Source organism: Quercus robur, chromosome 12 (genome assembly GCF_932294415.1).
Source record: "Quercus robur chromosome 12, dhQueRobu3.1, whole genome shotgun sequence".
Taxonomy (NCBI): domain Eukaryota; kingdom Viridiplantae; phylum Streptophyta; class Magnoliopsida; order Fagales; family Fagaceae; genus Quercus; species Quercus robur.
Window position 1 is genome coordinate 35918454 of NC_065545.1, and position 72089 is coordinate 35990542.

Consider the following 72089-nt stretch of genomic DNA (forward strand, 5'->3'; position numbering starts at 1 on the left):
CCGGTGGAGTAGCGAAAAATATAGAGATCGGAAAGAACACCAACAACGAAAGCACTCTACTGGGCCGACACTGACACTGACACTGAGAGATGAAAGCTAGGGAATCAAGAGCTAACCATTGAGACTTTGGGTTATCCGAACACATACTTCATGAAATGGTTTGTGCATGTTTTTTGCCTGCAGCAACAAGATCAAGTTGGTAAGCATTAAAATATTGTTTCATTTTTTATATTCATTTCTATGATCATAGAGGAGCCCTTTTACCATTCCATTTTGTATAAATAATTACCTTATTTATTTTTTAATGTGTCATAATATGGTAATTTAAAGAGGAGAACACTTAAAGATTTTTTTTATAAATAAAAAGGCACTTCTTTGTCTGTCTACCTATTTCCAAAACTCTCATCCTATCAAAAGACTACTTTATAATTGTGAATCTTGATTTAGAATTACAATGGCTAGTTTAATATAAACATATGCCTATTTTTTAAATTTAAATATTTGTGTTATGATTTCTCAAACTTATATATATACCTTTTTCTTTTTTCTTTTCTACATTTTTTATTTGACCCTATAATTTGACAGATGACCCACTAGTTGAACCAGTGACCCAATAACTCGGGTCATAGACTGGGTCAGTATCTAGGTTGAGTTTAATAAGTATGCAAAAAAGTACTTCCTCCAACCCATTTAGTTTGGCATGTTTAGAAAATACAATTTTTTAAGGGAACAACATTTAGTGCATTTTTTAACATAAAAAGGTACAATTTTCCGAAGCTAGCCTCATTACTTTAAACTTTATTGAAAGAAGGATATTGAATTTTGAAATGGGTCATGCTAATCCTAATAAATTTCCCAAATATAAAACAATACTAAATAGGTTCCTAATATTTGCATTGTTTTTTTTTTTTTTCATTTAATGCATTGATGTGATTTCCTAATAAACAAGTTTGAGACCTAATTTTCCACTCTTACTTTTAATTGCATTAATGTGATCATATTAATGAGAAATTTTGCCCACAAATAAATTTCATCACATACCTCTTACTTTATTTCAAAAGGGAAATGCTAACGAATGCCCTTAGAGTATTGGTTATTTATATTAGGTGTCATGACTTTTACAACTACGCATCCTTAGTGCGATGGTCACTCTAAAAGTATAAGTGTTTGTGGGGTGTGGGGTGTGGGATTAAGGGTTAGAATTCAAGTCTTTAGAAGAAAGTTTCATACACATATATACTTAAATTAAGTTAGAGTGGAATTTTTATCATGTATAAATAAAAGGTGTCACGACTTTATCCAGTTTAATCTTTAATGAGATAAAGGGAGTTTGTTTTGGCAAAATTTCTCATTAATACGATCACATTAATGCCATCAAAAGTAAGAGAGGAAAAGTAGGTGTCAAACTTATTTAATAGGAAACCACATCAATGCATTAAAAGCAAAAACCAAGGCAAATATTAGGTACCTATTTAGTAGAGTGCTACTAGTGCCACATAAAGTGGCACAAGACTTATTCTATTTAGTATGAGCATTTAGTATTATTTTATATTTAGGAAATTTATTAGGACATTTATTATTTATATTAGGTGTCATGACTTTTATGTAGTTTAATCTTTAATGAGATAAAGGGAGTTTGTTTTGGAAAAATTTCTCATTAATACGTTCACATTAATGCCATCAAAAGTAAGAGTGGAGAAGTAGGTGTCAAACTTATTTAATAGGAAACCACATCAATGCATTAAAAGCAAAAAACAATGCAAATATTAGGAACCTTTTAAGTAGGAAAATTATTAGGTATTCTCGGAGTATCATAAATGCATAGTCTTCTCTCTCACATGTATATGTACAAAAAATTATAGAATATTAGGGAAGTAAATGCATACTCCCTCATCTCGTATGAATTGTGGGTTTCATTATTATTGAAGAAGGGAGAGTACGCATTTATGATACACCATCAAGGCACCAACTATTTTTATTTTTATTTTTTTAAGCGAGGGGCAACAACTCATTGACGTGGATTTTAAAATAATATTCAATACTATTTTGGAGTATATAAGTAGATAACATATAACTAGATAATATATATATATATATATATATATATATAAAGTAGATTCCTTTTTAAAATTTAATATTATTTTTTAGGAGAATATTTAAAACTATTTGTTATATAGGTTGTGTAAAAAATATTAACATTATTAAAAATATAACACTTAATAACATTATCAAAGATATATACATAATTAATAGGAAATTTTTTCACACTTTTAAAATTTTAAAATTTTTAGTTAAATTATTTTTGACGTCATTGGTTTGAACTTGATCAGACTAGAGAATTGGTAACCACTCTCTTTTTCGGTTCTCTTACTAGTCCTATTTTTTAAAAGCACAAACACCATGACTATAATTTTTAGCCTTTCACAAATATATGCTAATAATTAATAAATATATAACTTTTTATGAACAAAATATATAAATTGAGTTAATTAGATAGAACTATTTTCGTTTATGAACTTATAAAAATTAGGTTAACCAACCTTACATTATTAAAAATTATAGATAACTTTACTAGAATTGGACTACATAATTATTAATAAACTACAAATAATAATTTGAGATTTTATAAGTTATAACAATCCAATACACACACACAAACACACACTTAAATCGAACCTTATGCTCACGAGTCACGAGCTTATTTACGAACATGTAATTATATTTGAATTAGGCTTATTTAATAGTCAAGCCTAAACTTGGGCTTGAACTTAGCTTGTTTGCTAAATAAGCGATTATAAATAAGTTTTCTCTTGAGCCGAGCCCAAACCATTCATAAACAACTCAATTTATTTATAGCTCTTACAAAAGATTATGACAACAACTCCATTCATGATCCTAATAAAATTGCGATGGGGTAGAGTACACTTTTGAACTCATGTTCAAGTAGTGTAATTTTAAACAATGTTATACCACTCAATATTTTTTTTATTGAATACAAATTTTGACAATACACTATTGGATCTTTTTATACCCTCTATGCTTGCAAAATTTTAGAATGATGAGAAATCATTAACTATATTATCTATAAAATATTTAATTTTCAAGTTTTTGTATTTTAAAATTGTGCATAAAAATGAGTTTATAGATCGATTTGTAAATTAACCTGATTGGCACAAAATGCCTATTGGACTGAAGAACATAGATAACATGTAATTTAACAATGTGATTTTCAAAATATAAATTCAATAAAAGTTATTTGATAGTATAATATTGTTTAAAGTTAAACTATGTGTAACTTGATCTTGACCTTATATATATGGTGAATTTTCTTCAAAAGAGTGGAAATATCATTTAAGATAGAGCTTATTGTTATTTATTATTTTTAATTTTGAGAAGGATAGAGCTCTTGTTATTGTGTACTAGATATTCCATATAATTAGAACTTATTGGAGGCTAGCTATAAGAATTGTTTTGATAATGTGTAAAACTTGAGGAGAGTCTATTTTATGGTTAAGTTTTATTTTTTATATTTACCATTGTACATAGTGCCCCTTCATTTTACGTGATACTAAGAGACCGTTTAGGAAATTATGAAAATTGAAGCTTATTTGATTTTGTAGCTTCTTTTTGGTGGTATTCGTGAGTTTCATTGTATTTTTTGGTACTTTTTATGGGTTCCATTACACTTTTTGGTACTATTTATAGATCCCATTGTATTATTCAATTAGCTTTTAACTTTTTTTAAAAAAATACACTTTTAGCAAAATATTTTCAATTTAAGCTAAATAAGTTGTTCTTAAACAAACTCTAAATATACCTTTAGATTTATAATATCAAAGTGTATCCATTTTTATGGATTCAGCTCACCTTTAAAGCCATGTAAGACCTATAACTCATCATTCTACTTTGCCAGATTTTGACAAAAAGCAGTGAAGTTTAAACCAGTTCAAAGTTTGGGTGCAACCACAAATGCCATCTTTTCTTTTATACAAGGCAGCCAATTGTCTGAGCTTCCCTATAGTAGGCCTGATTGATTGAACAATGCAATGCCTCTACCCAGCATGAAAATGCCGGATTTATGAGTTTTGTGATGGAAGATGAAACTCTATCGTAACTGAAAAAAGGGAAGCCATTGAGGTCCAAAAGGTGATACCTTGTTGGAAAAATGCAGTTGTCATGTTACTAGAAACAATGTCTGAAGCTCAATTCCCAAATCATTGAAACCCAGAACAGTTAATTGAAACATGAAGGAAGGAGGTCGGTGGTGATGATGACCATGGTAACTTTGGTTTGAAATGCCATTTAGAAAGGCTCATGTCAAAGAAGACAATAATGACATCTCCAATCCTCTGTTTTTACATGAAATTTTGTTTCTAAATATAACCAAACCTCTTGGAAGTCTTTCAAAATTAGCTGAACTATTTCAGAATAAATATCCTATTAACTAATATTATGAACTTTCATGTCACTTCTTCCATCAAAAAGCCCAAATTAAACAAGTTCAAAGTTTAGTTGTATAAATATTTTAGCCTAGCAACCCTAGAAGTAGTTCATTGTCACTAACAATTAAAGCCATCATTCAAGAGCTAAACTAACCTATAGTTCTGCAAATTCAACCACCAGAAAGTAAAGAGTAAAAAGCTTAAAGGAAACGCACAGCACAAAAAACATACGCAATGATTCTTTGTGAATCAACTCACATAATTCATTTATCTTTGAACCTCGAATATACTATATGAAGAAAAGAAAGTCAAAAGGTTAAAATCAACTTACAAAACTAAAACCCGCAGCATGTGAAAGTTCCATCCTACGGAAAAAAGTTTCCTAGTCATTCACCAGGGTAGGTACATAAAAGGAACATTCCTAAATTTGCAAATTCCAAGTAGAACTGTAACTTCACTTCCATCTAAGAATCAACTGAAACCACCTTCACTTTCTTCTTTTTCCTATCAAACATTGCATTCAGAAAGGCTTCCACAGCAAGTTTATGTGACTCGAGTATCACCTCGTTGCGCTTCAACTCCATCTCCATCCTCATTTTCTCAATCTCCATAGCCATTTCCATCTTCATCGTCTCCACCTTCACATACTCCTCCCCCAACATCTTAATCGCCGAAACCACTGCCGTAAACGAACCCACCACCTCCCTCTTCTTCCGAACCACATTCCTATCCTTGAATTCAAAATTCGAATTCTTCGGACTAATTCTCGAATTCACAGAATTCCCACCTCTTTTATCAATGGCATAGTCCATCCTATGCTTGTGTTTAAACTCCGGACTAAACTTCTCACCTAATTTAACAGGATTATTCTTCTGCTCAAACCCCGGGGGCACCAAATTCCTTTCACCCAAGGTTCTCACAGGAAACCCACCAACATTTTCATCAAAATCAGGCTTAGAACTACAACTATCCGTAACGGTGCTATAGCTTCTCGACCGAATCTCCTGAGGCGCCACCAAATTTTGACCAACTAAGCTTTCTACGCCAGACCCACCTCTCGATTTGCGGTAAAATTCACGATCAGCATTGAAACTCCCACCAACTTTGGAAAAACTTTTGGCCGTCAAAGCCTGAGAAATCGAATTCCTATCAGAAAGGGTTTTAATAGAAATCCCATTTCCAAAACCAGGAGCAGAGTCAGAATTATCATTAGTCTGAGCAATTTTCTTCTTCTTGGGTGGCACCGGAGACGGAAAAGAAGAAAAAGAAGAGGAAGAGCGAGCTTCTATATCGTCCAAGAGAGGGAAGAGGACCCAGGAAGAGACGAAAGAGTGATGATTGTGCTTTTGCTTTTCGGAACGGTAGCGTTTGCGGAGCTTCTCCATCTTGTGGCGGCACTGGGTGGAGGATTTGGAAGTGACATCAGTAGCCACGGCTTCCCATTCGGAGGCGCTGAGGCTGCCGCGGCTGCCACTGCGGCTGAGCCACTTGTCGTTGAAGGATGAGATTAGAGCTATGGTTTCGTCGTCGGTCCAGCATGGTGGTGGGACCCTGCGTGGGGCGGACATGATGGTGGTGGTTGTGGTAGGGCAGGGTCTTGTGGAGTAGTTTTAAAGGAAGAAAGTCGTCGGTGGTGGTGGTGGTGGTGGGTGAGTCTTGGAGTGATGCTAGAGTGCGCGCAAAATAGAGAAGAGAGTAGTAGAGTTGGCAGCTGAATTCATCACTCACCACCCGCTGACTAATGGGGTTGGGAGCCCCACGAGTTGCATACATTGTACGGATGCCATGTGTGTTGTTGAATGTTGTTGATCCTTCGTTCTTGATGTTGTTGCCTTATTGGTCGGCTATCGTGGTGGTGATGGTGTCATGTGTGTTGAGAAAAAAGTAAGATTGGTGGTTGTATTTGATGGGCTGTAGTGCAGGCCATACCTGAATTGAGAGTGGGCCATCTAGACCCTTGATAAACTTTTCAGTCTTTTCCTTATTTGGAAAATACTTAATTCACACGCAATTTTATAAATTTTTGTACCAATTAATGATACAGTGAATAATAATTAGTAAGTAAAAAAGTAATGTTATTTGGTGGGTCTATGTGATAATTATTAAGAATTTAACCCATTAATAATTTGTAAAAATGTTATTAAAGTAATTTATGGCAGTAACATTATTCTTCTGATTTTTCATGTTGAGGCCCAAAATAAATTCAACTATTCAAAATGGACAATTTTGAAGGCAACTATGGAAAAGAGCTATATTCGAATCACGTCCCTTCCATCAATTTGAAAAAAAAAAAAAAAAAGTATTTTATGATACTCGTCTTTTACAAAATGTATGTGTTCCACATTTGCAAGCCCTACGATTGTGAGTCTCATGAGACTGTTTTATGAAATACCCTCTCCATTTCAAAGGTTGGCATGTTATCAAACTCTTTGCCTTACTACATGGATAAAACCCGCCAACCTTCATTAGGGGAACCCTACAAACAGTGGCGGCTTTAGGAATTATTTTTAGGGTGGTCACTAAGAAACTTAAATTATACAAAATTTAATAAGAAGACAATTTGAATATATTAACGTCACAAAAAAAAAAAAAAAACATTCAAATACATGAAATATTACAATTTTTTGTATTAACAAAGAGAATAAGAAAAAAAAAAAGACTAATAAAAGATAAAGTACAAATTGAAAATGCTAATATGAGAATAATAAAGTGACCACAACAATTTCATAACAAATCTTATGCAACAAGTTGTTAGCTTGTTATTGATGGATAAAACATGTCAATATTGAACCCAAATTAGAATTAGTAATAGCTTACTACATAAAATTTATTGTGAAAATGTTGTGGATGTAGTATTATTCTTATATTTATTGAACTCAAATTCTTATGAGTTTCAAGTAAAAGTGTTCAACATTTTTATTAGGGTGATCAAAATAGGTTAATTTAGTAAATAATATATTTTTTTGAAGTATATATATACAATATTTTCAAGTCAAGGTGGTTCCAGAACATATAAATTTAAAATAATTATTTATATATATATATATATATTTTTTTTTTTTGTATATATAAATTTTATTTTTGACAAGTGAGGGTGGTCCTAGGACCACACTCACATACAAGTAGAGCCGCCAGTGCCTACAAATACCCCTCAAAATAGAGAAAGTATATACCCTTTACAATAGGTGTTGTATGTGGGAATCATAAATCAAACGTTTTATAAAAAAATCTCCTTCTAGGGGTAGCCCTGCATACATAATTTAGGAGTCCTAAAAACAAGAATGCTATAGGACCCTCGCTCCATGTCAAAGACATCGTGGAGGTGATCGCCAACAATGGTATACACCCAAGCTCTACTAGCTTAGTGGCTTTCAGCATAACAAAGATACATATTATTAGATTTTCCCACCCTAGTGGAAGTAGTAGTGGTTAAGCTATAACGTTGACTATCAAGAGATGCGATCAAGAGCCCACCCATTGTAGGATGTACAAGTCAAACGATTAGTTCTGCCAAATCTATAGTTTAGATTCTAAGTAGCAATGCAACCAGATGAGAAGGCCAAACCGCATGGCCCTTGCCCCAGTCCCAAGAAAAATAGGAGAAGGGATTACTCAGGGAGCCAAAGGCAAGGATCGTCGCGGTTCTAAAAATCTAGGGAAAATCTTACTTTAGACATCCTAGTATAGAAAACATTAGAATCCATATTTTTCAATCTTTTTAGAACTAAGGGAAAATGATAATTAACATGGATAAATCCATAATTGAGCTTGAACTTAAAATTCACATTACATGTGTTCAAGATGTAATCAAGGATAAATTGGTCTTTTTATTTTATTATTATTTTTTTTAATGTATAAAACAATGCTTTGACCATGGTTTGATGAAAGCTTAATTTTTTTTTGATACAAAATAGAAATTTTACTATAATCTAATCTAAATGTATATGTCTATGAAATTTTCCTTTTGAGACTTAAGATCTCGACCCTTGCCCCCCACCCCACAAGAACTTAGTACTTGTGGAGTGACCATCATGCCAAGAGTGTGTGGTGATGAAGAAAGCTTAATTTTGATTGGTTAAGATATAGTCTTATTATAAATATACATGATTAACATGATCTTAGATTAATTTTTACCAAAGTACACTTTTGGCACTTAAAGTTTTGTGTTTTTATTTATATTTACTTTTAGTGCTTTACACTTCAAAAATTTCTCATTTAGGTTTGATCTCGTTTACATATAGGTCATGTTGTCTATTTTTGTTAATAATTACATAATACCTGACATTAAATGGGTGAGGTGGTTTAATAGATATCACTTATCTGTCACTTAAAGGTCAGATTACTAATAGAAATAGATGTGAGGGTAAAATTTTGAAATGTAAAGGACTAAAATGAAAACAAACTTAAACTTTAAGGACCAAAGTCTACTTTAGTCATTACCTTTGATTGGTCTTTAAAAAATTAACTAAAAATTAATTGAAAGATTAATTCCTATTAGATTGAATTTTAGAATGTAGACTAGGCACTGGACAATTCCAAGAGGATAGTGCCAATTTCTTTAATTATTTAAGATAATTATTTCATCTTGTTGGATAATGCAAATATATTAATTAAATAAAGAAGGTACTAAACAAATATATAATCAAGAAAATGTTCAGAAAGGCTGGAAGCCCCGGATTATCTTTTAGAATAATAAAAAATGGGACTAAAATCGGAAAATTATAAAAAGAGTGGGCACAGGGCAAATTAGCATTTTTAAAGGACAAGAGTGGCTTGGTTTGCAATTTTTTATAATTATTTTTTTTTGGTTAAAATTTTTTTATAATTATGTTATGACGGATAATCATCATTTATAATCATAAAAAAGACAAAGCTTTGTTACAAATTTGGTTGTAAGTAATAATTAACCACAACTCACACTAAAAAAAATAACATTATTATATATTTTGAAAATTTAATTGTTTGATTGCAGGTTTTTTATGTTCTTAATTAATATATATGTTAAATAAAGAACAATAACTAATAACCAAAGGAATAGTAAATAGTAAATAAGCTTTTATTTACTATTCGATCTATAAATTTAATTTTATACATAATTTTAAACTACAAAAACATAAAATATAAATATACTACACATACCACTATATTAATCAACTTCCTTGTGGTTCCTTTATTCCTTTGGTTCATGTCCTCATTGCAAAGTCTTCTAATCTTCTTGAATAGGAGAACAAAACAAATGCAATGAATTTATCATTTTATCTATATTTTAAAAAATTAATATATCATATTTAAATTTATTTGGAGAACAAAACAAATGCAATGAATTTATTATTTATCTATTTAAAAAAAAAAATATATCATATTTAAATTTATTTGGATGGGGCAAACATGTCTTGAACTCCTATATTAAAGGACGCAGCCTTTTTTTTTTTTTTTTTTTTTTTTTTTAAAGGTGTGTGTGGGGGGTGGGGGTTGTTCGACAAAAGCCATAAAAAAATGTTAATATAACAATATATATATTTTTTGTGGAGAATAGTAAGAGAAAGAAGAATAAAAATGTTAATATAACTGTAAGGACTCAAAAAATAAAGGCACAAGTCCACTTAGATTAATGATACATTGTTCTTCAAATCAGGCCCAAGTAATAGAATTTTTAAAAAAGAGAGTGAGAAACTAACTCAAGTGCAATTCTAAGTTAAGTCCAAGTCTAAGGCCAAAGAGCAGTAACAGATAAGCACGATTTAAACAGTAATTGAGGATAATGTCCTCCTCGGGTAAGTCCAAGGATCAATCTCGTGTATATAAGTTTAGTTAAAGTTTTACACAAGGCCATTAACTATTCTCTTTCCTATTCTCCTGGTCCTTAGAAAAATGCCCATTCTCTTTTGTGAGGGGTTTTTGTTGAGGGGAAAATTGATGCCTCTGAATAAAATGTCGGGAAACCAAACCGAAACTCGACTATGGGCTCTTGAGATGGCACCCAAAGGCTTTTGGTGTGATGACAAGCCTATCCAAGCAAGAAAACAAAGGCTACACTTAACAAAACAACAACAAAAGCCCAATGAAAAATACTTTACAATACTTAGTTAGTACATTAGTGGTCCTGTTCTGATAGTTCAAGAGAAATAATTTCTCCAACGGTAAGGGTGATGTTACACTTAAGTCCAAAGAGATAAATTGTCCAACAGCAGAGGTGAAATTACACAGTCCAGCAATCAATAATTAGATAAACTTAGGAAAATGTTAATTCTTGGGGATCCTTGTATGTCTCGTTTGAGAGGAATTCATTGTACTTTCAGCCATTATTACATCAATGTGAGGGAAAAGTTCGATTGTTATGAATACATCATATCCTTCAACAGTAAAATAAAAAGTAAACATTAAAGGTTCCATAGGAAAAAGAAAAGAAGGATTAATTGGCATGGTGTGAAGGGAGAGATAGATCTCTAACTTAATGCAGCAAGTATTAAGCTAAGATTTTAGTGAGTGTATATTTATAAGGCATGAATGAGATGAACGTGGGCTATTTTTGAGTGAGTGAGATGGGATTGATACTAAGATTAAAGCTTTTTTGTGTATGGTCTGTTTATGACTAGGTGGAAGACATTTATGGGTTGTGATTGTGTGAAAGGGGGGAGAGAACATTTGAGATTAGATGAGTGTGGGCTACGGATGATAAGTGGTGAGCTTGAGGGAGGCTAAACCACGAGCAAAGTAGTGAACAAAAACAGAGTTTCAGAGAGGGTAGTTGGTTGTTCTCCAGTGGGCTGAAGTGTGTATGTTTTTATAATGGAGCTTTAGAGAAGCATTAATTAGCAAGAATCCAAAAACGTATGACTAGTCAAAGCTAGTGAATCAAGGTTTAACTTTCCTGGGATTCTTGATCAGAAGTAGGAAAATCTACTTTAGGGGTTGCCTTGCTTCTTTGGGTAATGATGGGATTTTAGAGTGTTTTGCATTAAATGCCAGGATTTTGTGGCTGAGCTTAATTATTGTGATTGAGGCGTGTATCAAGAGAGAATCCTAATGCTACAACTGAGATTTGGACCCCTAAGAAGTAAGATTTAACACCCTAAGCCAGGTGTCAAGTTCTAGTCCACTTCAGGAGGTTCCGCTGGAGATCCCTTTATGCCCTCCAAACCACATGTTCCCAATTTTTCCCCTTTAGGATTCATGAACTTGGCACATGAATCACGTCTTGAACGTTTTCAACATTTTCAACATTTATAGCATTAATTTTTTGAAGTTTGAATAATTTGTTTTCAGCTCCACTTCCGCTGGAGGTGCAGTCTTGAGGAAGATGATGAAGTTCCATTATTCTTTAGACTTCAGTTGATATGACAGCCCTTGGGCATTGTTCACATCAGGCAGAGGGTGGCAGAAAACTGATGGGACAACCCCTAGTTCATCCTCAAAGGCTTGGTTCTCTTGTAGAGGTCTCTAGTTGCTTCTTGGTTAGGGATGAACAAGGGCTGATTGTCCACTCTCAATCCTTTGCCTCTTGCTGGTGTCTTTTGGGTTGTGCTTGCATATATGGGCTGGTTCGTTTGGGCCAAGCTGTGTGCATCTTACAAAATGAGCATTAATAACACATGTTTGCCATGGGCTTTCATTCCTCATGGGCTTTTGTTAGTGAATAGTTTGGGCTCTTTTCATAGATACTTGCAATGGGCCTTTGGGCAATTAGTTGTAATATTTGAAACAATAGGACAAGCTTCAAGATGCTTTTGTAAATCGTTCACCGTGAATTCCATTTGTAAATAATGCTCGTGGTTTCTAATAACCGCATCATAATGTAAATGTCGAGCTTTATGGGTTTGAATACTTGCAATGAGTGTTGATGTTGTGACACAAAATGGTGATCATACACTTCATGGGTTCATCACATGAGATCATAATCTCCAAGATAATTCCCAATGAGTTTTTTTTTTTATAAGACGATTGTTATAGCAATATTTGAGCAATGATTATACCATGATATATTTTTTTTCTTTGCCAAGTGTTAATGATCTTGGGCTCTTTTGATAAAATATTGTCAGCGAGAACTGGGCTTTGATATTGCCAGCGAGAACTGGGCTTTGATATTGCCAATGAGAATTGGGCTTTAAATATTACCAGCGAGAACTGGGCTTTGATGTTGCCAATAAGAATTGGGTTTTGATGTTGCCATTGAAAATTGGGTTTTAAATATTGCCAATGAAAATTGGGCTTTTAGATGAATAAATTGCCATGGGTTTAAACCATGCGCTTTGATTATGGATTTGAATTTCATTGATAAAATTGTTTTGCCATGGATTTGAATCATGGGCTTCTTAAATATTGCCAAGCATGAGTATTCTTGGGCTTTAGAAAAGACTAATTTTTATCTCGCTTAAATAATTCGGGTTTTTAAGGGAAAATATTGGGGTCCCATAGTGTTTTGTATTTGTAGCCCATTTTTGTGATAGAGAGGAGAAAAGTTGTGGGCTAGTTATAGTGATAGTCAGAAAATATTTAGGCATGCCTAATGATTTGTGATGGGGAAGTGGAAAATTAGTCCAACTCTAGTTCGTCCAAAGGTGTCGTCCAGAGCCAATAGAGCAAGTTGGACCAAGAATCATCCTAGAAGAAGAAAAAATGTTCATGGACGATAATATTACTCTTGATCAATGAAGTCTCCTATGGACGATAAACTCGTCCATGAAGGTCGTCCACGGACGATCATCAGATGTCCAGGGACGACCAAATTGTCATACACTAGACGGACGAATACGCAACACTTAGAAAACTTTCGACTCTTTGTAGCGGTTACTAAACACGTAGCTATCGCCGTGAATCCCTCAAATGAGTTAACTTCCGTTAGCAGTTACAACTTTAGTAGCCGTTGAGGAAGTTAAATCCGGACTCATTGGCTTCCACAAATCTTGGGGAGGTTATTGGACAAATAACCGTCCCCAGGATCTCTATATAAAGGACCGGTCTGAACCCAAGAGAGGTAAGAACATTTTGAGACTTGACTCCCAAAAAGTTGGAATTTCATTCCTGTGAGACTAACTTTGCCATCGGAGGGGGTTTGGCCGGTCTTCTCCGGTCCCCTTTTTTGACAGCGTGTTTGCTTTTTGTAGGCCTTGCACCGTTCAGTAGCCCACCGAAGCCAAAGCATCCACCTTACTGATTCTAAACGATATCAATTTGTTTGTGACATTTGAAAATAAATAGGTGTTATTTAAATAACATTAGATGTAAAGAAATGTACCCCAACAGTTTCTTTCCCTTTATAGCATTTTTCCATGCATCCTAGCCCTCCACCTGTATGTCTCAAAGCATTTTTCAGGATACTTGTCCCATTAAGACCTTGTTGAAGGTGGTAGAAGGACCTGCTAGCTGTGAAACTACTGTTCAGGGGTCGATAAGGTTGGTGTAGGGTATTGAATGTGGAGGTGGGATGCATATCCTTCAGGAAACTTCCCCCCACCATCCTTGCCTTCACTGCTGTCTCTTCTCCTTTCCTTAGGTCTTTTAGGGATATCAATTGTCCTGATTCTCTTACTCTCCTCGGGTAGGCAGAATCTTAGAATAGTAAGAGAAAGAAGAATAAGTGGTGTATTACCTTATAATAAAAGAGAAATGCTATGTCCACAACATTTTCACAACATTTTGTTGTAAAAATGTTGTGAACGTAGCATTTATCCTAATAAAATAAGTGTAGATAAAAAAATTGATATCAATAATTAAACTTTTGTGTTTATTCAAAACTTTTTTTGGGCGAAAATATTATTTTGATATCTACATTTTGGCATTATAGTTAATTTGATCCCTATATTTTGGTAACAGTCAATTTGGTTATGTTATTTTCAACTTAGGCTGTGTTTGGTTGGATGTAAAATATTTTCCAGAAAAGAAAATATTTTCGATGAAAATATTTTCAAGTGTTTGGTTGCATTCCAAAAAATATTTTGGAAAATATTTTCTGGTGTTTGGTTGTATTCTTGAAAATAATAGAGAAAACACATTTTCTACTTGATGCTCACATTTTCTCAGCTTCCAAACAAAACCCAACAAAAAAAAATTCATCAATGGCGCGATTTGAGTGAAAGAAAACCCATTCGTCGGAGTGGTGGGTTTGATGAATGGGTTCGTCGAAGTGGTGGGTTCGTCGGCGCGGTGCGATCTGGTGCGATCGGCGCGGTGCGAGTGGGTTCGTCAGCGATCTGGTGCGAGTGGGTTCGAGAATGATGGTGAGACGATCTTGCCGGTGGTGCGACGATCTCTCTACTCTCTCTTCTTTCTCTCTCTGTCTCTCTCTTTGTGCGTGGTCCGGAAATGGCGAGACGATCTCGATGATCAGTGACTGGGTTCGACGAGGGTGGGTTTGAACGATCGGAGCGGTGCGATCGTCTTGCTCCGATGCGATCTGGTTGTATTCTTGCTCCGACAAGGCGATCTTCTTGCTCTTTCTCTCTCTCTTTCTTCTATTTTCCAAGGCCGGAAATCATTTGAAGTGAAAATGAAAACGGAAATCATTTTCCACCGTTTTGGCTATATTTTACGGTCAACTCGGAAATGCTTTTCAATTTGACTCAATTTGAAGTAACAACCAAACACCCACTTTTCTGGAAAATCATTTCTGGAATCAGTTTGAAGCCAAAACAAACGGAGCCTTAAAGTCAGTTTGGTTCCTATTGTTAACTTACTAATAGAAAATACTTACGTGACACATGACATGCATAGCTAGCACATTTCACGCCTATGAAGCCAATAAAATAATAATAAAATATTGGAGTAATTACATTTCTCTCTCTTGATGTTTGGGGGAATGACACTCTACATCAAACTTGAAAGGAAAAAACACTCCCTTCTCTTGAGGTTTGAAGAAATTAAAACTCCTCCCATTTTGTTTATATTAGTAATGAAATATTCTAAATCTTTATAAAGATCTCTTTACAAAAATTTAACAATAGTTAGTAAAAAAGTAATTGATAAATCTAGAATAACAATGCAAAATATATCAAACACCAAAATACTTGCAACAACAAATCTCTATATAACTCATTGAAAAAAAAGAAAAAAAAATAGTAGGCAAAATTCAAACTTAAAATTTTAAAATACACTTTAATAATTAAAAATTTAAAACAATGAATTTTAATTATGAATTAAGATAATTTTGGAAACCTACCCTTAAGCAAAGGGCAGGTCAATGCACAATATTTTTAATATTAATTTAATAAAGTTTAGTCAAACTTGAAAGGAGGAGAGGGTAGTTACTCATAAAATATTTTATTGAATATTTTAAAAATGCCAAATCTCCCTTTAAAAAAAAAATTGCCAAATTTGCATTTAAATAAAAAATTGTAAGGCAAAAAAAAAAAATTATTAAAATCCCAGTGGGATTTTCTCGGTTTCCAAACAAAGCTTAAGCCACTAAACTCAGATCCCAGACTCAAAAATGCTTGAGATGTAAAGAATTAATCCACAATAGCAAAGAATTAACTATAAAATAATCTCATTCTACGCCAAATTATACTGATACAGAATTAATCCACAATCAAATTCACCACCCCTCTCCCTCTTTTGCTCTCATCATCATAATCGTCAATTCTCTATCTCTCTGATTACTCTGTTAATTTTTTTTTCTCTTTTTCATCAAAGAAAAAATAAATTTAAAATTCACTCTCAAACATTAGATCTGAACTGAGAAAGAAAGATTGATTCTTGTTAATACGTTTTGTCACGGATCGTTAAATTTTATTATCCAATACAGTTATTTCCCATAATTTTATGCCATATTTCCGACAATTTCTTTTTCTGGCCAACTTAAAAACAGGAGAAAATGGCATTCCTGCTGCAAATTACTAGATTTATGATAAATTGATGCATATATCACACTATGAGTAACTTAGGAAGCACGGACAATTCATCTAGGATGCTGTATCGATATCGTAACTACTGTGTGATGTTATAATTTTTCAAAAATTTCCCGTGTCACCGTATCGTATCCATGCCCATGTCTGTGTCTTATAGATTGTGACAACAAGTTATTGATTCAAAGTAATGTGCATAGCGTGTGAGAGCTACAGTTCGCACATTATATAATAGGTAAATCAGTTGCCAGAGAACCATGCACTTACATCTATGTGCTTATTACATGTTACATATAATTACAAGGGATCCCTATTGACATCATTGTACAGAAGATACCGTGTCCGAGTTTTACCAAGTGCAGCATATAGTCGCGGATGATCAAAGGTAGAGGGGGCCTAGGGCCCCCCCCCCCCCCCAAATATTTTGAAAAATATCATTTTTAATATATGATGTAATTATATTTACAAGTAGCTAATTGGGAAAATACAACTTGGCCCCTTTTATTTATTATTAAATTTCTAAATACTTTTTAGTGTAAGCATAGTCAACAAATAATTAAGTAATAATCTTCTCATAATATATGTCAAGAGTGATGATATATATATGTGTGTGTATTAGGTTGTGAATAGCATTAGTGTTTTTTTTTTTGGTGTGTAAAATGTAATAATATCTTTCCAAATGTATATTTTTTTTTATTCCATGTAATTTTCAATTGTTTTAACTACATATCTATAATTTATAATTGATTTAATTACAATACTTGGCTGCCAGCAAATTGTTAAAAAAAAATTATGTTTTATTTAATATTCAGATAACTTATAAATTATAGGGTAAACAATATACAATGACATAGTATTCTTTTACATCTAAATAAATAAATAGAAACACAAAATATAAAATGAATTCTTCAAAGCATTTTAAATATAATGATAATGATACGAATTTTGTTCTTCTTCTTGAGTTTTTTGTTGTTTAGATATATGGTTTATGTTAATTGTGGCCCCCCAAATAAAACTTCTTGGCTCTGCCACTGGCAACATACCTGAAAAGGTTGCAAAAGATGTCTAGTTTATTGATTTAGACCATACTGAAGGAAGATGCAGGACAGGTCTGCATATTATTATTATCACTTAATTCATCCAAAAAAAAAAAACGGAATATATTTATAACTTACCATTATGGCACAAATGGAGCCATCCAAATGACATCACCAGCTTCAGCCGGATACCTATTTATGAAAATAGAGGACGCAATTAGAATTGATTTTGCATGTGGCAGTAGCTGGTAAAAACTGGAAAAAATCAGAGAGAACACAGACATGACTCATAACTGTAAACACAACTTTAAATATTGCAACAAGAAAATTCAACTGTCACTGACTCTGGCAAAGCCAAGCAACATTTCTTAGACATTTCAGAACTTGTTAAAAATTGTACAAACCAAAGGTGCTTTAATTTTAATTGCTAGGATTGATTACACTTGTAAAGAGTCGTTGACTGTGTTGCTGATATTACGACCAGTTATTGTGGATCCAAATAGAATAGAAATGTGTTGTAAATAGTGATCTCTTAGAAAAGTGAGTAAGAACATAAATGATGCGGGAAGGTGTTCATTCTGCTGCATAATTCATATAGTTACTACCAAATAATAGCTTTTATCATAATAAACACACAAATTTTGGCATTAGAGTAAGCAAAAAAAAAAAAAAAAAAAAAATGTTGGGGACACATCAAACAAGAGAGCTATAGTCTGCCACAGCTAAGATGTATCAATATTAAGCCAGTGAGCATAATACTCCTTGCATGCACTGGCACAAATCAGTTTAATGCAACCACAGTCCAAGATAAGATGTAAAGCATAGGTAGGCACTAGGCATCCTGCTGAATGCCAAAACCTGAGGTCAATTGAGAGGTACAAGATAAATCAGGTAATCCAATATACACTCCCATTTCTTACTAACTATTTTCACATTAGTCTACAATATCATCAAATAATTGTCCATTTCAGACGACATCAGCAGGAAAAATATTCACATCATAACACTCAGCTCTTAAAAACTCTTACCAGCTATCAACCAAACGATAAATGCACTGTCCCTCTAAAAGCAACATACCATGCTGATTGTAATGCACCTCCTGTAAAAGCAAATAGACAAAAGATATAATTTACTGAATCCCTCATAACATTAGGAGCAAAGCATCCTAGAGAAGCCGGAGACTAAAATAACTATCATAACTATTTGGTACTTTAATAATTAATTATTTAACATAACCTACCCTAGGGAAAATCAATCAAATTTATTCTTTGAAAAAAATTATATTGGTCAGGATGTGAAGTATACAAGGCTCTAAAGATTCATTAAATTAATTACTTTTTTAGGGTCACCAAACTTTAGCTTCGATGTAAATTAAGGAACTCAAATTAGAAATTACTTAGACGGATATTACGATTTATATGTCACATATCCAAACCTACATTAAGGTTCAAGGAGCAGTTTCCAGAAACTCAATGTAAGGGTTTAACCATCAAGAAAGAGAAGAATACCTTCACATTAAGACATTCTTCTGGTTGAAAATCCATGATCTGCAGGCATGGTATTTAGTAAATTACTGAAAAGAATGGCATGACCAAGAAAACCGGGAATGTCTTCAAACAAATTGATTAAAGCTTACATGGATATTGAAGTCATATGGCAAAGATGTGGGGAGAAGCTTCCTAATTTCAAAGATCTGATAACATATAAAGAAGTTAGAACACACAAAGTTAATAACAACTATTAAACTTACCACCAAAATACAAATCTAATGGAAATAAAAAGAAATAGTTCCCAGAAATCACACATACATTGGCTATATACAATTGAGTATTTGTAATGTATGGATTCCAAGAGCCAGGAAATATTAGAAATATATAAAGGAGGCTTTTTTCTCATCAATACAAATCAAGGAACAGCTCCTATGCAATAAATGACGGATTTATACAAGAAAACAGGACTTTCAAGTTCCAACCTTTCTGAAATATTAAGAACATAATAACAAACAATACAAAACTTACTTCTCCTGGAGTTTCAAAGAGTGGCTGTTTTTTTGTTGAACTGACAATCTGCTCAGTGACATACTTTTCCAGAGAGGCATACCTAAAAGTAAACATGATAGTTGAATATAAAATGTATTAAGGATTACCTCATAGACCTAAATATTTTTGGTGTCAATAATGTTTCAATATCGGAGTAACTCATAACTCATAAAACGAATTTTTCCGTAGCTTTAATGGCATGTCAAGGTACCCTGAGTGAATTCTCATTCTAAGCATGCAATGAAAATGAAAGGTCCGGAAGAGATTACAACCCGTCCACTCAATTACAACACAATGGGACACATACCTTCTCTCAAATACCACAAGAGTAGCAGATGCATCACAATTGAGTGAATGTTGAAAATTAGGAGGTAGATAAGCATATGAATCAACCTGCATTTTAAAGAGAAATGGCAATAGAGTTAACTTTTTTTTTATTAAGTAAAAATGGCATTAGACTTTCTTTGTTTGATAAGTAAAAATGGCAATATACTTTCTCCCATCCTTTAACAATGATCCTTCATAGTCTCACTGTACACCTCATGCAAAACATCAACCAAATCACAAATACATTTGATGCTATTATACAAACAAAGCCAAACAACCCAAACAACTTCTTTTACGTACATACATACTGATGCAGGACAAAACCAAAACTGATGCAACACCAAAATTGAAAAACAGAAAAATAAAAATAACCTAAGAATCAGCACCTAGGCTTGCTTGGAATCGGCACCAAGCAAGAGAAACTAAAACAAGGAATCCGCACCTACGATTAACAGGAATCAACACCAAGCTTAGAGGGTGAATTTTGCATTTTGGCCTAAATTTTATTATTCAAGCAAATTGTAAACTACCTTCATTAGAGTATAATAGCATACTACTTTTTAATAGGTAATGCTAAATTCATTGAAAAAAGACGAACAATGGACACAAAGAAGCCTAAATAATTACCATGGGAAAAGTGCATACAAAAAGACAACAAATCTATAAACACAATGATAGAAGAACTTTTAGTGAACCCCTATGTAATGTGCGAGACCAATCACGTAAAGAACTAGTTAACATCACTAATGATTGGTTCCCTAAAGTTCACATCAAGCATAACGGAACTAAGTTCCAAATATCTAATGAATGCTTACCAACCTAGTTTGTTCATCTAAACACAAGATTGATGACCTTTTCTTGTAACACCCATTGAATACCAAAGGATCAAAAAGAAAGCTTCACAACTCAATAGCAGAAGTACAATGTAACAATAGATGATCCACCATCTCCTCACTATATCGGCACATGCAACATCAACTTGCTAGTGTATAACCTGCTTAATGAGCTTCTCAAAAGTAAGAATCTTCCCCCAAAATACCATCCAGACACAGAAGGAAACCGGTCATGGGGCTTAACACCACAGATGCCTTTCCAAGGGAAGAGTACATTAACAAAAGAGCCCCTAAAAGCAGTATAGAAATAATAACATTGAATTCCCCACTCCTCCATAATCTTCACCTCATTTTATCACAACCCTCTCTAAGAGGTATATTAGAGTCAACAAGAAGAAGAAATGAGGCTATCAACTCTAATTCCCGATCATTAAAGCCCCAAAGAAATGTGACATCCTAGCTCCTCCTTGATCTGTCTCACCAACAAAGACTCCAAAGATGTGACTCTATCTGTTGCACAGTTATACAAGACAAGAAAAACCACCCTCAAAGGTTGATCTCCACACCAACAGTCATGCCAAAATCGAATCTAACTACCAATGCCTACATCAAAATGAGTGTAATGTTTGAAAATGCTGATTCTCTTCCACAAACCACATCGATGAGGTCCTCAAATAGGTTTCGTACTCCAACCACCCCATTCCGCACCATACTTCACCGCTACTACGGACCTTCAAAAGCATGTTTTTCCTACCCCAAAGTGCCAGAGCCACTTACCTAGCAGATTTTGGTTACAAAAGGGCAAGCTTCCTAATGCCCAATCCTCCACGAGCAACGAGAGAAAAAACTGTATCCCATCCCACTACATGATGTTTGGATTAATCTCCCAAGCCACCCCACAAGAAATTCCGCTGTAATCTCTCAATCCAATTTGCCACACTAGTTGGGATGTTAATTAATGATAAATAATAAGAGGTAAGCTCAACTAAGTACCCTTTAAAAGAAGCCCCTAATGGTATACCAAGGTAGGATTTATCCAGAAAAAAGGGCATACCAAGGTAGGGCAAACACGATAAATAACAGCATAGGATATTGGCAAGTTAAACTATGTTCTCAACCACACAAACCAGTACCATCTCACTCTTAATAAATTTCCTAAGTCATTGATTCTTTTGTTTTAAAAGTAGGTTTCATCAGCCAAGAAATTTCATGTGAAACGGTTTGCAAACATAACATAGGTTCAATGTTTGAAAATGCTTGGAAGCATAAAAGAATGTTGATCACAAAGATAAGCATAACCAAAACCATACAAGATTCTGAATGGCGTATGAATTACATTAATTAAACACCAATACAACAACGGAATTCTTCTTGATAAAATTTAAAATAAAAAATAAAGTTGTGAATGTTCATGAACACAAGTAAGGAAGTGAAGCAAAACATATTACACATATGCTGTGTAGATAAAAGTCAAGGCATTTAATTTCCACAATAGTATTAGAATTAGATAGCAATTAAAATGTGTGCTAATTTAATAATGTATAAAGCAAACATAATAATTCTCAAAATAGGAATAGTTGAAAAAGTATATGATATATTGCATAATGAGTTAACCTTAATGCTATCAAAACTAGTAATCTCATGCTGAGAAACATAATTAAAATTAAATATCGATAAATTTTCTTACCATCAGTTCATGGCTAACACCAAAAATATTGGTGAGAGACACAGCACCTTGAACCACAAATATGAACCTAGAGGGATAAACAATAAAAGTTAAAAGTTACAAATTAAAGTAAATTAAATTTATAATTATAACCTGCTTGTATAATGGTCCATATGATATAGGGTCCGTTTGGATTGAACTTATTGTTGCTGAAACTGAAAACTGAAAACACTATAGCAAAATAATTTTTAAATGTGTAAATAGTACTATGAGATCCATTTTTAATATTTTTTAATGTATAAACAGTGGTGCTACAATGATGAACCGTGCGTGAACAATGATGAAACAGTGCGTGAACAGTAAAATTTGTCTCATGAACAGAAAATTTTGCTCCCTTAAACGCGTGAAAGCAAAAAAAAAAAAAAAAAAAGAAAAAAAGAAAAAGGAAAACGTGACGCGGGATTCAGCAGAATTGTTGAATCCAAACCCACACATAGAAGGAGGAAAGAAAACGTAAATACGCATACCTCTCAACATCAGATGGTGGGAGTCCTGATTTTGAATTCCCTGTGCAGGATAGAGCAAATATCAGCAACCAAAAAAATACTCAGCAGGCAATAAATTCAAAGAACATATCTTTAAATGGGCATCACACAAATCATGGATGATAGACATGGCATATAATGCACATCAGGAAATAGCTTTCCATACACTTCTTGCTCAGTATATTGACTAATTAAAGGTATATATATAACAGTGCCCTGCTTGCATCTCTGCGGAAAGAGACCTCTGAGGTGAAAACAGAAATTTCAGAAATTCAAATAACTCCAGCCGTTTTTCTTCAATAGCAAATTCTCCCAATTTATTGTGTAAAAACTGCATCGTCTGTACACCAATCTTACATTGATCATGAGATGCTCAGCGCAGATGTCTGGCTAAAAGCTCAAGTTATAAAACATGTGAATGTGCCAACTTGTGCATGATGAATGATGAGTTGCAATCAGTGTGACACATTAAAGTATGAACCAATCTAACATCTTGAAACGTTTATCTCTTAAGCTGAAGAGCCACCAAATACCACAAGATGCATCAAAACTATATGACCCATACCAAAACTTGAAATCAAAGAAATTGATTTCCAATACAATTCTACAATCGAACCTTGCATTTTTGCTAGATACATTACAAAGTTTGAGCCAATTGCCGGTGTAATTAAGTATGCTCCCAATGTATTAGTCCTGTCAAAGAAATTCATATTACTGCACCAGTAGATAAGAAATAACCATTTTAATAATAAATTGTAATACAAAATCAAAAGTACCACTCAGGTAAAGGACTGAATACTTGGCTTTCTGGTGTTATTAAAGCATGATCTCTTTTATAAACACTGCGTGTGAAACCTGGCAAGTCTAGCAATAAGAACCCAAAAAGAATTCAGATGACTATAGGATCTCTCCAACACCTTTTAGATTTGTTTCAATTCAAAAATAGAATAAAAAGGTAAAAAAATAAAGTTTAAAAAATTCTGATTGTAGCTTCAAAAGAAAATGTCAACAGCAAAATAATTGCACAAGATGCAAGTACTGGTTGATAGCTAGGTATCAACTTTCCCAGAGTTATTCACTATTTTCTTGGCATCCAAAAACTGCCATTGAGAATGTCGCACAGTGTTTCACTGTCACATGATGTATTCCAAAACATTAACCTTGAAATAACGCATGCATAAACAGAAAAAAAAAATTTGTTTGAGCTTTGGTCAGCTATTAGATAAGTTTTCAGTTTTCTTCATTTTTTTGCTGAATGATAAGTTTTCAGTTTTCATTCCCTGAAAAAGTCCTTTAGGATTCGTTTGAACACCGCTTATTTTGCTGAAAATAGAAAACACTGTAGCAAAATAATTTTTAAATGTGTGAATAGTGCCGTGGGATCTATTTTTAATGAAAAAGTTGCTGAAAAAAGAGGTTTGTGGACGAGACCCACTAAACAATGCCATTTCAGTGGAGGTGGAAGCTTGTCAAAGAGGTAGTGGATCCCGCGCATAGTGCACGAGACCCACTAACAGGAGACATCCCACGTTCATGTGCTTCTCAATTATTAAAAAAAAAAAAAAAAAAAAAAAAAAAAAAGAGAGAGAGAGGAAAACGCAGACGCTGGGGATTTCATTGCTATCTATACTTAATTGTTCACTTTTATACCAATTTTCATTGTTTTCAAAGAAGACCTTTATATGTTCAACTAATCAAACATGTTTTTAGAATTCTTGAGCTAACCACATATGTTTTCTTAAGATTTTTCCACTCTCACTAAAACTGAAGAAAAATAAGGACACTTACACTTACAAAACATACAACCCAAAAAGTTATGTTTGATAAACCTTATACTAGTCAAGTAACTAAATCCTATTAAGTAAAAAACTCACCCAACCAAACTGCTACTACTGCATGGTTTATTTGTGCTATCCATCTTATTAATCTCACATCACTAAAGCACAAAATTCTAAAGTTAAAGGTTTGCTTGGTTATAATTAACTTTTTGATAAAACAGTGAAAAAATACTTTATAAATCATTTTTTTTCATTTCTGTTGCCAAAAGGTCCACATTTTTTTGTTTTTAATTATTAGCTTTGATATACAAAGTCGAATATGCTAGAATCAATGCAAAAGAGGAAGTATAAAATAGAGAACAACAACTCTAGAAATTTTTCCTTAAGAAGCATAAATTATACAATCTAATAAAAAAAGAAATTCATATATTAACAACAACAACAATAAAAAAACACGTAAATACATAAAGTTTACAATTGCCTTATACGAGTTTTCATATTTTGAAATCATTGCATGATAGTCTTTTTATCAATGCTACAAGCTACATTTCTTTCAATTTACACAATCGAGTAATCATTCATCCACTAAATGTGGAACAAATTATGGAACAAAATTTAATTTTATTGGCATAAAAAAAAATTGAGGGTGTTCTCAAATTTTTTTTGAAGGGTAGACAAATTAATTTTTTTAAATTATTCCCTAGAACTAGTGCTAGTGGTGACAATGACCTATCTCGCAGTCGGTATATGTGTTGCTGAGTGCTGAGTAGACAAAAGATTTGGGCGTGAGGGATGTCTGTATCAACTGCTTTGCAAGTGCGCAGAAAGGTGGCTACTGGCTAGCAGTATTTGGAGATTTTATTTTTTATTTTTGAAAATGGTGGATTCAAGGAACTAAGAGCAATTACATCAGCTTGGGCATAATTGTGCAAAATGGAAAAAGTGGCTAATTTTACACAATTTGAGCAAAAAAACAACCACACCAGCTTGTGCATAATTGTGCATTAATTTATGCACAATTGCTACAATAACCGTGCATATATGCACGGTTACTGTAGCATGTGTATTTATTATTTTATTAATTTCCGTTTGCACCTTTTTTTCTCTCTCTTCTCCGTGCACAACGAACTCAGTGACTTTCCTCTCCTCATCTTCTTCTTCCTCAGATGCACAAAAACACACCCATACCCACCCACAAAAACATCCACATAGACAAATCAACACACAAACACACCCACACACAAACAAACCCACACAGACAAACCAACAGAGAGATAGATCTATTTACCAAAAGAAAGAAAGAAGGGAGATAGATCGGTGCTTGATTGGAACGATCGGTGCTTGTGGGTGAGAGCGGCGATATTGGAGAGGTTTGCTGAAAAGTGTGAGGCTTAACGAAGCGGTAGAAAAAGCCATTGATGGCGAGCGATCTGGGTCGATGGGTCGAGAAAAAGACCCGAAAGGTTGGATCGGTAAGAGGGTTGTGGAGCTTGGTTCGTGGATCGGCCGGTGAAGAGTGGATTGGCCGGCGAAGAAGTCCAGTCGGCATGGTTCGTGGATCGGCCGGTTGGGTTGGTAGTTTTTGAGAAAGAATGAAAGGTTCGTGGATCGGCCAGCTGGGTTGGTAGTTTTTGAGTGGTGAAGAAATCCAGCCGGCGTGGTTCGTGGATCGGTCGGTTGGGTTGGTTGTTTTTAAGAGAGAGAGAGAGAGAGAGAGAGAGAGCGAGAGAGAGAGAGAGAGAGAGAGCGAGAGAGAGAGGTGATTTTTTCAAAAATGGGTATTGAGAGGGGTAGAGAGATGGGTATAGAGAGAGAAACAAATCAGAAAAAAATGGGCATAGAGAGAGAGAGCGCGTATTGTATGTAGGCAGTTGAGAAAAATAATAAAAAAATTGAGAAAGAAGAATATTTTATTGAAATATCTTGTAAAATAGATAAACTGATGTGAATGTTTTGTAAAAATAATAGTGTAAAATAGAAAAAGTAGGTTTTAAGTGTAAAATAGACGGAATCTTATGCACAAGCTGATGTAATTGCTCTAAGAGCACTTGTAGCATTGGAGCTAAAAAGCTATATAGTTATTTTAGCTCTACCAAAACACAAAATAACCATACAGTAGTGGAGCTAAAGCTATTTTTTTTAGCTTCATTGCTACAATGCACATCTATCTATGGATGTGCACTGTAGCTGAGAGCTATTTTTTTTTTTAATTCTCACTTCTTATCAAAATATTATTTATTTGTTTTTTTTTCTTCTTTTTTCCTTTCCTTTATCGTTTAGAACTCTCAACTCTCAGCTCTCTCTCAACTTCCTCTCATCGCTGCTAGCCTACCCCCATACTGCCGACCCACGCCACCGGCTCACGCCGCAGACCTACATCGCCAATCCATGCCACCAACCCATCTCGCCCTTACTTGGTTTTTTTTTTTTTTTTTTTTTTTTTTGGGCTGTGGTGTGGTGGTGGTTGTGGTTGTGTGGGTAGATTGGTGTTAGTGGGTGGCGGGGTTTGTCGGCATCAGTGGGCTGTAGGTTGTGGTGTGCTTGAATAGTCGGCGTCAGTGGGTTGTGGTGTGGTTGGAGTGCTATGGTGGGTCAGTGTGGTTCGCGAGTGGGTCGTTGGGTTCAATACGGTGTCTATGTGGGTGGGTTTGTGTGTAGATCGATGTGTTCGTGGTGGTGGCTCAGGTGGGTTTCGTGGTGATGGGTGTGGGTGTTGCCTGGTGGGTCTGGTGGGTGTGGGCTTGGGCTTAGTTGATTTTTTTTTTCTTTGTTATGGGCTGTGGTGGTGATGGTGGTGGTGGTGGTGGTGGTTGTGGTTATGGTTGTGTGTGTGGCTGTGATGGTTGTGTGCAGTGGTTATGTGCAGTAGATATATTATTTTATTATAGTGGATATATTATTTTATTGTAGTAGATATCTTATTTTATTGTGATGTTTATATTATTTTATTATATTGAAAGTTAAAATAGATCCACTGCTGCAGCATGTGTGTAGGTAAAATAGATAAAGTAACTTTTTGTAGTGCCAAATAGCTAAATTTTTAGCTCCACTGCTGTGGATGCTCTAAGGGGTGGTTTGGTATAGGAGTTTAAACACATGTTTTTAGTTTTTAAACAACATTGCACGTATTTTCACACATTTTTTCACTCACACGTATTTCTAAAAAATATAAACAATGTTACTAGAACAATGTTACCAAACGACCCCTAAGTTACTCCTGGCTAAGCAATACTACACTTTTCAATATTTTTTAATTGGATGCGAATTTTGACAAGTTCATCCTAGATTATATTATTTTCATATATTTTCCACGTTTGTAAAATTTCAAGGTGATCAAACATTAATACTTTAATAGTCATGTCATCAAATCAATTGTTTAAATTAGATTCTCAAAAAAAAAAATGTTTAAATTCAAGTTTTTGTAGTTTAAAATAATACATAAAAGATTAATTTTTAGATCGAGTGGTAAATAACATCTGATTGACATGAAAATTGACATATATGTTAAGAACATATAGAACATGTAATCTAATGATGAGATTTTCAAAATATGAATTCAATAATAGGTTATTGAATGACGTAATATTGCTTAATCTTAGATCTAGTGTAACTTTATGGACATTCTACAAAATTAAAATTTGAGGATCCAAATTAATCTATGGCAATTCATTTTTATTTTAGGTATTTTCTTTAGAGCGTTAGGTTCCAGTTACACTTGGTATAACTTTAAGTAATGTTATACCACCTAATAACTTATTATTAAATTCATATCTTGAAAATTTTACCGTTGGATTACACGTTCTCTATGTTCTTAACACGCATGCGAAGTTTCGTGTGAATAAAATTCTATTCTCTATTCAATGTAATAACTCTTGTTTTATGCACAATTTTAAATACAAAAACTTGTAATTTTTACATTTGATCGATTATATAGTTATTGACTTCAAATTATCTTGAAATTTTGCAAGCATGTAGAGTATAAGAAGAAATTTTAATCCAACTATGGATTTATTAAAATTCACATTCAATAAAAAGTTATTAAGTGATGTAACATTACTTAAAATTACATCATGTGTAACTTGAACTCAATCCTATATGTATATATATCTACTAACTATATAAAATGAGTAAATAGCTCTATCTACATTACACATTGATTTGGTTAATTTGGTGAGGCAAAACTCACCAATTTTGCTTGAGTTGGCCTTTTTTTTTTCTATGCGTTGACAGTGCGCTATACTTAGTTACTTAAACTATAAATTGTCCCAATATTTTTACAATTGGTAAAATGTCAATTCCTTATAGCTCAAAATAAAATTTTCAAAAATGAAAAAAAAAAAAAATGGGGACCAACCACAACTAAAAATAAAAGGTGTTGTCAAAATGTTGTGAAATCTTGTTGATGTCACAATATATTCACAATTGAACAAAATTTCTTTCCAAATTAGTTTGGAGAAACATTCTTCAAACTCCTCATATATAGTTCTTTTTTAGATGTGAATTTTAAAAATCTAACCGTTGAATTTCATGTTCCTTATGTTCTTAACATGTATATCAAATTTCATTGAAATTGTATATAATTTACTATTCATTAAATAAACTTATTTTTTATACACAATTTTATATCACAAAAACTTGAAATTTTAATATTTATTTGATGACATAGCAATTGATCTTTGATATTCTTGAAAATTTTTAAGTATGAAGGATATAATAAGAGAACATGCAATCCAATGGTTAGATTTTCAAAATTCACACTAGATATAAAGATATATGAAGAGTTTGAAGGATTTCCTATCTAAAAAAAAATAAAGTTCGAAGGGTTTCTCTCTAAACTAGTTTAGAGAGAAACTTTGTTTTTCACAACTGTTGAGCTGTTAGTTCTTTATAGATCAAAATAAAAAGAAGATCGGGACCAATTATAACTAAAAATAAAAGGTGTTGTCAAAATGTTGTGACATCTTGTTGATGTCACAATACTTTCACAATTGTTGAGGTGTTAGTTCCCTATAGATCTAAATAAAATAAAATAAAATAAGAAATATCAAACCAAGACCTACCACAACTAAAAATATTGGTATTGTGAAAACGTCATGACATTTTGTTGTTATCACAATATTTTCACAACTATTAAGGTGTAAGTTTTTTATAGGTCAAAATAAAATAAAATAAAATAAAATAATAATATATCAAATTGGGACCCACCGTAGCTAATAAAGGTATTGTGAAAATATTGTAACATTTTGTTGTGTTTTTTACTTCTTTTTTGGTTTAGTCAAATTCAGTGAACCAAAATTCACTATTGCTTGCACAATTTTAATGTGCTTTTTTTTACATACCATTTAAAATATTAAAAATACACATATTTAAAAAAGAACAAAAAAAAGGGAAAAAAATATTTTCCTCCTTTTATGTTTGAGGTAGTGTCATCCCCACTAAACTTTAAAACTGAGTAATTTCTCTCTTAATATTTTAGAAATGAGCAAATACATCCTACTATTACTCTCTTAGTTAAACCCTAATAAAATCTTATGATTCATAGAATATTCAATTGTGCAATGTCTAAAATAATCCTACTGAATTTTAATATCTCACAAATTTTCTTTGCATATTTTGAGTTTTATGTGGTAGTCATGCTTCATGCTTAAGCATGACTACGACATAAAACTCAAAATATGGTGTTTAATTTGTTAACTAAAGAACACTAATTTACTAGGTTTAAATCTTCTATACCTATAATTTTATCTAATGGAAACTTCAATGACATGCCTTTTGTTATCATTTTTTTTTCTTGTTTAAAAGTGTGTTCATTTAAGTAAATTAAACATCATAGCTAGACTTATAAAATTTAAGATGATAAAGAAAGATGTATGAATAACAAAATTTTATAGTAAATAGCTTATAAAAAAAATCTTATAGTAAATAGATATTCATATATTAAATAGCTACTCCAAGTTTAAGAATATGATTTCATATTTCTTCAAATAGAAGTTCTATCTCAATTTTCTCACTCAAGGAGCAGCACATGCCTTAACGTGGCCCCCAAACTAGCATATATAAAATGCTTAGAACGCAATTATAAGGACTATGCAATCTTAATCATAAATAAATAATAATAATAAAAATAGAAAAAGGAGAAAGAGGCAATTATATGGCTATGAGTGCGCATCACTATAAGAATATAATAACAGATGTCTTAGGCTGAATCCATCAACTTGATATACAATACCAAAATCGATGTTGAATTCAACGTCACCAGTATTCTATATATCACTGTGTTCTATCCATTGAAGTAGAATGGCTTTATTGTCCCAAAAAATAATTAAATGATCAATTTAAGGGCAAAGGATGAAAATGGTGAAAACCTCCCTCTCACGAGGTTTAGGATTTAGGGTTTATATTATTTAAATAATATATGAAAGTTCAAAAACGTGTATAAACACCCTTGAACGTTTAGACCCCCAAATTACAACTTAACCAATTCAAGCAATATGTCAAACAACAAGTGTGCGGAAACTTAACATAAGCTATAATATGGAATTAGTTAAAAACTATCTAAGCCAAAACAAAACACAATCCACAACAGATAATAAAAAGGCAAAGATAGAGAGGAAGGAAGATGCAAACACAAAGACAACACGCGATGTGTTATCGAAGAGGAAACCGAAGCCCTCGGTGTAAAACCTCTCCGCCGCCCTCCAAGCGGTAAACAATCCACTAGAAAATACAGTTGGGATACATGGACAGCAATAGACCCTCCAAGCCTAATCTACCCAGTGCACCTAAGCCCTCCAAGCTTCTTGCTCCAACGAGGTTGCGCCGAACCTTTTTCTTTTCTAGCTTTCCGGATTCCGCTACTAGACCGTAGCATCAACCAATGAAGATTGGTTCCTTCCTAACTGCTTCCCAGAAATCCAAACAGCTCTCTCACAGTAATGATAATGGTGAGAATCAGGTTTGGTATAATGCCTCTCAAGGATTTGACAATGGAGAGGAAGAGAGTTGAGGAATTTGAAGAGACTCTAATGTATAGATTGTGGGTGAATCAATCTTGTTTTTCTTTAGGGTTTCTCTCTCAAAATTCTCTCTGGAAGCTCTCTCACAATCGTGGGTAAAAGGGGTATTTATACTGGAGTGGGAGAGGAATGTGAAACGTCAGGTTTTACAAAACAGGGGTGGCTCGCGGCTTGACCTCACGGCTTAACTAAGTCGCGAGATCCAGTCGCGAGATAACCGTATGGCCAGTTGTCCTGTTTTGTCCTGTAGTGCTCCAGCTTGCATGACTGTTCACCTTCCAGCATGCTTGGCACGTGTGCTGCGTCTGGCGGCTTGCAACCGCGAGTCACCCGCGAGGCCCAGTCGCGAGTCTCTGTTTTCTTGCACACTCTTGAGCAATCTTCACTCTATCTCACTCACTACCCTTACATCAAACCCACCTAAATACAGGGTTATTAAATGCTGAATTACAAGCAAATTTGGCACGGAATAAAGCCAATTAGATGGTTGAATAAATTCAACCTTACAATCTCCCTCTTTGGCTATTCCGTGACAAAACCCTAAAACAGACTCTAGACTTAACATGTGAGTTGGGAACAGTTGAATAAAACTCACTCACACCTAATTCTAGAAGCTGTGAAGCACTTGAATCATATGAACATAATACTCCTGAAACACAACAATACACCATGATCATTGTAAGCAGAAAATCATAAAATGCATATGAAACAGGCAATATGTGATCAAGCAAAGATGGAGTTAAGAAACAAACCATGACTTGATCAACCAAGTGAACACCACAAGGTAGTGATCACAGTGCTCATTCACACTTGGAATGAACACAAGGACATACAAGTTAACAAGCACAAGGCAAGACACTTGTATGTTCAACACTCAACCAATGCATAGTACACAAGGTATATGCATCTAGGAACAATCCTACAAGGGCACAAGAGTGACAGTACATAAATCAAAATGCAAGACATTTAGATTAAAGTACTGATTTCAACATAGCATAAAGGCTGCATTAAGCAAGGTACATACCATAAAGCCTACAAACCTATGCATAAAACATTAACCCTAAAAGCTTACAAAAGCACATGGGTACAAACACAAAACATCCTGAATAACAGTTTACAAAACACAATATATCAACTTAAAGTGAAAACTTAAACTGAAGAAGAATGTAAAGACACTCCCCCTTAGGTAATATCCTCCCCCTCTGATCATGCCTATCACTCCCCCTTTTTGTCATGGAATAGGCTATTCATCCTCTTCCAGCTTTCTCTGAATTTGATCCAATTGAGTTTGAAGAGAGGTAAACTTCATATCCCATTGAGTGCTTTGATGGTGTAGAGAAGCTGTGAGTGCTGACATTTTTGTATTCAACTCGTGGACAGAGGATACAATGTGATCAAGTTTCTCATCTAGGGAGAGAGTGCTGAAATGAGAGCCACTGTGAGATGCAAAAGTTTCTGGTTTGGCTCTCTTCCGACTATGTCCAATGCTTGCATTGAATGTACGCATGTTGATTGGACTTGGTTTTGAGATAGGAGATTCATCTACCGTTGGATAAATTCCCTTGAGCTTCAAGATCCGTGAAATGAGACTGCAGAAAGGAATGCATATCCGAGACTCAGTTCGAAGCACCGTTTTGCGCAGAACATGAAAGATATGAGCACAGATGTCTATTTCCACATCAGAGATTAGATCATGAAGAAACAAAGCACGTCCGAGGTTCATATACCCAGTGCTTGATAAAGGGTACAAATTGTGAAACATCACAATTGTAAGCACTCTCAATTTTGGAGAAAGAGAGGAAACACTGATGGATTTTCCATTGGGTGAGAACTCCAAGTCTTGACCAAGACTTTCTTTGAGAAGCTCCTCATCAGGACAGAGATCATCATAAACCGGTGAATGTCGGAAAATTGGTCTGTTGATGTGAAGAATTTCTGCCAGATATGCAGGAGAGACAGAAAAGCTCTTTTTTCGAACCCAGCACTTAAGTTCATCTTCTTCCACAATTGCGTTAGCATAAAATTCTTTTACCAAATCTTCATACGCGTCATCCAGATCAGAGAGAAGGTAATTCCAATCCTTGTGAGCAAACCATTTCGGAATGTCAGTGTCATGAAGTGAGGGCTGATCCACAGCTCTTTCTAGTAATGGTGTGGCATGTAGAAAGTAATTCTCATAAGACTGATAGGCTACATATGATCTGAACTTGTTGGGATCGAATCTTTTTGATGAAGAGCAAGTCCCTTTTGTTTGAGGTGGGTAATCATCAACATCAATTACGGGTTCCTTCCCTTTGGAACTACCTCCTTTCACAGCAGCTTTCTTGAATGGTGACATGACTAGTCTGTATTATGAACAAGAGAAATGGCAGAACACAATCCAACAGACTTATTAGCAGTGGGTTAGTGGAAATTTAGGGATAATGAAGAAACCCTAATAGCTAGATGAAAATGACCAGAAAATAGCAATGAGGGACACAAATGGCCCAAATTGAACTACACAGTAGAGGGGGTCAAAATAAAACCACACAATCAGCTGAAAAATGACCCACATTCAACAACACATCAACAGGATACCACACAGGATCATTTTGAAATAACACATCAACAGCAGATCAGACAAGATGATAAACCAAAAAATAGCAAACCCTAGCTAAGCACATGATGAAGAACAAAACCAACAATTTAAAAATAGCTCAAAACAGAAACAAAAGCTTCCATAAGCTAAGCATGGACAAAGAGTAATAGCAGAGCTAAAAACCCATCTCAAAATCACAATCAAGTGCGAATAATCCATAGGGAAAACCATAACAACAAGTAGAATAGAGTTCAAGACAGAAAAACCATACATGTTACTTGATGATTTTGAGCTGAAAAGAGGCAAAAATGGAGATCGAAAATGGAGGCATGGTGTGAATGGGTAAGAGCAGATGAGAAAGACAATGAACAGTCACAAAAAGATCGAGGGAAAACAAAAAAAGTTTAAAAAAACTGCCCCTGTATTTCCAAAACACGCGATTTTCGCGACTGAAACGAGTCGCCAAAAAGTCGCCAGATCAAGTCGCCAAAACACTCAAGGACAAAAATTTGAAAAAATTTTTCTAAGTGTTTTTCGCGACTGGAAGGTCTACCCGCGAGTGAGTCGCGAGCTGAGCCGCGAAAATCTCTGAGTAAACCTCGCGACTGGACCTTCCACTCGCGAACAAGTCGCCAAAAATGACCCGCGAAGACGTGACTAAGGCACGCGACTTGACATACCCGCGACTGAGCCGCCAAAACAGGGCAAAACTGGATTTTTGAAATTTTCAGATTTTTCAAACAAAATACTTTCCAAAAACACCTAAAACACTCAAAAATCTTTTTGTGCTTGAATTAACAAAGATTGAGCATGTGAAAACACATTTCATCAAGTACAATCACACAAATGAATATGGTATTTATTGAACATAAACTTGTGTGTTGTGTGTGGATATCAACAATGAAATAGTCCTTAGTCTAATGTGAAGCTTTAATGATCAATTCAACCAAGACATACACAATTAGCACTAGATCATGTGACCCATCTCAATTATAGAAATATGTATATATGACCTCCCACAAAACTTGATAACATAACTTGGAGCTTTACATTTGACTCCACTTTTAATCATAACATTTGATCTTTTTGATCTTTTGAGGCAATCACCTCTCATTGTGAGAGTGATATTTGACATTTCACTTTAATGAACAAGCCTTTGGCCGTTTGAATAAAAATTTTCTTTAATATAAAGTCGCTTACCCTTTTTCCTAGTCAAATACTAGAATGTGCGACAGGCTTTTGCAGCTAAATATCTCTTTTCATTTGGAGATTTACATTTGGTGAGCTCTTTTTAGCAAAAACACAAAAATAGTGGGAAGATATATAGACACAAGTCTATGCATGTCTCAAGATCAACATAACCATTCACTAATCATTCATGACAAGTTTGAAGATCTATTTACAACAGTCACATAGATTTCAAGATTTTTCCCACAGTGATATGAGTGCAAAGAAAACAAGCAATGCTCGAAAATGCACAAAGGTACAAGGCAAAACAAGTTTTGAGACAAAAACTCAACAATGTCAATCAAACTTTTTGATTTTCTAATTTTTATGTGATTTTTGGATTTTTGACATAAAAGAAGAAAAAGATTGAACAAACATAGAAAGAAGCAACAATATTCACAAATGGACAAACAAACAATAAACATGTTGCACAAAGAGCTAACAAAGAAGTGTGTGCCTCAACACAAACAAACTTATCATATTATAAATATGTGAAGCACACAACACACAAGAGAGTGAAGGAATTGTACCAACACCAATGGTCTTACGGAGTGATTCAAACCGTGGACCATCGAGAGGCTTGGTGAAGATATCCGCCTTTTGATTGTCGGTGTGTATGAACTCGAGACACACAACTCTTTCCTCTACCAGATCTCGAATGAAATGGTAACGTATCTCTATGTGTTTAGATTTTGAATGCTGGACAGGATTCTTGGAAAGATTGATGGTACTGGTGTTGTCACAGAAGACACACATCATTTCTTGAGGAATTCCATAGTCATGAAGTAATTTCTTCATCCAAAGAAGCTGAGTGCAGCAACTTCCAGCAGCGATGTATTCTGCTTCAGCAGTAGATAGAGACACGGAGTTCTGCTTCTTGCTCATCCACGAGACGAGATTGTTACCAAGGTAGAAACAGCCGCCTGAAGTACTTTTCCGATCGTCTACACTGCCAGCCCAGTCAGCATCTGAATACCCAGCAAGACAAGCATTTGAGTCTTTTGAATACCACAGACCATAGTTTGAAGTACCATTCACATATCGAATGATTCGCTTTGCAGCAGTCAGGTGAGATTCCTTCGGATTAGCTTGGTACCTGGCACAAACGCCAACACTGAAAGCAATGTCCGGTCTACTGGCTGTAAGATAGAGCAAACTCCCTATGATGCTCCTATATAATGTAGGACTTACTTCGACTCCAGACGAATCAACATTCAGTTTAGTGGATGAGCTCATGGGAGTGGAGGCATGTTTTTTGGAGTCTAGTCCAAACTTCTTGACAATGTTTCTGGCATACTTCTCTTGAGATACAAATATACCCTCCTTCTGTTGTTTGACTTGAAGACCCAAGAAAAATGTGAGTTCCCCCACCATACTCATCTCAAACTCCTTCTTCATCTCCTCAGAAAATTCAGTAGCACGATCTTCGATGGTTGCCTCAAACACTATGTCATCAACATAGACTTGTGCCACAAGGAGATAATCTTCATCATTTTTGACAAACAGAGTTCGGTCGGCATACCCTCTTTTGAAACCTCTATCTAGAAGGTAATGTGTAAGACGATCGTACCAGGCTCTAGGCGCTTGTTTCAAGCCATAAAGGGCTTTCTTCAATCTTAATACATGATCTGGAAAATGAGGATCCTCAAATCCTTTTGGTTGCTCAACAAACACTTCTTCATTTAGATATCCATTCAGAAAAGCGCACTTTACATCCATTTGATAGAGTTTGAAATTCAAAGTGCATGCAATGGACATGAGGATTCGAATGGATTCGAGTCTTGCCACAGGAGCGAAAGATTCATCAAAATCTACTCCTTCTACTTGAGTGTATCCTTGAGCTACTAACCGAGATTTGTTTCGAATTATCTCTCCATCTTCATCAGTTTTGTTTTTAAAAATCCATTTTGTGCCTATAACATGAACGTTCTCAGGCCTTGGAGCAAGTTCCCACACATCATTGCTCACAAACTGATTCAGCTCTTCATGCATTGACTCAACCCTATTCTCATCTTGAAGAGCCTCTTCAACCCTTTTTGGTTCAAACTGTGCAAGATAGCAGTGATATGTAACATGATTGGCTAGCAGAATGTTTCCTTTCCTGAGGCGAAGACCGTCATCAAGAGATCCTATGATGTTGCTTTCCGGATGGTTCTTGATAACTCTTGAAGATGGCCTTTTTGATGTGGAAACTTCATCACTTCGAGAGATAGGAGGATGAACTTCCGGAGGAGTAAGAGGACTTGAGGTTCTAGACATCGATCTCGTTTCCATTCTTGGGTTGATGGGAGTCGATTCTACTTCTGGTATAGGTTCTTCACCTTCTATATCCAAAGCTTCTACCTCAACATCGGGCTCTTTGGTGCTCGGCCCTTCGACATCATCAATCATCTCCACCTTAGATAAGGCATCATCAATCTTGACATTTATGGACTCCATCACAGTCTTTGTTCTCTTGTTAAACACTCTATACGCTCGACTCGTAGTAGAGTACCCAAGAAAAATACCCTCATCACTTCTCGCATCAAACTTCCCAAGATTCTCCCGATCATTTAGGATATAGCATTTACTTCCAAACACCCGGAAATACTTCACTCTAGGCTTCTTCCCATTCCATATCTCATAGGCAGTCTTCTTTGTACCAACTCGGAAAAAAATCCTATTGCCAATGTGACACGAGGTGTTGACAGCTTCTCCCCAAAATTTTTGAGGTATTTGCTTGTTAACCAACATGACTCTTGCCATCTCCTGAATCACACGATTTTTTCTCTTTACCACTCCATTTTGTTGTGGAGTTTTGGGAGCTGAAAATTCTCTTTTGATTCCATTCTTCTCACAGAAGGACTCGAATCTTGCATTCTCAAATTCCCTTCCATGATCACTTCTAATTTTGGCAATAGGGACCCCTTTTTCGTTTTGTAGTTTCTTGCACAGAATCTCCAACCTCTCACATGCTTCTGATTTTTCTCTAAGGAATTCAACCCAAGTGTATCTTGAGTAGTCATCCACAATGACCATAATGTATCTCTTCCCCCCTAGGCTTTCAGTTCTGGTAGGCCCCATTAGATCAACATGAAGTAACTCCAAGCACCGAGAAGTGGCAATCACATTCACCTTGTGATGACTTGCCTTAGTTTGCTTCCCCATTTGACATGCACCACAAACGGTCTTCTTCACTTTTCCAAACTTAGGAAGTCCCTCGACTGCTTCAAGTTTGGAGACTTTTGCTACTTGTTTGAAGTTGGCATGCCCAAATCTGTGATGCCACAGCTCCAACATATCCACACGAGCACTTCTACACGATATGGGTGCCGTGGGAACTATTCCATAACAGTTATCTGTAGTCCGATTTCCCTCCAAAACCTGAATCCCCTCTTCATTGATGATCAAGCATCCCTTTTTAGAGAATTGTACCAGGAAATCATCATCACAGATTTGAGTGATGCTCAGCAGATTCGCCTTCAGCCCTTTTATGTACAGCACATCTTTCAACAGCGGCAAATCAGGTATCTCAATGGTTCCTTTGCCTAGGACTTGAGCATGACTTCCATCACCAAAGGTCACATAGTCACCAACCTTTTCTTTGAGTGTCTTAAACAGTGACTTATACCCTGTCATATGGCGAGAACACCCACTGTCAAGATACCACAAACATGCATTAAACACCTTCAATGAGGTATGCACAAATAGGTTCACATGTGACAAACATTCTTGACCTTCAAACACAAACTCATCATCAGTTTTCATGCTTCTTTCAGATTGACTTTTCATTTTCAGACTCTTAATCATCTCACACAACATTCTATTCTTTCTTTTATATTTCTTAATCAATGATTTAGATTCAGATATGCTACTGTGTAAGACATGATTCTGATTTTCAAGATATTCCAGCATGTGAACAAATACTCTAGCATGTTTCTTAGTTTCTAACAACTCTACGACATCATTAGTAAAACACCCTTCAGACATATGCATAGAGTCATTTTCACAAATACTTAAGCTACAATTCAGCATGGTATTTTCCATAACAACTACCACAACACAGGGGTCTAGGATCACACTTAGGTAATAAAACCACAACAAGTGTACCCGCTCTGATACCAATTGAAAGTTCAAAAACGTGTATAAACACCCTTGAACGTTTAGACCCCCAAATTACAGCTTAACCAATTCAAGCAATATGTCAAACAACAAGTGTGTGGAAACTTAACATAAGCTATAATATGGAATTGGTTAAAAACTATCTAAGCCAAAACAAAACACAATCCACAATAGATAATAAAAAGGCAAAGATAGAGAGGAAGGAAGATGCAAACACAAAGACAACACGCGATGTGTTATCGAAGAGGAAACCGAAGCCCTCGGCGTAAAACCTCTCCGCCGCCCTCCAAGCGGTAAACAATCCACTAGAAAATACAGTTGGGATACATGGACAGCAATAGACCCTCCAAGCCTAATCTACCCAGTGCACCTAAGCCCTCCAAGCTTCTTGCTCCAACGAGGTTGCGTCGAACCTTTTTCTTTTCTAGCTTCTTGGATTCCGCTACTAGACCGTAGCATCAACCAATGAAGATTGGTTCCTTCCTAACTGCTTCCCAGAAATTCAAACAGCTCTCTCACAGTAATGATAATGGTGAGAATCAGGTTTGGTATAATGCCTCTCAAGGATTTGACAATGGAGAGGAAGAGAGTTGAGGAATTTGAAGAGACTCTAATGTATAGATTGTGGGTGAATCAATCTTGTTTTTCTTTAGGGTTTCTCTCTCAAAATTCTCTCTGGAAGCTCTCTCACAATCGTGGGTAAAAGGGGTATTTATACTGGAGTGGGAGAGGAATGTGAAACGTCAGGTTTTACAAAACAGGGGTGGCTCGCGGCTTGACCTCGCGGCTTAACTAAGTCGCGAGATCCAGTCGCGAGATAACCGTATGGCCAGTTGTCCTGTTTTGTCCTGTAGTGCTCCAACTTGCATGACTGTTCACCTTCCAGCATGCTTGGCACGTGTGCTGCGTCTGGCGGCTTGCAGCCGCGAGTCACCCGCAAGGCCCAGCCGCAAGTCTCTGTTTTCTTGCACACTCTTGAGCAATCTTCACTCTATCTCACTCACTACCCTTACATCAAACCCACCTAACTACAGGGTTACTAAATGCTGAATTACAAGCAAATTTGGCACGGAATAAAGCCAATTAGATGGTTGAATAAATTCAACCTTACAATATAAATAAATAGAATAAATTCATAATAACTAATAATAAATAAATTTTTCATTATATTTATTTCATTTTTCATATTACTATTTTTCATAGAATAATTTTTTTCATTAAATTTTTGGATGAAAATTAAAACTCCGAAGTTCCTCGATCTTCTTAAGAAGTAATAAAATATTGATGTTTATGGGCATATTTCGCCAAATATTTAGTTTTTGCCAAAAAAAAACTAAAAAGCCTCTACTTAAAGCTATTTTGTTATGTAACCCTTTTTGGAACTCGAGTTTGTTAAACTTGAGTTTTAATTGAAAATTGAGTTTAGCAAACTCAAATTCTAAGTAGATGATCCACGTGAGAAGCTAAATTGCTTGGAGCTCGAGTTTGCTAAACTCAATTTTCATTTAGAACTCGAATTTAGCAAACTCAAGTTCCAAAAGGGGCTACGTACCCAAATAACTTTGAGCAAAAACTTTTTAATAATATTTTTTTTACAAAAATTGAATGTTTAACACAAAAAAGTCATAGCTATGCTTTTAGGTTTTGCTTAGGACTAGAGCCAGAAATTTGTGTTTGGGGAAGCTGAGATAAAATCTATATATATCTAAAGGTTAAAGTGTAGAGTTTAATGTTACCGCGCTCTTGTTGAGCTACATCATCAAGAGCCCAAAAAAGCGTAGTTAAAGGTCCATTTGGCCTATTGCGGTGGTTCTAGCTAACCTTACACTGCCGCAATAGCTCTATTGCGGTGATAACAAAAAACGCCACTATAAATGCACCTTTTAGTGGCATTTTTGGTTTTTTGTGGCGGGCAAAAAACCGCCGCCATATGCTATCAAAATTTGTGTCTATTGACTTTTAGCAGCAGGTTATGCTTGTCGCTATTGGTGGCCACCTGTAGCGGCGGGCATTAAGCACCGCTATAGGGAACCAATTAAAACGAGCTCATTGAACTTTTAGCGGCGGGGAGAAATGCCGCTATATGTGTAAACCTTTTAGCGGGGGGAAAAAATGCCGCTATAGGGCATCATTTAAATCATAATATGTGCGCCTTTGGCAGCGCTTTTTGACCGTCGCTATAGAGTTTTTTTTTTTTTTTTTCCTAGCCTGTATTAAAACCACTATTTTTTTTTTTTTTTACAAACCTGTTACAAAGAACTTGTAACTAATTAACACAATACCACAAATATAACTAATTAACAACACAAATGTCTCCAAACTAACGTAATATTAACATCAAAATATATTAACTACATAACAAAAGAAAAGATGTGGTCCTTTGTACACAGAAAATCCTTCAACACTTAAATTAAACTAATACCATAATCAAAGTTTCAAAGTGTTTCAAAATAACTTTTCAACATTTGCAAAAAATGTGTTTGTTCAAATGTGGTGCTTTGTACACTAAATGTCCTCAACATAAAATTTATAAACTGTTTGGTTGATGGGATGCAGCTAATGATTTTTGGAGAGCTAGGGATTGTAGGATCGGAGAAACGTCCTATATACAAAAAAAAAAGAAAAAAAAAAGAGGCAATAATTAGGACACAACGATATTAAATATTGGAATCCAAAATTGCTAAATGCATGAGCATTACAAGGGAAATTTGGAGTTTCAAAGGCTGCAACTACAATATGGAAATCACAATACAACTATCAAACACCTTAAAGTATAAACTCAATTTCTACAATGCACCAATCACAACATGCCATACAAGTAGTTTCAAAAAATATTGTGTCCCTAGCTAGACTTATTGATTAGTATTACCTTGTCTTTGTTTGCCAATCAAAGGTACCAGAAAGGGAGGGGTGTGTTTTCATCAAAAAAGGCAAGAACATCATGAATGCAACCCCATTGAAGTCAAGGTCTTCACTTGAGAATAAGTTAAAAATGTAAAATAGAATTTCAAAACAGCAAATGGTCACAATTTCCAGGATATGTAATTGAACAACAAGAGGCTTGTAGTTAAGTGTAGAACATTAGTGAAATTCTAATAACTAATGCTCATGGATTCATAGAAACAACATTTATTTCAACAACTAGTCTCCAAATCCACACACTGTTATAATACATGTCAACTCTTTGTTTAATTATTGTTTAGTAGCCAGGGAACCTAGACTCATACTTGGCAGGATGGAACAAACAACACCAGATGTTAGAAGCTAGACATAACCCAATACCTATAAACTGTCATACTCAAATGGTGGTTGAAGCCTCAAAAACAAGAAAAAAGGACAATGGAGAGGAGCAATACAATAAATAGACAAAAGGGAAGGATTAAGCCCAATGGATGCTATAGCTGGACAATAGAGCAAAGAACAACTACCTTTACTAACCATCAGAGAAGCATTACTTAGACTAGACTCCTCACAAAGGACCAACTTCATTGTCATCACTCCTAGCAAAGAAGTTTGCCTTTTGGGTCAGCAAAAGCTAAAACAAGATGGAGACATAGGATGGTCCATACAGATATTTTGAATCTAACAGGAAGTCTACGGCCAATAGGCTTCATCATAGTGCCCCAGAGAATCACAGCATCTTAGAGTTCATGAACCAAGGAAGCTGCTATGTCTCATATCTATCTCACTTGGCAAAGAACTTAGTGGTAGAGTAGGAAGGCTGTGTTTCACTTTTGTAGTTATCTGTCGTGCTTACCTATTATATAAGTAGATGCAGAATTTCATTTGTTCATTAAGTACATGGAAAAGTTGAAGGACACACTATCTATCTATCTCCAAAAAAATAAAAATAAAAAACCAGCTGAGCCATAGATTGTGGCAACACCCCAAAATTATGAGGGGAACTTCCCCAATTCAGACAACAAAAAAACAGAAAAGAAAAGAAAGAGGCGCACTTATAGAATTTCAGAAGTAGATAAAAAATAAAGACCTTGGAATTAACAAATAAAGCGAAAAGCAAATATCAAATGCTCAAAAAACCAAAAAACCCAAGTTGGAATTAACAAATAAAGCGAAAAGCAAAAGACCCAGATGACCAAAACTACTTGTATGGCATGTTGTGATTGGTGCATGACCCACTACTAATGACTATCCAATATCTAATGCTAATCAAAGTGCTAATCAACACACTTTTGATATTTTTCAACAACCCAAACAAACCATTCAGCCCAAAGTCTTCACTAAATTATATATTACCTTAAAATTGGCAAGTATAAATCATGTAGTTTAGAAAGAAAGCTCAAAAAACACAACACAAACCTTATTAATATTTGAATACAAATTAACCCAAAAACACAAATTAACCATTAGAAACCCCAAAATCAAAATCATTAATGCCTACCTGACTGCATTGTGAAGTTATTTGTTGCACTTGTTGAAGCATGCGAGTCATTCTTTACTCCATTTCTTCAAATTGGCCTAGTCTTTCCTTCATTTCGTCAAAAGCGGACAATTTCTCCTGCATCTCAGCCAAGGAAGCCTTCAGTTGTGCAACTTCGTCGTCCCTTGATTGACTTGATCGTATTTGAAGGTCCGTGAGAGCACTCTTGCTACTTCGGCCACTTGAGTTTGGACCAAATCTTACCCCATGAATATGGCCTTTGCGCTCCTTATCCATCACTTTGGCAAACACATCATTCGGTGCCCATGCAATACTACTACTTATGTCATCTAATTGCAGTTGATTTGAAGGTTTAGCCAACAACTCCTTCATTTTATCCTAATATTTGAGTTTGAACAAAACAAAATAATTAGAAATTAGCAACATCATTTGATTGAAGACAACAAAAATTATATTGAGAAGCATACACAATGTAATGAATACAATAAGATGCAGCCAAAATATGAGCAAGATCATGGCTTCAACAAAAATTCAAATCAAAGACAGCAACAAGACCGCATACAGAAGGATTAGGATAAAGAAAATTTGGTTCCTTATGCAGTTTTATTGATGACATGATCCATAATAAAATACTCCCCCAGTGCCAAACAAGCATAAAAGAGAATTACAAGTCATAAGGGAAGGCAACAAACATCTGTAAAGCATCTACCGAGCTTTACAACAATTAGTTGACCAAGTCAACAATCAAGGCTAGTCATTGGTTAAAATTTTCTAACCCAATTTCAACATTCAGTAGTATTAGGGCCTAAATGGTGGTAAAGAAACATACTTAATAGTCAAAAAGCCAAGGTAATGAGAATTACACCACATAACTTCCAATTAGTGGACAAATATTTTACCCATAAATAAGCAAGAACCATAATTATTTGTGTGAGCTACTACTTCCATTTTTACCTCCGAAGCTTCCTATTAGATTGAACATAGGATGCCATATAAAAACAGGACTCACTTTCCATCATTCTGATCCGTAAATTATCTTTTCAAACCCTTTTGTAATTTCTCCTACAATTCCATAAACTATAAATCTTCAACCTATTGTCAATCTACAAGATCATGCCGTGAGATTGAAACTAATTATTCAGAAAAACACTTAAGTCAGCTGTAAACACTCAAGTTCTCATCAGTAAATTCAAAATTGTCAAAAGGAAAACAAAAATTCAACATACATAGTCAGACAAGCAGTACAAATGGAACTACCCACACTAATAAAAGGCATTGCCACATACGAATAAGATATAAGCTTGCCAAAATAGAATGAATAAAGTCAAACAAGAAAGCAAGACAAATGGACAAGAATTTCAATGGAACTTCCAAACCCTTGGTTGAATGAGATTGAAATTTATAATCCTCAAGGAAACAAAATCCTAAAAAAACCATATATTGCCCAATATTAGAAAACAATAGGGAAAATATCCTCATAATTCATATGATTGAAGGAGAAAATAAAGAAAACAAGGGGGAAAGAAAAGATTGCTTATCACCAAACTAAACTCCATCACTTAAGCTGCCAACCACCAAAAAAATTCCCAGTTAGATTTTTTCACATGCACCTACAATTGTAAAAGTTTCATATCGAATAGAAGAACTTTTCCATACATAGGAACAAGATTTGCAAGGGATTACTCACCATTTTTTCTTGCACTACTTCATTAACTGCAGATCCATCTTTACGAGTATGCAGTATTGAATATAATGTTGCACGCTTTATAGGACGTCCATCCGCTTTTGCCTGCAATATGAATAGCATATTTATATAGTGATGAATATTGGTTCCACATAAACTTAAGATAAGTCAAATCATTTAAAAATTAGTCATAATACTTATTACCTTCTTTGCAGCATGCACAACAAAGCTGCATAAACCACCAGTATGTAAGTCCTCCTGTTTAGAACGACAGTCCCTATTCTTCTTTGAATTTATCTACAAAATTATGGAGTCAGAGAATACCATTAGAATAGCAAGACAAAATCTTTGATAAGTTCAAGAGGGTAGTTTTGAAAAAATAACTATAAAAAAAAAGGGTAAGACATGTAAGGCAGTTGGAGGTTCAGTTTGTTTTTGTAATGTTATCTACAACATTTTTGTTGGTACATATAATATAAGCTCTCACCCACATTTCATTTTTAAGCTAATGAAGAAAGATGTTGAAAATCATAGGCAAACCGGTTCCAATGGAGAAACTTAATGAATCATGACAATGCTAACAATGACTAGATAGGAAAGTATACTATTCATAAAGTAAAACCTATTCTTTGGGTAGAAATAACCATCACATTTACAACATGGCAGTAATGAAAACCAAAAGCACAGATTAAGCACATCTTAAAAAAAAAAAAAAAAAATTAAAAGAACATACCACTGCATCCTTAGTATACCATTAGTCAACAAGAACATCCCAATCTTCTGGTATGCATCCCCTGGGTCGGTTGCTCTTCACCTGTGCTTTGTTTCTTGAATGTGGTATGTAATGAGCCGATTTCAGCCTATACTTGTGATCCCTCCAAGCCTTCCCAATTTTTTGTAAGGTAAATGTCTCCAACCCCGCATATGCAATAAGATTAGTAGGGACGGCGTATTTTCGCTACAATCAAATAGTTGAGTTAGAATTAGAACTGCAACAAGCATGCTAAAATGCCATAATTACAAGTATTATAAGTTCTTGGTTTACCTCTACAAGACGCCAACACTCTTCTTTAAGTTCTTCTAGCATGTCCCTTCAATCCAGATATCTTATTGGGCATATGTGGGGTTTCCGCGAAATCGCCCCCAAGAAACCAGTGAAAGCCCTTGCCCCTTCATCAACTGGCTGATGCATACTATTTAGCAGCAACTCAATTACTTGGTCGTCGGGAAGATCCCAAACCTCCAAGTACTTGCTTGGCCCATGAGTGACACGTACAAGTGGCTGCACATCTGAAATTTAAAGGAGACAATATCGTTAAAGTAAGTAAATATATATGAAATTAAATATATAAAGCTTATTTAGAGTTCATATTAGATCGATCACTTTGTAACATAATTTGAATGAAATGTGGTTTTGGATGAAGAGAAGCACGTGTTGGACTATGTTGCTTTAAGTTTAGTTCTCATACATTCTAGAATCTTCAAAAATGGTTAAAATCACTAAAAACACACAAATATAAAGATAAACAATGAAAACCCAACAAAAAAAAAAAAAAAAAAAAAACATAAATATCTTTCACATACAATGAGAAATTGCAGATAAATATCTTGATAGATATATAGGAGGTTTTATGTTTCAACAAAATGGGACTGCTGCAGCTCTGCAACAAGACGAGAATTCAAAAGAAATTGCCCTAATGGAAGCCAAAATGCAAGAATTGTGTGACTTACTGGATGAGGTTAGCCTGTGCTCCATCCTCATTTAATCTTATCTTATGTTTGTGCCCATTGTGCGTAATTGAATTACTCTTTTATGTTTGGGGGCATTTAGATACATGCATACAAATGTTCTTTTATAAATATATATATATATATATATTAACTATAATGTATAGTTCTTTAACAACTACATGTGTGATTTTTTTTTTCTTTTGTGATCTTCCACAGACAATTGCACGAACAAGAGACAACATTGTGAAGAAGTAGGCTTTGACATATGAGGAAATTGAAGCAGAACGTGAGGAGGTGAGTAAATAGACCTTTATTTTAGTCTTTCCAAGCATTTATGGTAGAAGTTCAAATCCTGATTTTGAAAAGACTTAGTTAAAACCTTTAATGTGTCTGTTCTGTGGCGTCTTGTGTCTATAATGCAACATATTTAATTTACAGCAAGGGTTAAGCATCCAATATGGTGTGATTAGTTTGGGAGTTGCTGATGGGGTAACCTATCCATGCTGTATACAATATTAATTTTGTAAGCAAATTAATAGCAAATTTGATATCAAGTTGTAAGCTCATACCTTGCATAGAAGCTTCATGCATTTCTTGGTTCGTTTCTTCATCCACATGTTCTGTAGAAGCTTCTTCCACGGTTACGCTCTTGGAATGCATGCGCAAATTTGATTTTCGCCTCGCCATTTCAATTGTCAAAGTGTAAAATAAAAACAAATATATAAGCACAACGACAAGTAAAAAACAAGTTGATATGAATGAAATATAATGCTAGACACATTACATAACATAACATAAAAGAAACAAAAACAAAAACAAAAGCAGAAAAATGTAATATGAATGAACAATAACTGTTCTGCATGTAACTAATTATTATTAACAACAACAATACTTGAATCCAAAATGCATTTCCTCCCTTTTCTGGTAAGCCATCGATGATAAATAGAGTATAAACCCTTAAATCACACAATCCAGCAGATCAAATAGAAACATAATTGGATATTTGGGCTTCACCAAGGTGGCATTTACACAACTGTCTTATTCTCTTATTTCATTATTTTTTTCTCTTTTCTGGCAGAATCCATGAGACAATTTCAGACCAAAGGTACATTGTATCTAAATACTAATAACTAGCAAGAACTACATTTTAAAAACTTTCTATTTAATTTGTAAGCATATCAACCACACTAAATTAAAACATAGTTCAGCTTTAAAGAAACCCAAATACAATCTTGCATTTGGCAACCAAAAAAAAAAAAAAAAAAAAATCAAAACACAAAGACAAACAGCAACAGAACAGTTATTGTTAAACTCCAAACTCTAATTTGAACCGAGCTAATTTCCCTCTAATTTTCCTTTCCTTTCTACCATTTTCTCAACAACCAAACACAAACCAAGACCAAAAAAAATAAATCAATTTCAAGCTCTTCATTTTCCTTTATTTTCCACTACATTGTCAGCAATGAAACACAAACCGAGACAATAATAATGCATTTGGACAAATCTAACAACTCAAACCAAAAATAAATAATAAAAAAAAACCCTAATCACAAGGACACCCATAATCAAATATAAAATTTTCATTAACAAACCAACGCACATTTGAAAATCTCAAACCAATGCAGAGATTAAAAAAAAAAAAAAAAAGAAGAAAAAAAGAGAGATTGTTCGAGACAACTTACAGAGAGAGCGTTTGGTTTTTGGGAGTGAAATGAGGTGGTGGCGACGAGGTGAATTGGGGTTGCTAGGTGGCGCTGACGAGGTGGATTGGGGTTGCCACTAAGTTGACGTGGTTTGGTGGTGGTGGTGGGATTTTGGGTCTGCAAGGGAAAGTGAGAGAAAGAGAGAGAGAGCTAGAGAGAGAGATAGGGTTTAAAAGATAAATAGTGTTTAGGTGAGATTTTGGGTTTGTGAGGGAAAGTAAGAGCTAGAGAGAGAGAGCTGGGATTTTGGGTCTCTGAAGTGAATGGGATAGAGATACAATGAATGAGAGATAGAGAGATACAGTGTTTTTGGCAAAAATGAAAAGGCGCTAAAATGAAAAGCCAAAAAAAAAAAAAAAAAAACAGAAGGAAGATTCGGGGAGGGGCGCGGATTTAGAAGGTCTATAGTGGCGGTCTAACTTGCCATTATAACTAAGGTAAAACGCCGCAAAAAGGAGACCCTATTACGACAGTCATACAAAATGCCGCTACAGCTCGAATATTGCGGCCTTTTTCTCTACTGCCACTATAGCACCTATGCAAAATGATGTATTTATTGCGGCGGGTTTCAGGAGCGCTGCTATATCTATGTTATCGTTGCTAAAACATATATATGGCGGTGGTTTTATGTCCCGCCGTTGTAGGATGCCGCAAAAGTCTATACCTATAGCGGTAGTCCCAAAAAACGCTGTGATAGACCCTATGTACAGCGGTGGTCACCAAAAACGCCACAATAGGCGACATATAGCGGCATTTTTTGCACCTGCCGCAAAAAAAAAACCACTGCAATGGTCCAATTTTTTGCAATGAACTTATTTTCAATATTTTCTCTCTTTTTTAATTATTTTTCTCTTTATTAATTTGCCACTTTACAATAACACATTCTCCAACATTTACTTACTTTTACCTTTTTATCTCCCCACTACTCTATACCTTAACTTTACAATTTCTCCATCCCTTCATCTTCCTTTTATTTTGACTCTTCTTCTTCCTAATTTTTTTACTATAAAAATTTGTTAATTTCTATTCCATTCAATCCATATTTTGCTCACACAAAAAGGTGAATACTCTCTCTCTCTTGGTGGATGTTTAATTCTTTAGATTGATGAATTTTTATGTCTAACTTTAAATGGTGAGAGAGTATAATTAAGTATGTATGTGTGTGTTTGGTAGTTTTTTTATTTCTAAAAAAAGGTTGAGATGATTTGGTTATATTTTAATTTTTTATCTTTTTAATTTTATTTTCTTTGTTTGTTACATGTTATCCTATGAAATGACAAAATGATTTAATGTTATTCTATTAGATAGCATGACTTGGATAATTTGGTGTATACAATAATAAATTTTCTTTTGAATATTTCTCTACTCATCTTCTTTTATATAATTTTGTTATTTGTCTCACATTCTCTTCCAAAAAAGGTGATTGTTCTCTCTCTCTCTCTCTCTCTCTCTCTCTCTCTCTCTCTCTCTATTATTAATTCTTTCTTGCAACTCTATTTTAGATTGATTTTTTTTTTTTTTTTTGTGTCTCTACTTTTGGAAGATACATTTCAGTGGTGTGTTTTTTGAGTTATTTATCACATGTATTCTCTATCCCTCTTATAGTTTTGGTTTGAGTTAATTTTTAGATATTTTAGAAGTGAGATGATTATGTATTTAAATGTCTCTATAAATTATTTGAGTAATATCAATTGTAAATTTGTGATGAGGTTTGGTTATCATGATAATCTTCTTAAGAGAATGAAAAATTCAAATAATTAATTTTGGAACTTAAAAATTTTAGTTGTAGAAAAAAAAAACCATAACACACTCTATACAAAGTTTGAATAATATAGATCACTTGAAAAAAGAATACTATTTCTATCGTTTGTCTCAAAAAAAATAATGGAATAATATCAATCAAATGCACCTAAGTTTTTTATTAAAAAAAAAAAAAACTCAAAATAATAGAATGATATATTTATAGAGATGGAGAGATGAAAAATAACTTTAGAAATAATATCTCTAGTACATTTTATAGAACAAATCATACATTATACCGCATTATAAAATAATTATATATACCCACACATCGCGTGAGTTTGCCATATTAATTCCGAATCAAATAAAAAGTGGGTTTTGTTGACTACGAGTTCCAGGGAAAAGAAATGGCTCTAATGGTGGGGCTCAAAGGAGAGGGCCATTGAAAGAATCATAAAAGGATGAGTGTAAATAAATAATATTAAAAAAAAAAAAAGAAGTAAACTCCAATCAATTATTTATGTTAACGTATCTATCAAAAAAAAATTTTATTTATGTAAAAAAATAAGTTTGCCCGTAACTATATAGTATCACTTTATATATGAGGACTTTTTTGAGCAATATATATGTGAGGACGACTTCCGTCCTTTAGATTTATAAAAACCAATAATAGAGAACCGAGATATATACTTCCAAGCCTACCCTGATTTCAAAAGGCTGCATAGACTTAAAGATGATGGTTTATTGGTTAAAAAAAAAGTAAATGGACAAGTATTAGTTTATTGGCCTATAATTCTTGGGAGATTTTGGCATTTTACCTTTAATTTTTTAAAAAATTGGCAATATGCCCCTGTTTGCAAACTATATAGGGGCGTGCCCCTGTTTCGATACTCGATTACCCTAAAATCGAGTTCAATTAAATACTCGATTCGTAGAAAATCGAGTTATGCCCGATCCAAAAAAAAAAAAAATTGCATGGAACTCAAGTTTCAAGAAATCGAGTTCCATGCAAAAAAAATTTTATAAGTGTGATCATGCCATATTCAGGGAGCCCTATAGTGGCGTTTTTAAGCCCTATAGTGACGTTTTAAAGCCCTATAGCGGCGTTTTTCTGTAATTTTTTTTATAAGTGTGATTGCCCCATATTCAGGGTGCCCTATAGTGGCATTTTTAAGCCTTATAGTGACGTTTTAAAGCCCTATAGCGGCGTTTTCCTACAAAAGTTTTAATAGTTTTATTGGGCATAACTCGATTTTCTACGAATTGAGTATTTCATTGAAACTCGATTTTAAGGTAATCGAGTATCGAAACAGGGGCATATCCCTATATAGTTTCGAAATAGGAGCATATTGCTAAATTTTTAAAAAAATTAAGGGCAAAAGGCTAGAATCTCCATAATTCTTGCATCATTTCATCTAAAGAAAACCAAGAATAAATTGAAAGAGAAACTATGCATGAGGTAGCAAATTTAAGCATTGATTTTCCAAATACGTGTCAAATTAACGTTTGAGATTTTTAAATTGTTTTTGACAAGTATTAGTATATTGGCCTTTAATTCTTGCATCATTTCATCTAGAGAAGAACCTAGAATACATACGAAGTGAAAACTATGCATGAGGTAGCAAATTTAAGCATTGATTTTCCAAGTACTTGCGTCAAATTAATAGTGACACTGCGTTTGAGATTTTTAATTTTTGATTTTTAGCATAGGTTTGGCAAAAATTATTTTTACTAACTTATTTTACTATTCAACTTATTTTTGCTTTTATTCATGAATCTTATTGCACTTTTTGATACTATTCATGGGTTTTATTGTATTATTTCAGTTAACTTTTACTTTTATTTATAGTACTTTCAATAAAAAATTTCAGTTTCAGCAAAATAAACGAATTCCAAAAGTACCATTAACATATATAGAATCAAGTTGGTAACTTTATTAAAGACCAACTTAATCATTATATATAGCAAGGTCAACGTGGGTGGAACTGATTCCATCCCGACCAAAAAAACTCAAGGAGTTGCTACGAGCTCTTTTCGCTAATGCACGAGCAACTTCGTTTCTTGATCTACGCACATGAGAGTAACCGCAGTGGTGCAGTTCGTCAATCTTCTTACAGTAGTCTTTACATCTTTTATAATGTGCCCAAAGGAGGAAAGTCGATCTTCTTCTTGGTGCAATGTGTCGGGTGGATAAACACCTTGGGGAGCTTCCTTGAGTGATTAATATAACATATAGAGACACACTTTAACCCAAAAGGCCTAAACCCAGTGGGTATGTGCTCAATTATGTTATATTAACCACTCATTCTTCTCATTTTTATTCAATGTGGGACTTCACTCACACGTGTAACCCAACAATCTCCTCCTCATGTGTGAGTCTGCCTCTCTATGGGCTTTAAGACCTCTTTGTGGGCCATGAACAAGTCCTAGGGTTAGGTTTGAGTGGGAGCAATGGCAAAGGAAGCAGGAAAGACGTCTGGAATAGAAAAGTTCGATGGCACAGACTTTGGATTTTGGAGGATGCAAATCGAGGATTACCTTTATGGAAGGAAGTTGCATCTGCCGCTTCTAGGGGAAAAACCTGAGGCTATGAAGGCTGAAGAATGGGCTCTCCTTGACAGACAGGTACTGGGAGTTATCAGGTTAACTCTGTCTAGGTCTATTGCACACAATGTTGTAAAGGAGAAGACCACAACATATTTAATGAAGGCTTTGTCTGGTATGTATGAAAAGCCGTCAGCAAACAATAAGGTGCATCTGATGAAGAAACTGTTCAATTTGAAGATGGCAGAGAATGCATCAATAGCACAACATCTGAACGAATTTAACACTATCACAAATCAATTGTCGTCTGTAGAAATTGACTTTGATGATGAGATTCGTGCTCTGATCATCTTGGCTTCTCTGCCAAACAGTTGGGAGGCAATGAGAATGGAAGTAAGCAATTCTACAGGAAAGGAAAAGCTCAAGTACAATGATATACGAGATTTAATTTTGGCTAAGGAGATTCGCAGAAGAGATGCAGGTGAAACCTCAGGATCTGGTTCTGCCCTAAACCTTGAGACAAGAGGCAGAGGTAATAACAGAAATTCAAATCGGGGTAGATTAAAATCCAGAAATTCTAATCGAAATAGAAGTAAATCTAGATCAGGCCAACAAGTACAATGCTGGAATTGTGGGAAAATAGGTCACTTTAGGAACCAATGCAAAAGTCTTAAGAAGAAGAATGAAGATAATTTTGCTAATCCTGTAACAGAAGAGGTACAGGATGCATTACTTCTTGCAGTAGACAGTCCACTTGATGATTGGGTTTTGGATTCAGGAGCTTCGTTTCATACCACTCCACACCGAGAAATCATACAGAATTATGTTGCAGGTGATTTTAGTAAGGTGTATTTGGCTGATGGTTCAGCCTTAGATGTTGTGGGTATAGGAGATGTCCGGATATTATTGCCCAATGGGTTTGTTTGGTTATTGGAGAAGGTTCGACATATTCCTGACCTGAGGAGGAATCTGATTTCTATTGGACAACTTGATGATGAAGGACATGCAATACTATTTGTTGGTGGTACTTGGAAGGTTACAAAGGGAGCTAGGGTATTGGCTCGTGGAAAGAAGACTGATACTCTATATATGACCTTAAGTCCAAGAGACACAATTGCAGTTGCTGATGCAAGTACTGATATAAACCTATGACACCGTAGACTTGGTCATATGAGTGAGAAAGGGATAAAGATGCTGTTGTCAAAAGGAAAACTACCAGAATTGAAGTCCATTGATTTTGACATGTGTGAAAGCTGCATCTTAGGAAAGCAGAAAAAAGTGAGCTTCTTGAAAACTGGCAGGAAACCAAAGGCTGAAAAATTGGAGTTAGTACACACTGATTTGTGGGGGTCTTCTCCAGTTGCATCCCTTGGAGGTTCAAGGTACTACATCACTTTTATTGATGACTCAAGCAGAAAGGTATGGGTTTATTTTCTGAAAAATAAATCTGATGTATTTGAAACTTTTAAGAAGTGAAAGGCCATGGTTAAGACAGAAATGGGTTTGAAAGTAAAATGTTTGAGGTCAGATAATGGAGAAGAGTACATAGATGGAGGGTTTAGTGATTATTGTGCTGCACAGGGAATTAGGATGGAGAAGACCATTCCTGGGACACCACAGCAGAATGGTGTGGCTGAGCGCATGAACAGAACTTTCAATGAGCATGCTAGAAGTATGAGGTTGCATGTTGGACTACCAAAAACTTTCTGGGCTGATGCTGTTAGCACTGTAGCTTACCTGATAAACCGAGGACCATCAGTTCCTATGGAGTTCAGACTTCCTGAGGAGGTTTGGAGTGGTAAAGAGGTAAAGTTTTCACACTTAAAAGTTTTTGGTTGTGTTTCTTATGTTCATATTGATTCTGATGCTCGTAGTAAACTTAATGCAAAATCTAAAATATGTTTTTTCATTGGCTATGATGATGAGAAATTTGGCTATAGGTTTTGGGATGAACAAAACAGGAAAATTATCAGAATTAGAAACGTGATATTTAATGAATAGGTTATGTACAAGGACAGGTCAACTGTAGTGTCAGATGTTACAGAGATAGATCAAAAGAAATCTGAGTTTGTCAACTTAGATGAATTGACTGAAGGTACTGTCCAGAAAAGGAGTGAAGAAGATAAGGAGAATGTAAATTCACAGGTAGATCTGAGTACACTTGTAGCTAAAGTCCGCAGATCTTCCAGGAATATTAGACCTCCACAGCGTTATTCACCCACTCTATATTATCTCCTGTTGACTGATAGTGGTGAGTCAGAGTGTTATGATGAAGCCTTGCAAGATGAGAATTCAAGCAAGTGGGAGTTAGCCATGAAGGATGAGATGGATTCCTTGTTAGGGAATCAGACATGGGAACTGACTGAATTGCCAGTAGGAAAGAAGGCTTTGCACAACAAGTTGGTATACAAAATAAAGAATGAGCATGATGGTAGCAAACGTTACAAGGCCAGATTAGTTGTTAAAGGGTTCCAACAGAAGGAGGGCATTCACTACACAGAGATATTTTCTCCAGTTGTGAAGATGTCAACAATTAGACTGGTACTGGGAATGGTGGCTGCAGAAAACTTACATCTTGAGCAGTTAGATGTGAAGACGGCATTCCTTCATGGTGACTTGGAGGAAGACCTTTACATGATTCAACCAGAAGGGTTCATTGTTCAGGGACAAGAAAATCTAGTCTGCAAACTGAGAAAGAGCTTGTATGGCCTAAAACAAGCTCCAAGACGGTGGTACAAGAAATTTGACAGTTTTATGCATAGAATTGGGTTCAAGAGATGTGACTCTGATACCAGTTGTAGGGAACTTAACCAAAATCCCAACCTGTGAGAAACAAAAAAATTGAGAGAAAATATATTGTAGCCGCATGTTGTATTCTGTATTTTTCCCTGATAACAGTGAAATCCCTGCAACTCCGTGGACATAGGCAAATTGCTGAACCACGTAAATATTGTCTTGTGCGTTTGATTGTTTTCTTTGGCGTGTGTTTTCTCTATTTTTTTGTTTTTCACAGGTTGGGATTTTGGTTAAATTCCCTACACAATGAGTGATTAATCACTGCCTCAGAGAATTCACAAATCATAGCGAATAGGAAAAAAATAGAGTTCATTAAGTATGGATATAAACTACTAGAGACGAAAGATTTGAACATTTTGACAGATTGTTTGAGCAAAATTTTAGGGGAGATGAGATTTGAACTTTAGAGATATATATATATATATATATATTTGGTTTCCTACAGTGTTTTCTCAAAACTTTCAACTACAGACTAATCAATGTTCGCGACGGGTGGACCCATAGTAGGGTAAATTTCTGGCCCAAGAAGTTTTTTCAAAGTGCTGGTGTTTGGACTTGAACTAAGGAGCTCCCAGTCAAATCCAAGACAATCATTTTGAGACCAAGTGCCTTACCACTCAACCAACCCCACTGGGTTGAACTCTAGAAATTGTTTGTGCCCAAACCAGTTTTTACTTTTTAGGAACATACCAAATGCACAAATAAAAAAAGCCAGTACTCAAGCCATTGGTTTAAAGGGAAGTATACTTTACTAGAGTGGAAGCACTTATTAAAAAAAGGGCGTAGCCAACATCATACTATTTTCAATAAGTAGCACTTTTTTTTTTCTCTTATATACCTAATGTTATTTCTATTTCTTAATCTTTGATTCTCTTATTACTAAAATTTTAAAAATATATATTGTACTACATTTTTTTAGAGTAATAAAGTGTGTAGCAAAACAATGATAAACCGGTGACAAAAATGTGATTGGTGCAACTTAAACAATACTAATACATGACTGTTTGGATTGCTCTTTCATAATATGGACTAGCTTTTTCTAAATAAGTATACATACATTTGTAAAAAAAGCAGGTAAAAAAAAGTTTAATTAGTAGCTTTATCTCTTAAAATTTGTGTGGGAGAAAATAATCGCGGCTCTTTTAAAGTCATTGTATGCTAAATACCTTTAATCATGAAAACGAGTGACAACATTAGAAGACTTTAAACTTTTTAACGTCTCATCGAGTTTTTGGTCATTGTTCAAAACTTCCAAAGTCTTTTGGTTATTGTTTGAAACTTTAAAAAACTTGGAAAGTTATAATCTTAAAATTTTGGACTATATAATAATATTGTTTGATGTAGACTGCATAATTGCAAATATCAAAAAACTAAGTGTATGGCAATCATCAAAAAACTTTTAAAAATGATAGCGAAAGAAAAAGCATATCGTGCAGCCCATGTTGGTAACGGCATATACTTGGAAGGTCTAAAATTGATACTAGACAAATACCTTTAAACTAATAATTTCCCATGCACAATCTCTCTAATGCTTAACTATCATTGTAGTTTTTGCAAGATGGGGCTGCACTATGCCAGGGAACTTTGTAGTTTTTGATTTTCCCCCTAGCTCTGATATTATGACTATTATTAATATGGATGCATCTGGCGTGTCTTATTGTAGAAACTCTGGAACAATCCTCGCCTCTGTGGCGAGGTAGTGTTTTATGTATTAGTCTCTTTTTATTTATATATTAATCCTTTTAACCAAAAAAAAAAAAACTATCATTGTAGTTAAAGTGATGGCTCACAAGTCATATCAATTTTTAATTTCTTGAGCTCAAATATAACGTACGAAATAAGGTTTTTATTTTATTATTATTATTTTTTGGTGCTTTGTTACTTTAGTAAACGGCCAATCTCCTAAGTTTGATCTTCAAATTCTTCCAAAAAATTTATAAAAAAAAAAAAAAAAAAAAAAAACCGTCTTTTTCACCTTGAATAAAACCCTAAAAAATTACCATCAATTGTGTTAAATGACTTTCATTTAAAAAATAGTAATAATTAAGGGATTTTGTTGTTATCATGGTGATGATTATAATTATAAGTATTTCTATTATTAATAGTATTTATTATATATATATATATAACTGAATCATTTGACTTTTTGTTAACCTCTCCACAATTTTTCACATCAGATTTTTTTATTTATATTTTTAATTTGATTTAATTCGATTTAATTCTTTCGATTTTATAGCACCAAATTGCAGAAAAATTATTAATTTTTTTTTTTTTTAAATTTAGTTGTTTGGTGCCCTATAACCACTATACTTAAAAGAGACCTAAATTATCACCTAATTAGGGAATTTTTAGATAATCCTAACAAACTATATAATAACTCCATTAATATAAATCTATCCAAAAAATGGAATATATCTTCATTAATTTGATAAATTCTATGTTAATGACATTTTTTTTTAAAAAAAATTCTATCATATTTCCTTATATCTATCAATCACATTTTTTTCTCTTCTTTTTTTGATTTTTTTTATATTAATGATTAGAAATTATAATTTCAATAGGATTTAAACTCTATAATTATATCAAATGAGACTCAACAAATATATATCATTTTTAATTTCAATAAGATTTAAATTTTATATCAAATGGATTATACCAACATATTCATCCTTTAAAAAAAATTATATAACCAAATTTGATTAGGAATCCATAACCCTATATTATATTATAAATAGTTTTTTTTAGGGATTATTTGTTACAATTTCAACTCAGCTTTTCATTCCTATATTATATTTTAAATAAATTTTTTTTTGGGATTATTCTTCCAACACCACTTTATTGTACAGTCTATTACATTGATTTTGATTCTTGGAGCGCCTTCAAAACAAAAGGTATGTGAAGTTTTCTTATTAGGTTTAATGTTAACATATATGAGAGGTATTTTGGTCAATTAGAAAAATTTTGATGAAACATAAAAGGAAAAATAACTACAAAACACACAATCTGAAATAATAATAATAATAATAATGATTGTATTAAGCAGACTTTTGGAGATTGTTGTTTTTATTTTTGGAATTCTTTACGTTCATGTGTACGTATGTATTGGGTTTAATTGAATTGGAATTATCTTTGAAACTTTGGTTTTGATTGAATAATGAAAATGGCAAAAGAGGTATGTTCCAATATTTGAAGTCTTTTGTATATGTGTTGTTGTAGTTTAAACTTGGTATTTGAATTGTTAAATTGTTAATTCACAATTTCATTGTTCATCTATTAATTATGAATAATAATATTGCTATTTGCAACCATCATGATATGGTATCAATGATGTGATCATTCTGAATGCTTTCCTTTAGAGTTTATATAGAGTCTATTTTATGATTAAAAAAATTTACAACTAAAAGAATTTTGAAATTACATTTTTTTTTATAAATTGTTGGATATGTTGAGTCTTAAATGACTCCTATTAAACTTCATCCTCTATGGCATCATTAAAAAGAAAACTCATATAGATAGTGTAGGCACCAAAGACGGGCTTGATGGGCCAAACCACTATTTGGGCTCACAATTTATTTCTCTGGTGGGTCTGGGTATCCTACCTTGGGTTGTCCTAGGCTAAGGGACCCAATGGAGTCATTTTTCTCTCTTTCTCAATTCTATCCTCTCCCTATCTCCCTTACTCCTTTCTTTCCTCAGAATTGCATCCCTCTACTATCCATTCATTTCTCCTATTTATAGCCTTTGTTAATGGGGTGATCATCATTATCTTCTCCCTTAGTGCAAAGAAAGGTCCAATGTCAATGGGCTTAAGTGGATTTTTAGGCACGAGTGGCTTTGGAAATGGTTCTCACTTCAGTTAATGTGTTCGGCAGTGGAGTTTCCTAAGGTTCTGCTGGGCACTTAAACGGCAATGTGTCTGGGCAATGTGACCGAGCATGTGCATAGTGCCCGGAAATGGTTTCCCGAGCATCCTATGAGTAGGGCATACGCAATCCGCCTTCTAAGTGTCCGGACAACACTCAGTCCACATTGGTAGCTATTCGTGGGTTTGGACCGGGGCCCTTGTCGATGTGAAGATTGGATCTGAAAGTTCAAAAACGTGTACAAAACACCTTTGAACGTTTAGACCCCCAAAATACAACTTAACCAAATCAAGCAATATGTCAAACAACAAGTGTGCGGAAACTTAACACATGCTATAATATGAAATTGGTTAAACAACTATCTAAGCCATAACAAAATAAAACCACAGCAGATAAAATAAAGGCAAAGATAGAGAGGAAGGAAGATGCAAACACAAAGACAACACGCGATGTGTTATCGAAGAGGAAACCGAAGTCTTCGGCGAAAAACCTCTCCGCCGCCCTCCAAGCGGTAATCAATCCACTAGAAAATAAAGTTGGGATACAAGGACAGCAATAGACCCTCCAAGCCTAATCTACCCAGTGCACCTAAGCCCTCCAAGCTTCTTGCTCCAACGAGGTTGTGCCGAACCTTTTTCTTTTCTAGCTTCCCGGATTCCGCTACTAGACCGTAGCATCAACCAATGAAGATTGGCTCCTTCCTAACTGCTTCCCAGAACTCCAAACAACTGTCTCACAGAGATGATAATGGTGAGAACCAGGTTTGGTATAATGCCTCTCAAGGATTTGACAATGGAGAGGAAGAGAGTAAGGGAATTTGAAGAGACTCTAAGGTATAGATTGTGGGTGAAGCAATCTGGTTTTTCTTTAGGGTTTCTCTCTCAAAATTCTCTCTGGAAGCTCTCTTTCAATCGTGGGTTAAAGGGGTATTTATACTGGAGTGGGAGAGGAATGTGAAACGTCAGGTTTTACAAAACAGGGGTGGCTCGCGGCTTGACCTCGCGGCTTGACCAAGTCGCGAGATCCAGTCGCGAGTTAACCGTATGGCCAGTTGTCCTGTTTTGTCCTGTAGTGCTCCAGCTAGCATGACTGTTCATCTTCCAGCATGCTTGGCACGTGTGCAGCTTCTGGCGGCTTGCAGCCGCGAGTCCACCCGCGAGTCCCAGCCGCGAGTCTCTGTTTTCTTGCACACTCTTAAGCAAACTTCACTCTATCTCACTCACTACCCTTACAACAAACCCACCTAAATACAGGGTTACTAAATGCTGAATTACAAGCAAATTTGGCACGGAATAAAGCCAATTAGATGGTTGAATAAATTCAACCTTACAATCTCCCCCTTTGGCTATTCCATGACAAAACCCTAAAACAGACTCTAGACTTAACATGTGAGTTGAGAACAGTTGAACAAAACTCACTCACACCTAACTCTAGAAGTTGTGAAGCACTTGAATCATATGAACATAATACTCCTGAAACACAACAATACACCATGATCATTGTAAGCAGAAAATTATAAATGCATATGAAACAGGCAATATGTGATCAAGCAAAGATGGAGTTAATAAACAAACCATGGCTTGATCAACCAAGTGAACACCACAAGGTAGTGATCACAGTGCTCATTCACACTTGGAATGAACACAAGGACATACAAGTTAACAAGCACAAGGCAAGACACTTGTATGCTCAACACTCAACCAATGCATAGCACACAAGACATATGCATCTAGGAACAATCCTACAAGGGCACAAGAGTGACAGTACATAAACCACAATGCAGAACATTTAGATTAAAGTACTGATTTCAACATAGCATAAAGGCTGCACTAAGCAAGGTATATACCATAAAGCCTACAAACTATGCATAAAACAAAAACCCTAAAAGCTTACAAAAGCACATGGGTACAAAGCAAAAACATCCTGAATAACATCATCAAAATATATTAAAGTTTAAACTAAGAGTATATGAAATGAGTTAGAAATAGCTATACACCAAAACACAGTGTATCAAAACCATAAAAACACTAAAAATACCCAAATCATAAACATATATAAACAAAGTTTCTGTTTTTGGCAACTCCCCCTCAACTAATTACTCCCCCTTAAGAGCTGCTTTTCTGCTTCTCAATCATCAATGAACTTCTCCCCCTTTTTGACAGGAATGGCCAAAGGGTCACTAGTCATGCTGAGTTGTGAAGCTGTCAAGCTTAGCAGCCAAGACATCAATCTGGTCTTGCATGGCTCTCATCCTATCAGAGTGCTCAGTTTGGACTGCCCTAATCCCATCAAGCCTTTCCAGAATGATCTGGAAAGCATCTGGAGGTGTGTCTGCAGAAGTTGAAGCTCTGTGTCTTTTGCCACTCCTCCTAGGTGTTGAGGTTGATGCAAGCCCTGCTGCCTCTGCTTCAGTCTCCATTGGGACAGCCTCTCCTTCATCACCTTCATCTTCTTCTCCTGGAAGCCTAACACTTATCCTTTTGCAGGTAAGCTTGTTGATTGCAGAGGGTGTGGACATGGGACTAATGTCTTGAGGGATTGGAACACCCTTCCTTCTAAAAATCCTCATTAGCAAACTGGGAAAGATCAATTTAGGCCTAGAGGTTGTTCTAGTCTTATCCACAATGGTGTCATAAATGTGGGAACTTATGTCTATGAAGTTCTTTTCTTTGAGATCCATTAGAAAGACTGCTCTAGCACAATTGATTGTAGTCAATTTCTTAATGGGATAGAGGTTAAACATCATAATTATTGTAAGGCACCTCATGTCCACTGGAAAGGCAGTGGTATTCAAATATTTCCCTTCTCTCTGCCCACCTATCTTTTGTTGAACTGTTTCAATAGAAACACTCCTATCCTTGTAATTGATAAATTCTTCATCATCTAATCCTTCAAGCCCTAATGCATCATCTATGACATGAGCATCCAAGATAAATTCTTTACCTCTCACCCAGCAACTTAATTCATTATCCTTTATCATAGCATTTGAGTAAAATTCCCTAATTAAGGGTTCACACACAACAGGGAAACCACTCAGAAGCTTTTCCCATCCTCTTCCTTCAAAACAGCTGGGAATAAAAGTTTGCCTTAAGTCCTCCAAATCTACAAATCTTTCTTGAATGATTCCTGCATTCAAGAAGTTATCCTTGTATCTCTCAAAGTGGTGAACTGACCTAAACAGTTTAGAATCCATCTTTAATCTTTTGTCAGCCTTCTTTGCAGTAGATTTCTTCTTCTGAGGTGAGGGAGCCATCTGTGAACAATCAGAAAAGGCCACAACAACATAGAACAATATATGTGCATAACCAGTCAGTACCATGTAATTAACAAAGACATATCAACCATACAAATGAACTTTGAACACTTAAACAATAAGCTGCTTAATCAATCACATGGATAAACCAAGCCTAAGATAGGAAACACATGAGCAACATGGAGAAACTATCCTAAAGGCAGATATATGTCATTGAGACATATAATGGAAAGATGATATGACACACAATCAGTATTTTGAGGCTAACAGAAGCTCCCAACAGATTAACCCAATAAAGCATGCATATATATCACAGTACAACTCACAACCTCAAAATGAACAAATAGAAACAACTCAATCAGCTCTAAGTTCAGATTAAAATAGAAGAAACACTTAGCTAAGCACAAGATGAAGAGCAATAAGGATATGACTATCATCAACGCAAACTATAGCAACAACATCCACAAGCTAAGCATAAACAAGGAGCAGAAACCGAAACATAAACCCATTTCAAAAACACAGACATATGCGAAAAATCAAAGGGTAAAAGCACAAAATCAAGTAGAAAAGAGTGTAAAACTGAAAACCCATACCTGTAACTTGACGATTTTGAGCTACAAGAGAGCAACAATAGAGATTGGAAATGGGAGCACGGAGTGTTTGGGAGGGAGAGAGTTTAGAGAGAAGATGAACAGTCACAAAAGTTCGAGGGAAAACTGAAAAAGTTTAAAAACTGCTCCTGTTTCTGTAAAACACGCGATTTTCGCGACTTGATTAAGTCGCCACACAGTCGCCAGCTCAAGCCGCCAAAGCACTCAAGAACAAAATTTTGAAAAATTTTTCTAAGTGTTTTTCGCGACTGGAAGGTCTACCCGCGAGTGAGTCGCGAGCTGAGCCGCGAAAATCTCTGAGTGAACCTCGCGACTGGACCTTCCACTCCCGAACAAGTCGCCAAAAATGACCAGCGAGGTTGCGACTGAGGCTCGCGACTTGACATACCCGCGACTGAGCCGCCAAAACAGGGCAAAACTGTATTTTTGAAATTTTCAGCTTTTTCAAACAAAATACTTTCCAAAAACACCTAAAACACTCAAAAATCTTTTTGTGCTTGAATTAACAAAGATTGAGCATGTGAAAACATATTTTATCAAGTACAATCACACAAATGAATATGGCATTTATTGAACATAAACTTGTGTGTTGTTTGTGGATACCAACAATGAGATAGTCCTTCGTCTAATGTGAAGCTTCAATGATCAATTCAACCAAGGCATACACAATTAGCACTAGATCATGTGACCAATCTCAATTATAGAAATATGTATATATGACCTCTCACACAACTTGATAACATAACTTGGAGCTTTTCATTTGACTCCACTTTCAAACATAACATTTGATCTTTTTGATCTTTTAGAGGCAATCATCTCTCATTGTGAGAGTGATATATGACATTTCTCTTTGAAGAACAGGCCTTTGGCATTTTTGAATGAACATTCACTTTTAATATAAGGTCGCTTACCCTTTTTCCTAGTCAAATACTAGAATGTGCGACAGGCTTTTGCAGCTCAATATCTCTTTTCATTTGGAGATTTACATTTGGTGAGCTCTTTTTAGCAAAACAAAAATAAAAAGTGGGAAGATATATAGACACAAGTCTATGCATGTCTCAAGATCAACATAACCATTCACTAATCATTCATGACAAGTTTGAAGATCTATTTACAACAATCACATAGATTTCAAGATTTTTCCCACAGTGATATGAGTGCATGAAAACAAGCAATGCTCGAAAATGCACAAAGCCATTAGCACAAAGGTACAAGGCAAAACAAGTTTTAAGACAAAACTCAACAAAGTCAATCAAGCTTTTTGATTTTCTAATTTTTATGTGATTTTTGGATTTTTGACACAAGAAACAAAAAGATTGATAAAACAAAATTAAAAATATTCACAAGAAGACAAGCAAACAACCAATATCAAAAAACAGCAAGCTTATCAAACAAACATAGTCACAAAGCATAGGAAGTATTAATGCATGGACATGTTGTAATGCTTATGCATGAGTACCCTTTTTCACCCACACGTCACTTGCGTTTGGGGTGATTTCCTTATAGGATTGGGTACGAGAGTTAGGGCTTTCAAACCTTCGTGAGAAGCTTTCCAAGCAGTTGGTGAAAGCACCAATCATCTTCATCACGTTCATCATTCCGGGATCTCCATTTTGATCTCTAGATTGATCTCCTGCCCAAACTCTCCTATCAATTCTGGGTCCTCCTGACCTTTGAGGAGTTGCACTGTTCTTTGCTCTCAGCTTTTGGCAATTTGGTCGAGTATGCCCTTGAAGTCCGCAATAATGGCACACATAAGTTCCTCTAGGACCTCTTTGTGGTCGTGGACGTGACTTGGCACGGGATTCAGACCTGCCCACAGACTGATTACGATGATTCTGCATCCGTTGGTCCACCACATTCTTCTTCTCCTCCACCTCGAGCTTCTCACCAGTAAGGTCAGCTACAACTGGATCTTTGGCCTTTACAAACTTCACTTCTTTAGTGACATTTCCAGATGAACTACTTCCTCCGGTATATCCCAATCCGGATTTGTCTGAAAAGCTCTTTTGAGATGATATAACATCATCTAGCTTCTTGGTGGTGACCCTCTCTACTTTAACATTCGCTTGCACAACCTCATTCTCAAGAAATCTCACTTTTGTGTAAGTTTCGGACAACTCACCATTCAGTGTTTCTATCTCACATTTGGCCTCCCTATATCGAATTAGAAGACTTTTGTAGTCCTCCTCAGCCTTCTTCATTTTTCTTACAGCAGCCTTGGCCACCCTTGTATATTCACCCGACTTCTCCAAGAGTGAGTTATAATTCTCTTGAAGATTTGCTGTGCTTTCATCTTCTTTAGCTTCTAATTCTTCAACAATTCCTAGTGACTCATCATCACTATGTTCTCCAAGGTCTCGTACAAGCAGATTTAACTCATCCGAAGACTCAACATGAGCAATAGTCATAAAAGCTGAATAGTTCCCCTCTCCATCACAGCTCTCTTCAGATTCTGAGTCAGACGAGTCTGAGTCACTCAAGGTCGTGGCATACACTTTGCCTTTCGATTTCAAATAATTCGGACATTCCTTCTTAAAGTATCCATGCCCGTTACATTCAAAACAAGTGACACCTTGTGTGGGTTGGGATTCTTTTCCATCTTTCTTTTTGAAATCCCTCTTCTCCCTTCCAGAACTTTAAAATTTTCTTTTATCATCAAATTTGCCATTATTTTTGAATTTCAAAAACTTTCTGAAATTTTTGACAAGGTAGGCTACATCTTTGTCAACCACATCTTCTCCCGATGAGTCTTGATCTTCCACCTTCTCATTAATGGTCTTTAGAGCAAGGGATTTACTCTTCCGTTGATTGGGCAGCGACATCTCATAAGTCTGCAGAGAACCAACCAGCTCCTGTACTTTGATGTCGTCAAGATCCTTGCTCTCTTCAATGGCTGTCACTTTAGCACGAAAACTTTCCGGCAATGATCGAAGGATCTTCCTTACAATCTTTGAGTCCTCCGTTTTCTCCCCCAAGTTAAACTTACTGACAACCACCTCATTTAGCTTCCCATAGAAAGAGTCAAAAGACTCATCCTCACTCATTTTAAGCTCCTCAAACCGAGTGGTCAGCATTTGTAACTTGGTGTCTTTCACTTTCTTCGTGCCTTCATAAGTGGTTTCCAGAATCTCCCATGCTTCTTTGGCAATGGTAATGTGAGAAATCCTGTGAAATTCATCTGGAGACACACCACAGAAAATAGCATTGAGTGCTTTACTGTTAGCATTAGATGCAGCAAGTGCTGCCTTATCCCATGTGGATTTGGCTGCCTCAGGTTTGGTCCAACCAATCTCAATAGCATCCCAAACGGATTCATTAATAGAACACAGAAAAGCTCTCATACGAACCTTCCAAAAAGCATAATTACTACCATCAAAATATGGAGGTGCATTTAGGGATTGAGACCTATCCATCTCAAAAGGGAGTCAAGGATCACACAATGGTAATGAAACCAACAGCAGTGTACCCGCTCTGATACCAACTGAAAGTTCAAAAACGTGTACAAAACACCTTTGAACGTTTAGACCCCCAAAATACAACTTAACCAAATCAAGCAATATGTCAAACAACAAGTGTGCGGAAACTTAACACATGCTATAATATGAAATTGGTTAAACAACTATCTAAGCCATAACAAAATAAAACCACAGCAGATAAAATAAAGGCAAAGATAGAGAGGAAGGAAGATGCAAACACAAAGACAACACGCGATGTGTTATCGAAGAGGAAACCGAAGTCCTCGGCGAAAAACCTCTCCGCCGCCCTCCAAGCGGTAATCAATCCACTAGAAAATAAAGTTAGGATACAAGGACAGCAATAGACCCTCCAAGCCTAATCTACCCAGTACACCTAAGCCCTCCAAGCTTCTTGCTCCAACGAGGTTGCGCCGAACCTTTTTCTTTTCTAGCTTCCCGGATTCCGCTACTAGACCGTAGCATCAACCAATGAAGATTGGCTCCTTCCTAACTGCTTCCCAGAACTCCAAACAACTGTCTCACAGAGATGATAATGGTGAGAACCAGGTTTGGTATAATGCCTCTCAAGGATTTGACAATGGAGAGGAAGAGAGTAAGGGAATTTGAAGAGACTCTAAGGTATAGATTGTGGGTGAAGCAATCTGGTTTTTCTTTAGGGTTTCTCTCTCAAAATTCTCTCTGGAAGCTCTCTTTCAATCGTGGGTTAAAGGGGTATTTATACTGGAGTGGGAGAGGAATGTGAAACGTCAGGTTTTACAAAACAGGGGTGGCTCGCGGCTTGACCTCGCGACTTGACCAAGTCGCGAGATCCAGTTGCGAGTTAACCGTATGGCCAGTTGTCCTGTTTTGTCCTGTAGTGCTCCAGCTAGCATGACTGTTCATCTTCCAGCATGCTTGGCACGTGTGCAGCTTCTGGCGGCTTGCAGCCGCGAGTCCACCCGCGAGTCCCAGCCGCGAGTCTCTGTTTTCTTGCACACTCTTGAGCAAACTTCACTCTATCTCACTCACTACCCTTACAACAAACCCACCTAAATACAGGGTTACTAAATGCTGAATTACAAGCAAATTTGGCACGGAATAAAGCCAATTAGATGGTTGAATAAATTCAACCTTACAGGATCTTTGGCTCATATCATTGATTCATGGTCCAAGGCCCAATATGAACTTGGGTGTTAGGTGCCGTAAAATAGCCCCCCCTTGATTCGTCCTCGGACCCTGGGGACGAATCAAGGAGTCAGAGAGGCAGTGTTTTGCCCGAGAAGTCCAACGAATGTGCTTGGGGGGTTACAGTGGTCCATAAATGCGCTTCTCAAAAGACGCGTCGCTTCAGATCCTGCAGCTCTGCCGTCATTATTACCTGGCAGTTCAGAAACCAAGGCGCGCGTGTGGATTACTCTGGGCATTTCTAAGGTCACTCCCTTTCTACTTCATCATTGCTAATTAATGTTACTCATTGCACACCAACTGATACTTTTCTTGGCTCCTATAAATAACCCATCTTAATCCATTTTCTCACTTTTCACTCTCTGTCACTTCGAAACTTCTCTTTGCCGAGCATTCCCTTGCGCTCCAGTCCACTAACCCAGAATCCTCTTCTCCCTTAGAGCCAGAAGTAAGTTTTCTTCCCCTTTCCTTTATTTTCATTTCCTTCCTCAAAGCCCATTTTTAATTTCTAGTCATAGGATGGGTTTTGCTTACCTCTTGAACGCCGGAGCTCCCTTAGCCACTTTTAGGCAAGCCTTTAGCGTCCCTGATGATGTGGAGTTGGCTTATTATCACGAAAGTGAAATCGCCCTCCACAGAGGGGCAGGCACGGCCTTTTTCCCGCTGATGTCCGTCTTAGAAGGTAAGGTCAGGTTTCCCATAGACCCGCTTCTACTTAACACCCTTAGATACTACGAGTTGAGTGCCGACCAACTTCCCCCCAACTTTTACCGGGTAGTGAGTTGTGTGGGTAAGTTGAACCAAAGGTTCGGCTTGTAATTAGACCACCACAACATAAACCACATGTACAGCCTTTGTGCAAAAAAGAAATCAAACTATTACTTAAAGACTAGAGATAACAGGGTACGGCTGATTTCTTATCTGCCAGACTCTAATAGGAATTCTGCCGAGAAATTTTTCCGGGTGCGCGGCAATTGGTTTGTCGGTGACATCCCACCCCCTTTGTCACGACGCGAAGTTGGTTCATCCTAACCTTCAATTCCTCATGTTTCCCAAATTTGTAAATACATTATTTACTCTAACCTTGATTCGTTTTCTTTTTGCTGCAGACAGTTCAGTGTTCACTCAGGATATCAGAACAATTCACGTCCGAGACCTAAATTTTGTGCTAAGGTCCGAGATCTTCGTTCACTGGGACGGGCAACTACGTGCTTCTCACCTCATCCTCGGCGTAGACCCGGTATACTCCACTTGACAACCTTTCAGCCAAGCCCTCATTGTTGATAGCCCACTCCTTTCTTATATAGATGTTTGGCACGCAAACTTCCTCCCCCTTAGCATTACTGTAGGAGAAGCCCGTGACCACGGCCCGCGGTATATCTATTCGGACGAACTCGCTCCTATAAGGGATGAATTGGCCGAAGTAGCATCCAGGCATTTCTAGGAACGCGCTCACGAGGCCGTTCAACGTGAAGCCGTACAAGCCGAACCCGCGAATCTAGTTCAAGTAGCCGCGCAAGAAGCTACGGAGTCTAGTGACTCTTCCAGGACCCATTCCGCTCTTGAAGACATGGTGACCAGAAGGACTTTGACCGTCAGCCGTTTCATCCCTGGGGCGAGCCAGGCCGTTCAGCAGTAGACTCCACCCCAAGGGCGCGTCCCGACTCCTCTCGCTCATCCCTAGCCTCCCCCTGCTCCCAGTCGGCAACGAAAGAGGCAAAGGCTTACCGATCAATCCTCCACTGGCTCGGGAGAGGGTCAAACCCAAACTCCCCTTCAACCTTCTCGGGGTATCACAATCCGGGAGCCGCTGACCCAAGTTGGAACATATGTGGCCTCATCATCCAGATCGGCGCAGCCATGGCAACCAACGTATGAGCTGGACGGTAAGCCCCTCCCGGCTAGCGCAAGCGTCCGGGCATGGGAGAAGGGTGAAGGGGGCCGTGTTGCCCAAAGCTTGGTCCACGGTCTCCTCTTGCTCGAGGATGTGAGCGCATTTGCTGATGGAATTGATGAGTCCATGGGGCGGAGACTCCAATGGCACACCATCGCGGTAAGTCGTCTTCCTTTGCACTCTTATTATTATTATTTTCCTTATGGGCATGTCCTTATATTTTTTGTGTTCGTTGTAACCTCAAGTTGCCGTGCGTGAATAACATTGTCTTTAACAGGCCGCCCAGCTAGCCCATATACTGAATGAGAGGGTGAAGTATCTTACCGAGTAGGTTGATCAGGAGAAAGTCGGTAAGGAAGAGGCTGTGAAAGCGGCTAAGGAGAAGACGAAAATTGCCGAGTCTGCCGAGAAGAGGGCTGCTGCTGCGGAGAAATCCCGGGCTTCGGCAGAGAAGAAATCGGCGGAGCTGGTGGCGCGGCAGAATGAATCAGAAGTGAAGCTGGCCGAAACAGCAAGCCTGAACTCCACTCTATCTGAAGAGGTTGCTGATCTGCAGGTGGCCCTTGAAGCTTGCGAGAGTAAGTGGTACGATGAGGGGTTTACCGACGCCAAAAAGAGCGTGGAGCTGGTGGTTATGCAAGCTCGGTAGCTATCTTTCCGGGAGGGCTGGATGGCTGCTCTACAGGCCCTAGGGGTGCCCGAGGACTCCCCTCTTAGGGACCCTGATCAGATCCCCGTTCCAATCTCTATCCCTTCCACTCAAAACCCATCCGGTCTAAACGAAGATGAGGAGACGGATAGCTTGAGGGAACTGGTGGAGCAGATTGATGCCCACGTGGAGATGATCGGGGCCGAAGTAACCAGCAACCCTCCCACTGAAAGCCCTCAAGGTGAAGATGCCCATTCCCAGCCCCCCGTGCCCGAGCACCACTCCGCCGAGATGACCTCCGAGACACAGTCCGTGGAACTTTCTTCCTAATTGCCGAACCTGCTTTACATTTCTTTTATTTGCTTTTATTCTGATAGTTTTTATTTAATTTCAAGTTGGTTTGCCCAAGTCGTCGGGCTGTGGCGACTAGACAATTATTTCCTTGTTTTAAACAATTTGCTCGATCTTTGAATCTCAATATCACCAGGTTTTGGTGATGAGAAAATTGATTTATCATGCTTGATTTCAAAATTGTGTTATTTGCCGATCAATTGTGATGATGCATGTATATTTTCTCCTTCTTGCGCTTGTTTCAAAGTTTCCGCAAATGTATGCGCGGCTTTCCCTTGCTGGTTGATTGGGGTTGAACCGGGAAGTCGGATTGTGCTTTCCGAAATTCCGAGTAAGTTTTCTGCCTACTTGGTGATGGGGGTTGAACCGAGAAGTAGGCTTTTATCCTTAGAAATGTTTTAGTAAGGTTTCCACCTGCTCGGTGATAGGAATCGAACCGAGAAACAGGCTTCTGTCCTTAGAAAAATTTTAGTAAGGTTTCCACTTGCTCGGTGATAGGAATCGAACCGAGAAGCAAGCTTCTGTCCTTAGAAATATTTTAGTAAGGTTTCCACCTGCTCGGTGATAGGAATCGAACCGAGAAGCAGGCTTCTATCCTTAGAAATATTTTTGAGCTGCTTGAATCTCCTTAGCTTCCCCCTTGTCCATCAACCAGACATAGTGAACAAAAAGATTTGCCCGGCAAGAACGAACTAGTTGCATTTCTATCATATGAGCCAATACAATGTACATTTTTTTTTTTTTTTTTTGTGCATGGACGGTCAATGATAAAACTTCTTAAGATTATAAGCATTCC

At 35.9% G+C, this 72089-nt stretch overlaps 3 protein-coding genes across 3 annotated transcripts; all 3 read right to left on the reverse strand.

The window, feature by feature from the left end:
• Positions 1-4670: 4670 nt before the first annotated feature.
• On the reverse strand, positions 4671-6321 carry LOC126709622 (protein FIP2-like). The gene has a single exon (XM_050409930.1). It carries the CDS (start codon positions 6008-6010, stop codon positions 4907-4909), a length of 1104 nt encoding a protein of 367 aa, XP_050265887.1. The 5' UTR covers positions 6011-6321; the 3' UTR covers positions 4671-4906.
• Positions 6322-17450: 11129 nt separating this feature from the next.
• LOC126710292 ((S)-ureidoglycine aminohydrolase-like) lies at positions 17451-23641 on the reverse strand. Its single transcript, XM_050410701.1, has 10 exons — positions 23506-23641; positions 23346-23422; positions 22712-22751; positions 22206-22272; positions 19666-19751; positions 19338-19419; positions 18956-19012; positions 18828-18866; positions 18348-18418; positions 17451-17511 (listed from the first exon to the last, which is right to left on the reverse strand). The coding sequence occupies exons 2-10, from the start codon at positions 23365-23367 to the stop codon at positions 17460-17462; spliced, it is 516 nt and encodes a 171-aa protein (XP_050266658.1). The 5' UTR covers positions 23368-23422; positions 23506-23641; the 3' UTR covers positions 17451-17459.
• Positions 23642-43885: 20244 nt separating this feature from the next.
• Positions 43886-46602, reverse strand: LOC126708445 (uncharacterized). Its single transcript, XM_050408241.1, has 5 exons — positions 46561-46602; positions 46330-46473; positions 45720-45812; positions 45519-45620; positions 43886-44209 (listed from the first exon to the last, which is right to left on the reverse strand). The coding sequence occupies exons 1-5, from the start codon at positions 46600-46602 to the stop codon at positions 43886-43888; spliced, it is 705 nt and encodes a 234-aa protein (XP_050264198.1).
• Positions 46603-72089: the final 25487 nt, after the last annotated feature.

Bases quoted from the DNA above. Each gene is read 5' to 3' on its own strand.
- LOC126709622 (XM_050409930.1), bottom strand. From the start codon at position 6,010: ATGTCCGCCCCACGCAGGGTCCCACCACCATGCTGGACCGACGACGAA.
- LOC126710292 (XM_050410701.1), bottom strand. From the start codon at position 23,367: ATGTATCTAGCAAAAATGCAAG. The intron at 19,752-22,205 runs GTAAGAAAATTT...TTTAAAATGCAG, and splicing joins GTGTTAGCCATGAACTGATG to GTTGATTCATATGCTTATCT. The intron at 19,013-19,337 runs GTAAGTTTTGTA...ATATGTTATCAG, and splicing joins TCTTTGAAACTCCAGGAGAA to ATCTTTGAAATTAGGAAGCT.
- LOC126708445 (XM_050408241.1), bottom strand. From the start codon at position 46,602: ATGCTAGAAGAACTTAAAGAAGAGTGTTGGCGTCTTGTAGAG. The intron at 46,474-46,560 runs GTAAACCAAGAA...ATTTGATTGTAG, and splicing joins AGTGTTGGCGTCTTGTAGAG to CGAAAATACGCCGTCCCTAC. The intron at 45,813-46,329 runs GTGAAGAGCAAC...ATAATTTTGTAG, and splicing joins ATTCAAGAAACAAAGCACAG to ATAAATTCAAAGAAGAATAG.